This window comes from Scleropages formosus, chromosome 17 (genome assembly GCF_900964775.1).
Source record: "Scleropages formosus chromosome 17, fSclFor1.1, whole genome shotgun sequence".
Lineage (NCBI taxonomy): Eukaryota > Metazoa > Chordata > Actinopteri > Osteoglossiformes > Osteoglossidae > Scleropages > Scleropages formosus.
In genome coordinates this window covers 24,786,862-24,857,852 of record NC_041822.1, presented here as the reverse complement: position 1 = coordinate 24,857,852, position 70,991 = coordinate 24,786,862, and the positions used below count along the sequence as shown (strand labels likewise).

Genomic DNA, 70,991 nt, shown 5'->3' with positions numbered 1-70,991 from the left:
AAGGTTAGGTGTTAAAATAAACATAAAATGAATAAAGGCTGAAATTAGGGACGCGGGGGTTCACAAGCAGCACTGTAATTAATGATGAAATAATACTCGTATCGAATAGCGTAAAGAGTGCAGGGGTTATAAAATAGATGGTGAAGACCGCAGCTCATACTGCGCGGCGTTCGGGAGCAGGTAGAGCAGTTGACGGGAGCGAGTCGGCGAACGCTCGCTTTCGCTGCTCGCCATCTGAAATAAAAAGCAGCTTTGAAGGAATCGCAAACGAAACGTTTTTTTAAACAAAACCCGTTCGCTGCTGAACCTCCAAATGCTGATTAAGACCCAGATAGGAAGGAATATGTTGGCTTTATGGCAGCGGGACCAGTCGATGTTACCACGCGGCAGACGGAGGAGCAGTCGGTATTAGGGGTTATGACCAAACACTGGGAATTGATAAATAAATTAATTCCATAAAGTAATAGTGATGATGATGATGACAATAATAATAATAATAATAATAATAATAATAATAATGATATTTGGATGGCAGTTGTAAGTCCAGCTCATCGTAAGTCACATGTTGCAAGTCGAGGACCACCTGTACTGACAGGTAGACAATAAGGAGGTCGGTGGGAGAGGAAAATGTGTGTGTGTGTGTGTGTGTGTGTGTGTGTGTCTGCATCCAGGAAGGAGGTGTTCACCTCCAGAACAAAACCACCTTCATCGTTCGACCCTCCCTCTTCTGACCGTCGTTAGGCCTGTAAGAGATGTTTTTTCCAAAGGGGTTATTTTACAGCAGGGCAGCAGGTGGCGTAGCACTCAGAGCTGCATCTTTGGACTCTAAGGACCTGGGTTCGAATCCCACCTGTTGCTGTAGTACCCTTGATCAGGGTACCTACCCTGAATTCATGCAGGAAATATTACCCAGCATTTACAGTGTATCGCTGTTTTTATTTTGGGTGTTCAATGTTGACATTGTAACTTTCTTCAAAGAAATGTGAATTAATTTAAACTGATTTAATATAAATGTTGAAATCCAGAGAAGTCAGCGATTCAGGCTGGTATTTACTGGCACCTCTGATTAGTGAATATTTGTCAAAGAACCTGATTTCTTTCTCTGTGTGTGTGTGAGATAAAATCCGCACCGCGGATCATCATTACTCCGCGATAAATGTCCAGTTGTTGTCCTCCATACACTGACCAGGGGACATGCGACGGAGGCTCTGCAGAGTCTCGTTTACACACTTGTTTACAAAACAGATTAATGACCTCTGGCGTCGCGTTCTGTTTCGGGACCGACCGGCCGCCGCTAGCGTTAGCTTCCGCTCCGAGAAGGATTAGTGACCATTAGCGATAGTTTCCGTTTTAGTGTAGATTAGAGGCGTCGCCACCAGCGCGTCCTGTGGAGCGTAATCCCCTCTTTGACCTTTTGATCGTTATGACCGAACCGGCGTGTCCTTCATCCTTCGGGACTCTTAACCACGTGTGTCTGAGCAGCTCAACGGTCTCAGGCTCTCCAACTTACCTACCGACTCATGTCCCTGGGGTAGCACCCTGTCCGGGGTGTACGCCTCCTCGCGCCCTGTGCTTCCAGGTTAGGCTCTGGACCGCCGCGACCGTGCGCTGGACAAGTGACGGACGGACGGACGGACGGATGTGTCTCTGGGTTCTCGCGCTCAGCGGAGGCTCCATTCCACCCTGTCGTTGGTGTCATAGTTTTCATTTTTGCGTATCTCATACACAAAATAATAAACCGTTTTTATTTCGCTCCCTTATCCAAAGTGATTTCGACTATTACGTTTGTACCCGAAGCTACTCGCAGTGATTTACCCTTTTATTCAGCTGGGTAATTTTTACCGTATCAATTGAGGGTTAGTACTTTGATCAAGGGTGCTACAGCAGGAGGTGAGATTCAAACCCGGGTCCTTTGCTTGTCAGGTGACAGTTTTAATTACTACGGTACCAGAGCACCGTAACATCATTTACTGACCATCAGCAAGAGCAGAGCAAGGTTTTATATGAGATAAATTTCTAATGGCTCTTTATAGTACACAGTACTGCTTATGGTAAAATTTGTTTCCCAAAAGGACGTAGAAAAGTTCTGCTTTTTTGTCCAAGTAGGTATTTCCTCCGAGTACGAAGCCGCTTCTGGATCCTTCTAATTCGCGGAGTGTGGGAGGTCTGAGAAGACAAGGCCAGCAGAGCTATATATATAGATATCTAAGGTGGTCTTGTGCCATCAGCAGAATGGAGCCTCCTGTCTCCTGCCGGAGGCCTTGCGTCAGTCTCAGTCGGTTGCCGAGCAACCACATCCTGCCCCTGGGAAGCGTAGAAGGGTGGACCGATGCCCTGTGGAACTCACCCAATGGCTTGTAGCCCAGCGCAGAATCGCGGGCGTGTCGTATAAACACAGGGCAGGGGTATCGGCTCATGCCACACGGTCGACCCTAACCCCTACCGGCACTGCCTGCCCAACCCAGAACCTGCTCGATCTAGATTTTTTTTGTCCAGTCCTGTGCGGGATGTGAACGTGTCATACCCACTACTGAACTCCTATAAGTGGCACTGAACTCGAACCCAGGGATTCTCCACCTACGCACTATTAAAATCATTAACCCGGTGTGTATTAGCATTTATACGGTATACCGTATTATTTATTTACCACCCATGTCCAAGGTGAAGTTTGTACACTAGGCTGCTTGCTTGCACCTATTTACACAGCAGGGTTATTTTCACTGTATCTATACAGGATGTGTTGAATCGAATGATTTGAGGGGATTCGAACCCGAGTCCTTCCGTTTGCGGGCCGATGACTCTTACCCCTCTTACTATGGGCAGCCCTGAACGTCGTTTTGCTCATTTGGCTTAGTAGAATATCAAGAGCACATCAAGGGCAGTTCAGAGCTGCAACGTCAGCGGCTCTCTGAGCGCGGTCCTCGGATCCCCGGTCCCTTGATATTTACTCTATCAGTTCAGGGTAGGTACCTTGATCAAGGGTACTATAGCAACAGGTGGGATTTGAACCGAGGTCCTTAGAGGGACCTGTGATATAGCTCTAATAAATAAAACATAAGACTTATTTTCACATGTTTAGTAAATTCAGTATAGATGAAAATTTAAATTAATCTAAAATGACTTAAAATAAAAATGTCTCCTCCACAAATTCGAGTTTAATAACAGATGCCGACTGATTAAGGCGGTCCTACTTTCCTGCTCTGTTTGGTTGCTCTTTACTGCCAACTAATGGCTGGACGTGGAAATGTGGGTGAGATTTGCTTAAAAAAATTAAAATAAAAAGGTGAGGAGAAAAGAATTAGAAGCAAGAAATAAGCAGAAAAATGTCTGAATCATGAGAAATACGGAACTCGTAATATTTGCAGCACGCGAGCCCTGTGTAGTCGGTCCATTTTTCTGACTCCTTTGTCCAAGGTGACCTGTAGCAGTAGGTTCGTACGCTAAGCCACGTAGAAGGATTTACTCATTCCTACAGCAGGAATGTTTTTTTTACTGTATCAATTCAAGGTAACAACGTTGACCGAAGGTACTGCATCGGGAGCGTTGATCTGAACCTGCGTCCTTTGACTGCGTGGGCGTCCTGGACGGTGGACGGTGGACGGTGGCGTGCCGAGCCGAGCCGTGTCGGGAGTGAGCGCGCGGCCAGACCGGGCTCACGCCGCACGACCCGTGAGACAGGAAATAGGATTATGGGTCTCTGCGCTAACCTACTTAGAGTGGGGGTGTGCGGAGCGTATCGGGGGGGCGCCTTCAGCTGGGGAAAGTGCCGGCGGCTCGACGGGGAGAAATCTCGGATTTCGCACAGCAGACAGTAAAGAAACGCTCTCCGTAGAAGGAGCGTCGTTTTCCTCGGTAACGCAGGATATTCTCTGTGTTTATTGATGTCGAGTTCCTGCCAGCTGGAAATATATTAATTCGGCTTTTTGCCTCGTGGCACTTAAATTGGATGGGTTCAGCTGAGGACGCTCGAGGGTTAGTGTGACCCCTCATTTTACAGGCAGGGTTGGGACCAGCGCTTCGTTCGGATCTCGGTTTGCTTCCGTACAAACCTCAGATACAGCTGTAATAACACTGGTCTGCGTTAAAATCAAAACTCCTTTAAAATGACTGAAAGTGAATGTACTTGAGGTGGGGGATGGGGGGCAGTGGCGCAGTGGCGCAGTGGGTTGGACCGGGTCCTGCTCTCCGGTGGATCTGGGGTTCGATTCCCGCTTGGGGTGCCTTGCAACAGACTGACGTCCCATCCTGGGTGCGTTCCCTCCCCCCTCCGGCCTTGCGCCCTGCGTTGCCGGGTTAGGCTCCGGCTCCGGTTCCCCGCGACCCCACGTGGGACAAGCGGTTCAGGCAATGTGTGCGTGTGAATGTACTCGGTCTCCACAAGCTCCTCCTCGGTGCTGACTGTTCATCCCATGAACACTCGCAACGTTCCTCGTCTTGTTATTGACCACCGAGACTCGGGAACAGCAGAAATGAGCTGTAGACACTGTGGAAGTGAGGTGGATGAAGGCGGTCCCGCACTAATGGACCCGATTCCATTTCTGTGCTCGGTACTGCCATCTATCAGCTCGGCAGGGAAACGCGGGCGCTTTTGCGAAAGATGAAAATGTTTAAGAATGGATGAGGGGAGAAAATGGTCATAAACTAAAATGTTTATCTCTTTAAAAATATCTAAGCTGATAATCTCAGTGCAAGTCTCGTAAGCTGTAGGACGCCGTGAGTCGGTCCTGGGTTACAGCCCGACCCAGGTGAGTCAAGCACCCCGACATGCTGTCGATGTGGGTCCTGCTCTTGCCGCATGATGTCATGAGCACTGCTGATTGGTCCAGGCAGATTGGGGCGGAGCAACGTTCGGTGCGGTGAGCGAAGGTCGGAGGAAAGTAGCCGAACTCCCCCCTTGACATCGATCGGGACCGAAAGAGGAGCTCGCTGTTCCGCCCAGGACAGCCGCCCCTCCCCCACCCACGTGGCCTGCGCTGCAGGGGAGTGATGTCTGCTGGGGATCGGGGGGGGGGGATGAGAAAGAAAACTCAATTATCTACAGCATCTCCCGGGGAGTGGCTGCTCTCCCAGAACAAGTGCGCGTGTGTGTGTGTGTGTGTGTGTGTGTGTGTGTGTGTGTGTGCACACGCTGTGCACACTTGTACGATTTTGACAGCAGTCCTAAAATCAGGACGATTCATTCAAGATGTTCTGTCCGTTTTTTTAAGGATGCTTTGTTTTCTCCTCTAATTACTGCTACATGAGAGGCACAGCAGATGAGTGAGTGAGGATTAAATTACACTTGGATGGATGACTGAGTGAGCGAGCGAACCGGTGCCCTGGCTGCCGCCCTGAGGAGAGTGTGTTCTGGTGTCAAGTTCCACGCTAAGAGAAAGTACTGGAAGAAGCAGTGTTGGCTGTGTAGGTTTGGCCTCCAGGTTCAAGTGATTATCTGTCGCTACTCTCATTATTTCAGATAGTCAGATATAATCCTTATTTGTAATAATAGTTGTTATTATTATATCATTCTGACTAACCGTTATCTGTGTGATTTCTTTATCCGGGGTGACTTGGAACGTGAGGTTTGTACACTAAGACACTTAGAGCGATGCACCTATTCATACAGCTGGGTATTTTTTACTCTATCAGCTCTGGGTAATTACCCTGATCAAGGCTACTACAGCAGGAGGTGGGATCTGAACCCGGGTTCCTCACGTGCAAAGTGGCAGCTCTAACCCCTTACGTCACCCGCTGCCCTGGAGCTGGCGAACCCATCCCAACTCTGCCACTGGTGCCCCGAGGCTGAGATTGAAGCCTGTGGCAAAAGCAGCCATTTGTGATTGGCCAGCAGATCCCAGCTTGCTTTGTGATTGGTTAGCTCATCAAGGCATTCATTGCGATTGGTCAGTTCTCAACAGGTTCACTTGAACTGGATGCGTTCTCTCTGTCAGTATTGTGGAAAACTGGAGTCACTTCTCTGCTAACTCTATATATGTGTGTGTGTGCGTGTGTGTGTGCGCGTGTGTGTGTGCGCGTGCGCAGACAGCGGCGAGGCCCGCTGCATGGAGCTGCGCAGGAGGTGCGAGGAGCTGGAGGCGCAGCTCAAGGCCAAGGAGGAGGAGAACACGGAGCTGATGCACGAGCTGGAGCAGAAGAACGCCATGATCTCCGTGCTGGAGAACACCATCAAGGAGCGTGAGAAGAAGTACCTGGAGGAGCTGAAGCTCAAGAGCCACAAGCTGGCCGTGCTGTCGGGAGAGCTGGAGCAGCGGGCGGGCACCATCGCCTACCTCACGGCCCAGCTGCACGCCACCAAGAAGCGCCTCCTGGCGGGCAGCTCCTCCGACGGCAGCCCCACCGCGAGCCCCGTGAGCTCCTACAAGCCGACGCCGCCTCCCAAGGACCGGCAGCCGGAGACGCCGCGCCGCCGCATGAAGAAGAGCCTGTCGCAGCCGCTGCACTCGGAGTACGCCGAGCTGTACCGGCTGGGCGCCGACGGGCGGCGGCTGGTGCTGCGCGACGCGCTGGACGCCATGCCCGACCCCACGCCCTTCCTGCAGGCTCGCGAGGCCGCCGAGGCCCAGGTCCCCCGGGAGCGCCCCGCGGTCATCCCGCCCATCGGCGCCGCCCGCGAGCGCTCTCCGGCCCCGCCCGCGCCACCCTCGGGCGCCAGCCCGCGCCACAGCCCCGCCCGCCACACCCGGACCCACGTGGGCGTAGCCCACAGGATCCACCGCGCCGCCCCGCCGGCCGCCCAGCCCGAGTCGCCGACCGTGGATCCGGTCGACGATACCAAGATGGCCAACAAGCAACCGGGCGCGGACAGAACAGTGTAAGGGCCTCGCACCCGGCGCCGGGCAGCACCGAGCAACCGAACGCAACCAAAAAACACTGGAAAAAAGACGAGCGTGGAAGACGACGCCTTGTCCCCGTTCCTCCGAACGCGCATGCCAAAATCCGTCCCCTCGTTTTCCACGTACGGTTTCGAGCCCCACGCTGCTGTTTTTATTTGTCTTTCCCCTCCGGTGACACGGCGCAGAGCAAAGAACGAGCGTGTCCCCGCCGCCAATCGTCCGGGTTGTTTCCCGCTCCTCCGGCGCACGCGGACGTGTCCATAAATAATAAGCGCATACGGATTAGCCGCCGTCCCGTAGCGTACGTATCCGAAAGCTTCGTGTAGGAATTGCTGCAACATGTTAAACAGGTGTTTATTAATTAAACTGATTAATTTCCAGTGTTTTTCTTTCCACTTCCTGTTTTTAATCTCATTGAATACATAAGAAAATATCAGAAGAAAGGCTCTGGATGCATGGGTGCGTGGGTGCGTCTGCGTGTGTCTGCGTGTGCGTTTGGCCTTTTTTTGCCACGTTTCCAGTCTCATTCTGCAGCGTTACAGTGGACACCTTGTAAACAACGTAAAAAGGCTGAACTGTTGACACTGATTTACTATAAACTTTACCGGTTTACTGCATTAGTGCCGAACCAGAGACACCGTTTGAAATGCTGAGCCACACAAAAACATGCATGTAGGCTTTTGCACCATTAAATACCTTCATCAACATCCGTGTGTGTGTGTGTGTGTGTGTGTGTGTGTGTGTGTGTGTAGGCACACACTGAAGTGCCCATTTCCCTGCACCTCCATATAGTTATTGCCGTTTGTCCATTTTACCGTGTAATTAATCAGAGTCGCGCCGGACGGAAAACTGTGACGTTCGCCATCGCGACCGTTAAAATAACAGATTCCGAACTGACGAAACAGGACAACGAACAGATTCCAGCCGGACCTCCCAGATCTAGACAATACAGGCCGTCCTCTCCACTACCACCCCGACGTCTACGTGCATAACGCCATATTTGTACGCTGTGCGTGTGTATGTGTCTATGTATGTGTGTGTACATATATATACATGTTATAGAGTCAGAGGACATGTGTCGGTGTCACCTCGGTGCTTTCGGAGACACTTAATTAGCACTTTGCCGCAAGGGCTGTGCAGCACGAGCGAAGCTACCGCTTCTGGGACTCGTCTGACTTACAGGACGCTCCCTGGACTCCTGGACTGGCATCCTGATGCACCGCTCCACCCCCTGCCCCCCTCTGGCGCCGTCTGATAAGGATCCCCGCTCCGATATGTCGGTACGGCCACGCCCGCTTTTACTCCGTAAGTACTGCGTGTAATGTTATACAGCTGGCCAACTGTAAGAGGTTTCCCGTGTCCTGTGGAGGAAAATGCAGGGATGGATGGGGTAAGATTTCATTAAATGCTGCCAGATCCATTAGCGTCACCTTCAGAAGACCCGCAGTAATCCTGAAAACATGACGTCGCTCTTTCCTACATCGGTACTTGTTCATTTCCAGGATGAGCTTGGAAAGGCACCCCTTGTCCCCATGTGCACTGCCCCCACTGGGTTGGACAAGAGACGGTGGTCTGTACAGGCATACAGGCATACAGGCATCCCTCGGTTTACAAAATTAATTCGTTCCTGGAAACGGCGCACATAGTGACACTGTGGATACCACAAGCTTTTTCTCCTCTTGTTTTAGCACATTGTAAAACACTTGCACCCTTAACTGCTCTGGGGGTAACTCGCAGTTTTCTTTTGAATTGATCAGTTTTCTGCAGGCTGAGCAATAAACCAAGCAGGGATCCACTGAACATATTGCGTTTTTTTGTGAACAACTCTCTAAAACTGCGCACTGCTGCTAAAATGTGTATAAATACCTGCAAAACCATCAGCTAAACTTCCATCTCATTGCTCCGCTGTCTCCGCAATCGTTCAGTTAAATGACACTCCCGATATGGCCGGCAGACACTACTGTGGGATTTCACACGCTCTCCGTATCGCCCCACTCCATTAAAGCACCACACATTTCAAACACACCAACAGGCAGGGAGATCTTGACGTAGACGCGCGAACTACAGTACATTACTGCACTTCCATTTCACTTGCGCACGATGCACGACTTTCAAATTTTTTGGAAGCACTTTGGATAAATTTTGTTATACTGATTGTTTGTTGCATGAAGCAAAAATTGGGCATTAAAACCCAAGAGCCAGTACACCAAAATTTTGGATAGAGTTTGCAAATTGAGGGATGTCTGTATTTTTAAATTATTTGAATGTCAATTTGTGATTTTTTTTTTTTTTTTTTTACATGAATCAGACATTTGCAACTGTAGGCCAACCAGGATCGTGGTATCTGCCAGATATTGTAAATAAATAATAATGGTAATGATTATAATAATAAAGATGCTGAAGAAAAACTGTTTTGTAATTACTGTGCACGTTTGTAATACTAGTAAATCGGTTAAAGTACTCAAACCTGTTGAGCGAGTGTATGTACGCCATTCGAGCCAGTAATGCGAATCATAAGTACCTGCATCCCGGAAAAGCTCTAAATCATAGCAACCATGACTGGTTAAAATGATAAATGTTCCCTGGTTCGTTCGTTCATGAACATATGAGGCTGCAAATCTGTTCATGACCACTTATGTTTGTAGTTCCAAAGTCACTTTTATGCCTAAATCATAGTAAGTGTAATAATAATGATGTTCCTCAATTTACATCTATTCATTTAGCCGATGCTTTTTTCGAAAGCAACGTTCAACTCGGAGAGAACAAGCGCATTTCACCGAGAAAGATGGTTACCGATGATAATTGCATTTAAAATACTGCAATATCTTTATCTTTGAAAATTGTTCGCTGCTGGGAACACGAGGAGCCAACAGAATGTGTTGATGCAGCACAACCGTATCTCCGCGAGTTCCACTCACCTTGCCGCACACCGGCCATAAAAGATGAATACGGATGAAAACAACACGAATGTAAAGAAGTATGGCATAAATTAAATGAATTTTCTTCGGGTTCAAGGGGACCCCTCCACAGAACCTTGCTGTCAGGAAGGGACCTGAGCTGGTCATGGATGACCTTGGTCTCCTGGGGTCCCCCTTGGCAAATTGACCAAAGGTGAAAGTGTCAGACAAAAAGGGATTCAGACAATAGACTCTGATGATAAAAGCTCAGAATAATAACTTGAGAACTTCAGCAGGATTCCAATTACCAGGACCCACCCCTGGAGGTTGCATTCACTGGTGAGCACCTGGAGCTGAGAGACCTGCGTGGAATGGCTGGTCACAGCCCACAGAAACACCGAGTAGCTGCTCCTAAATAGGTTTTCCTTCTAGGAGGCAGTGCCACAAGGTCCTGTAGGACCAGGGTTCATCCCTCTGGCTCAACATATTGCGGCAGTGAGAGCGGCAGGGCTGCCGAGGTGGATGAGACCCGTACAGAAGTGCCGCAAACACCAGATGTTGTCGGGATGTCTTAGCTGACACACCTCATCATTAGTACCTGGAAGACCGGGACGGCAACTGTGGACCGGCTAAAGGAGTGCTGGTTCCCATCATTAAAAAGGGGAATGGAAGATGTGTTCTGAGAACAGAGGGATCGTACTTCTCAACGCTGCTGCCAGGCTGTCGGGAAGAAGGTTGTGACAAATTGTAGGGCCTCCGATTCAGAGGGGATAATGCAGTGATTTTGTTCTGCCCATGTAACAATTGACCAGTTTCACACCCACACCTGAGGAATACACAAAAATGTAGCGAAAGATTTCAACTCAAGTCTACTTGTCAGCTCATATATGCTGTAAATCCCTTTTCGTCGCATTCTGGCAATTCTAAGAATGGCGGACCAGCAGCTCCCCTACATTTCCACCAGGGGTCGCTGTTACACAAAAAAAGGGGCTCAGTTCTCACCTATTCCCACCAGATGTCAGTGTGACACAAGAAAAAGGCTGAGTTTTTTTCTGCGTGTCCACTAGATGTCACTGTAACACAAGAATAGGGTGGAGTGCGGCAGTCCTTAAGCGCCCTTTTCTTTAACCGTGACATTTCTTTACCGGGTGGTATTTATGTCTTGCTTTGTTACGATCAGGAATCTTCTTTCGTTTGCGTTCGTCTTCTTTTCGTTTATACAAAATGGTCACGATGAAAATACAGTATCCTGGCATCTTTTGCAGAAAACTAGTGTGGTCATATCGAGAACAGAATAAATGGAAAATTAGACACAACCGTTTATTGTTTTTGTGAGAAGCCTTGTTGATTATAATTTTCATTGCGTTTATTAATTGTTCCTGTAAATTTGTGCTATATATTATAGTCTTATTCATAAGAAACATTACTTCTAAGACACAAAAGCTTACAAAATGCGACGCTTTTGATTCAAATGTACGCCATTGCTTTTTGTCATTGTTATCAATGGATTTAAACCTTCATTTTCACGTTTGAAAATTTAATAAAAACGCAGGAAATTAAATTTAAATTTTAACAAGGACTGAGAAGGACTGTGATATAACCAAACCGAAGATCTGACACATCTTCATTTTAAATATACAGCAATGCACAGTACAGTACTGGCTGCCATGTGGAAGGCTCAACTCATTTTGATTGAACACTTCATCTTCTGTACCTTTAGAAAATGAAGAAGGAACCTAACCAAATCTCTTTGTGTACATGATCCACCTCCACAAAGCAACAAAGCCATATTTATGTATCAGACCTTTGAATATTGTGGTGACAATCTGCTTCCAGGGAGGTTTGGCTGACATTCAGAGCCTTCAGATGCTGCTTCAGGGACCAAGTAAACAGCACCCAAGGCCTACGTAGGTGTTCTCGGTGCCACAGATGAACAACAGTTTATCTTTGTTGTAGTCGCCACATTCTTACCTTCATTTTGGTACCCTGCTGTAAGCAAGACAGCTTTTCGCAAGGATCAAAAAAAAATTTGAAGAAAAGTACACATTTTTGTCCCCCACAGTGTCAGGATGTGGGGGACAAAAATATTAATAGTATTATTCCCTGGAGTTAAACACAGATACTGGGGGGGGGGGGGGGCATTAACTAATTGCCCAGTCGGTGCAGAGCAGAGGTGCTTGCGAAACAGAGGCGTTTGCTTTGGTCCCGTTGATATGGCAACAAGACAGCGAAGAGGCTCTTATTATATTATTTGCCATGACATGATCGCTAAAAATGATTTTCTGAACCAAGTTTCCCTCCGATTAGACGCTGATTCCAGCTACAGACGGGGCGTTTAGGGCCGCTTGTTTTCACGAATCCGCTAGTAAAATGAGCGTGGACGTGGGGCTGGGGAGGGAGGGGGGATCCTTGGGGGTCCAAACGTGTAATCAGAAACACGTACGAGAGGCTGAGATGAAATGAGCGCGCTGGGGAGCGAGATGCTCGAGGAGACGAGGACGATGAGGATGAGATGGTGACAAGCCGAGCGGTCCTCGTCCTCCTCCTGCCGAATCTACGCGCACAGCGGTCGACGCAGAGCAGAGCAGACAGGAGGAGCAACAGCTTCGCGCGCTCCTGCGACACGTTGCGCGTCTCCGGCACCGTCCTGCCGCGCGCCACGACTCCGCGGCCGGAGCGAACACACACCTGGCGACGGCCGCGTTTCCTTTGATGTGTGCGAGTGTCACTCTAGTGGCGTCATTTCTTTGAAGTCGAGTCACAGAGAAAGACGCGGCTCCGCGGACCGCCTCGTCGACTCGCGCTGCACGCAACGTCAATTCGCGTGAATTACCGCCGCGATCAGTGCCGCGCGCACCCCGTGTTGGGGGGGCGGGGGGGCTCTCTGTGAGGGTCTCCTGCGTCCCGATCGCGCTCCTCCATCCGACGTCGTGCAGGTGAATCCATCCGCTGCGCGTAAAATCCGGACGGACGGACCTCGTCCTGCTGCTGGTGGTGGAGCGCTGGTGGATTTTCGTTTATTCATTCATTGATTTATTTTCTTTTATTTTTACAATTTATTTATTTATATTAAGGAGTCGCACATGCTGGAGGGGCGTCTTTGTGCGCCGAGATACTAGAATAATAAGAGGCGACCAGACGTCGGCGACATCGCGGGGACGGGGTGGGGGGAGGGGGGTGCAGCGAGAGATGAGCGTGCGGCTCGCGCGCCGCGAGGATGACATCTGGGCCACGCGACTCCGCCGCTCATTGCCGGACAGCGCGCGCTGAAGTCGTGGCGATACGGAGACGAGAGAGACGGACGGCGGATTGACGGGAAGGACGCGCGAGACTGAGGACATGTGACCCAAGGCTTGCGGAGAAGTAAAGAGCTTTGGCTCTGGACGCCGAGGGGAGACAAACCGGAGAGCAGAAGGGACTTCATTTCCAGTAAGTGTCTTCATCTCAGCTCATCGCGGCATGATGATGTGACATGATGATGATGATATAGATCATGTAGTACAGTAAAGTACAGTACACTAGTCTAGAGTACAGTACAGTATATATAATAGTGCAGTATACTTGAGTAAGTGTAGGATCTACGGCACAGGGAGGGACATGTGGGCACAGGAGAGGCGCGAGCGCCGTTTCCGGAGGCACAACAATGAGGTGCGAACCTCTGTCCTCCAGGGTTTTGGGTCAAAGGCACATGATGTGCGCCCCTTCTTCGTGTGTTTCTGGAATCGACACTCAGAGTGAATGGCACGGACAGCTGGAAGCACGTGAGGATGTTTAGGTGGACACACTGGATGGAGAATGTTCATGAGAAGATGTGAATGATACGATAATGGATTATTATGATACTAGCAATAATAATAATAATAATAATAATAACAATGCTTCCCAAAGACAAAAGAAAGAGCAGTCATGCCATCATTTCTTCAATATTTTGGGTCATTCTTCCCATTTCCATCTCAGCTGTCAGGGCGTTGTAGTGCGACGGTGAGGTTCCGTGCTGCCGTTGGGTCGAATGGCCCGCGGTGACAAAGGAAAGGGCCCTCGGCCTCGGTGGACGGCGCGTACAGGACCGCCACCATGAAGCACAAAGGAATGTGTGGGGAAATGAGCGAAGGTTCTGCCTGATAAAGTCGCCCTTCTCAAGGTGAGAAGAGGCCACCGAAGACCGCGCCGGCGGGCCGCGGGTCTCCTTTGTCCGTGCTCCGTCACCGGGCAGAAGCGCTCCTTAATCGCGTAAAGCTGCAGGCTCGTTTTCAGTTACTTGACAAATAGGTCTGAGGCAGCTGTTCCGGCGAGACGTCCGAAGGCGCAGGAACTTGGAGACGTCCAAGCGGGTTTAAGAGCGCAGGTGTTGCTGTGCTGAGCGTCTCGTTCCTGTCGGACCCTCCGTGTTTCTGTGTTTGTTCTCTCCTCTGAGTGCAGGGAGGCGAACGCGACAGCTGGCAGAGGTTTCCGCAGAAGCATCAGGTGCCCGTGGTTCGTGCGCTCTCGGAAGGTTCGTCATCTGCCGCGTCAGACGGCGGCTGGGGTGAGAAGCCCTTCGAGGAGAGAGAGAGCCCCAGGAGGGGGCTGGGACTGCCCCCCAGCCACGAAGCGTCAGCCGGTCTGACCGTAACACGACCGTCCAAAGGAAGGGATTCGCGAGCGAAAGAAGCCCTGTGCAACATTGGAATTAGTGTCACCATGATGTGGTCCTTGCTGGGCTGAAGGCCACGTGGCACTCGTGGACCTGAGGATCACAGATATTTACACTGAGGACCGAGTTGGGGCAGCTCCAGCGGACCGTTGGACTTTCCACTTCTTGCACTTTGACTGGCCATTGGCTCCAGCTCCTTTCTCGTCGTCCACTCTGACTTCCATCGTGAAGAAGGGCTCGGCGGCAGGGTCCCGATGGCTCGTCCCGGTTCCGGGGTGCTGGTCTCGGGGAACGGGCTTGGCTACCCGCCCCAGAACATGGCCCGGGTGGTGGTGTGGGAGTGGCTGAACGAGCACGGTCGCTGGCGTCCCTACAGCGCCGCCGTGTGCCACCACATCGAGAACGTGCTGAAGGGCGACGCCCGCGGCACCGTGGTCCTGGGTCAGGTCGACCCCCAGCTGGCCCCCTACATCATCGACCTTCAGTCTATGCACCAGTTCCGCCAAGACACGGGTAAGTGATGGCGACGCCGCGGGTACCGGACGCACCGGGGGGCTCCTCAGCGGCCGATTGATCAGATGCCTTTTAATTAGTTAAGTGAATTTTGTACAAAGCACTTTACAGGCCATTTTTCCAGAGGGAATTCAACCTGAAAGTGCTGGAGACGTGAGAGGTTGTTGCACGATGCTTTGCAAGAAGGCAGCCAAGCACCGAGCCGGCTGATGTAGGTGCAGTGTAGGTGCTGGTGCCTTCGGACCTGAAGGTCGCAGGTTTGAATCCCACCCCCGGCTTTAGTACTCTTGAGCAAGGTACTTACCCCAAAAGTGCTCCGCTAAAATGAAGCAGCTGCATAAAGGGCTCGATAACTGTAAGTCGCTTTAGAGAAAAGTGTCAGGTGAATGAAAATCTGGATGTTTCTGTAACTCCAAATATGTTTATGAAAGTGAGCATTTGACCCGGTATATGAGCGGTGATGGTCCGGGGGATTGGTCTACGGACCTGGTTAATGTAGGGTAGCGGAGAGGAGACGAAAGTCGCCGTCGTTCCTCATTTTTTCCAAAAGGTTTGTCCAGTTCAGCAGTTCCTGTAGTTGCTCAAAAAAGTTTGCCAGAGTTCCGGGAGGTCAAGGCAACAGAGTGGCGTAAGCCCTGCTTCAGCAGAACAGCCTATTAATGACCCTATTAATCAAATGTGGTGGGGCGGCGGGATGCCTGTCTGCTCGGCCCCGTGCTCCAGGTAGCGCCAGTGCGGCCCTGCTGTGCCGCTGTCCTCTGCGGGCTTCTAGTCCAAAGGACAGGATGGTGCGAAGGGGCCTCCTGGACCCAGGAGAAGCGAGCGCTCGCCAGGTTACTTTCTCACCTCTTTCTCACCTGCTCTGTGGTCCTTTTTTAATTCCAGGACAATGTACTTCAACTTCAAAATGACCGGTTCAAAAATTGTGGAAGCGCCGCTTTCGTTTCGCACGGATCGCCCGGGATCGAAGGAACTCTCTCAAGCAGTTGACCCAACTCTGCTTGTTGTACCGTGCACACGGTCCCATGTTTAACCACGCTCATACTTATTATGTCATCATTTCAGGCTCCTTTCTATCTTTCTGTGCCTCAAGCTTCTCACCTGTGGTTCTGATCCCCTGATTTACACCCTGGTGTTCATCCACATTCTACTCAAAGTCTCAGATGCTCAGTGAGGAAGGGTAGCAGATGCCTGAAGGGCACAGGGGCACCATCTGAGGAATGACAGGGTGACCTGGAGGTCTGCTATATGTTGGCAAATGTTCAGTCTTCCCCCATCTTACGCAGGTAACATGTCCCTGAAAAGCCCTTCATAAGATGAATTCTCATAAACCGAACGCACAATTACTGTTAGTTTCAATGGTAAAAATGCATTCCTGGGCCTCAAAACTGACCCCCATTTAAAATATCACCTATAAAATGGACACAAAGACTTCAGCAATTAGTACAGTGGTCTAATGATCATGACTAATTAGTATTAGTGATCATAACGCACAAAACACACCACAACTGCAGTTTCCCTCTATTAATTACTCCGTAATACCGTATTTCTGCACTTCCTCAGCCCTACTGTACCTGTGACACACTGTACACACGACAAAGCATCGGTTTCGCTCGGGTGCCCTGATTTTTTCCCCCTATACTGCAGAGACATATCTGGGTTGACTGTAAAGTGCTCATGGAGTGTGTGTGTGTGTGTGTGTGTGTGTGTGTGTGTGTGTGTGTGTGTGTGCGTGCGTGCGTGTGTGTGCATGCGTTACATTGCACGTGACACCTCGCAAAAAGTGAAAAAGCTGATTCTTCATAACTCAAATGGGCATATCTTGGGGGCGGTGACAGTGTCATGTTCAAGGGGCCCCACTTTCCTCAGACAGTGTTAATGGTGCATGTGACGTTGGGTTTGGATCCGTGTCAGCGATGCGAACTGGAAGCCGTTGGCGCTTTGGGTGGGTCTCCCACAGGGACCACAGCCAGGTGTCAGTGTGTGAGTCTCCTCCGGTCCTCGCGGCCACCTGAATCTTGGTGGGATGGAGTTTCGCTCTGATGAAGGCCCTAGAAGCAGCAGAAGGGACGATTCTCCAGGTGTTTTTGAATCCCGCCCAATCTCACCCACGCACCCGAGTTCGGCGCACCGAGAACAGTTCCTGCTGTCGCTGCAAGTTTCGCAAAATTTTCCCGCAAAGCCTTTATGAGGCCCTTCCCCCGCTGCACTAGGGCCGAGCCGCTGCCGCTTTCGCGCGGAAGCGGAAAAGTGTGAGGGGAACGTAACTGCAATTAAATAAAACAACGTGTTTTACAAACTGTCCCTCTGGTGAATTTTGGGGATCCTCCTCTTCCTGTAAGCGTTGCAATTTTCGCAAAATGTTGTTGTCTTCGTTCTCATCAGTGAGCCGCGTTCCGCGGAGGAACTTCCAGCAAGAGCGGCTGCGGGTGCAGAGGAGTGAGGTCTGGTCTCTCTGATGGGGCTGCGTGAGCGTCACTCTCCGCGGCTTCCTGTCCACGCGCGCAGAAACCTGCGCTGCCCTTCGTGGGAACAGTTACGGGCCAAGGTGGCCGGTTTGACTCATCGGCCGACGCGTCTCGCTCCGCGATGCTGTGGCGTGATCGTCCGGTGACCTCTGTGACCTTGGGGGACGGGCAGGGCGGAGGGTTTGCGTGGCCGTTCCTGGAAGAGCCTGCGAGTCGTCTGGAGGGAGCAGTTGAGGGATTAACACGGCCGCTTTGCTTGGTGCATGAATAATGAATCCTTCCCGCGAAGAGGCAGAGCGGTCGAGCGAGGCGAGCGAGGCGAGCGAGGCGGGACGTGTCTCCCGGGTCGCTTTCTTCGGGTGAACCGGGTTCATTCCGACAGGTACGGAGCCGCCGCCTTCTCCCTACGCTGCGGTGCCGCGCTCGGGCCGAACGGTTTTTACTCCGTTTGCAGTTTGCGTCGCACGCCGCTGCGAGTGTTTTTTCACTCCGAGTCACACAACACGCCGGGTGTCACTTTTATCAGGCACGTCGATGCCATGTTCTGAAACGCAGCTTCACAGCTTCGCAAGCCACAATGAAACGGAAAAAATGAGTGTGGAGAGATTATTTTGGAATGAGATGGGCTGCGTAGTTCGCTGACTGGCGAGTGTGTGACACACACCTCTCGAGGGATGGTGTGCGTATGAGCGGCGAGGCTCACTTTGCCATATCCCTCGCCTCATTTGGTCCTGCATCCCAGCCGCTCCTCACCGGTTCCGGTGTTTGCGCTGCCGTCTCAGGCTGTGTGCCCCCCCACTCGGCTCCATTATGTCCTTACAGCGACCCTTCAACTTTCAAACCCGGTCGGGACTGGAAGTCTGTTCGCGACTTGTTTGGCCCCAAACTACTAAGTAGATAAAAATAAAAACACACACACACACATTATCAGAACCGCTTGTCCCTGCAGGGTCGCGGGGAACCGGAGCCTACCCGGTAACACAGCGCAAGGCCGGAGGGGGAGGGGGACACACCCGGGACGGGACGCCAGTCCGTCGCAAGGCACCCCAAGCGGGACTCGAACCCCAGACCCACCGGAGAGCAGGACTGTGGTTCAACCCACTGCGCCACCGCACCCCTCCCCAAACTACTAAGTAGATAAAAATAAAAACACACACACACATTATCAGAACCGCTTGTCCCTGCAGGGTCGCGGGGAACCGGAGCCTACCCGGTAACACAGCGCAAGGCCGGAGGGGAAGGGGACACACCCGGGACAGGAGGCCAGTCCGTCGCAAGGCACCCCAAGCGGGACTCGAACCCCAGACCCACCGGAGAGCAGGAATACAAATCAATTTTAAAAATTCAGTGACGAATACGAGTCAATAAAAAGTCGATAATACAGATGCCCCTCTTTATTTGCTGGTAAAGCGCTGTAAAAGTCTTGGATATAGCTGTAAAAAGTAAAAAAAAAAAAAAAAAAAAAAAAAAAAAAAAACCCTAACTGACTTTTATTGCAACAATTTTATAAACTCTGAGATAAATTAAAAGTAAAGCGAATTTAAAATGATTGGAAAGGAAAAAAATGTTGTTTCCGCATCCAGCTGAGTGCCAGTTGTCGACCGATTTGTCGCATAAACATTTAATGTGCAGCAGCCGTCAGGAAGCCCACGCGCAAAGTGTAGACACTGTGCCAGTGAGTTGCGTGACTGCGGTTCCTTTCCCTCCTCTTCTGTCTGGGTGGCTTTTCCACGGCCGCGGGGGCAGCGTGTCCTCCGCCGCAGCCCCTCTGCCGCAGGAAGCCTGCTGGCTACGGCTAAATCTGGCACCGGCCCGCTCTTCATCTCCTCATCCCCCCCCGAGCCCGGAACTTTCTGCCCCGGGGAGCTCACAATTTTTACGCGATGTCAGTTAGAGTTACTTCCCTATGGCTGTACCTGGCAATCGAACCCAACCCGTGGAGGGACCGGGGTAGAACCCAGCGGCCGAGCGGGATGACAAACACCGTAACCGTAGAAAAAGGTGCGTTTTGCCCAGTCGCGTCAGCTGAAGGAGACGGGAGGATCGTTCTTTGTGAGTAACCTCACGAGCGTCACCCTGAACCGGTGAGATAATTGAGAAGATGCTGCACACAAAACCCCTGTGAGATGTGCTCAGGTGAGTCACTTCACACTCCAGCAGTGAGGCTCATCATCGCTGGTGAGACGACGTCTCTTACAGTAAACTGCTGTAGGGTTTAGATGATGTCAGCATCACCGCGGAAACTCATCTTCTCACCATGCAGAGCTGGTTTCATCTGGCTGGGACTTCAAAGATGAGTTACTTACGTTTATTTATTTATCAGAAACTTTTCTCCAAAGTGACTTCCAGCGAACTCTATGTCGTGTTATCAGCCCACACACCTTATTCACCACAGTAACTTACACTGGGTTACTCATCCATACATCAGTGGAACACACACACTCTCTCTCTCTGTCACTCACACACTATGGGGAACCTGAACAGCACGTCTTTGGAGTGTGGGAGGAAACCAGAGCACCCGAAAACTTCCACTGTTAGATACACTACTTGCAATGGGTCACTCATCCATACATCAGTGGAACACACACACACACACACACACACACACACACACACACACACACACACACACACACACACTATGGGGAAACCTGAGCAGCATGTCTTTGGACTGTGGGAGGAAATCAGAGCACCCGGAAGAAACCCACACAGACACGGGGAGAACGTGCAAACTCCACACAGACTGAGTCAGGATCGAACCCACGTCCTGTCGCACCACCTAGGGGCTGTGACGCAGCAGCGCTACTCGCTGTAGCGCCGTGCCACCCGCTTGTTTTGTGCTGAAATGCGTTGGACTTTTGAGAAGCGCCGAGTGGCTCTTTGCTGTATTAGCAGCGTAGCGGTGCCGGCGTTTGCCCCTCGTCCCGACCGCTGAGGTTGGACCCAGTTGTGTGTGAACAAGCGCACATAAGGGCAGATGTAGATAAGGAGAATGAGAGCTAATGGATCAGCTGAGGGCCAACGGCACAGTGAGCAGCAGCCACGCGTCACTCGAGCTATAAATGAAACAAAGTGCAACACACTCAATGAGCAATACAAGCGTATCAGAAAACAAGAGCGGAAAGAGGCGGTAAAAATGCTGCGCTAACAAGGTCCTCGGAGCTTTCTGACGCGGGTGCAATAGGCCGTTTGATCTCGGCGAGCCCACGAGGGACGGGGCACGGATGACATGTTCGCGCTCCTCTCTGCTCCGTGCCGCCTTTAATGACTGTGGGACACGTGCGGTTACTACGGTTTCCACGGTGTCCCCCCGAGCCATTTGTTAGCGGCTACCATGACGCTGCGGAGCAGGGTGGCATTTATGGCCCCTTCCCGTGCTGTCTGTGGCCACCGGGACAGAACTGTCAGAGTGCGGGATGAAGGACGACGTCGGGGAGCCGTGCGCCGCGAACGCTGTCGTCCCGACGCCGCCGCTCCGCAGGCCCTTCCCGGGTCTCATCTCCAAACGGCCGCGGGCCCCGAGGCTTCGCTCCGATGTCCTCGTCGATTTCGCCACCAACCGGGACCTGTGGAATGGCTGAAAAATTGATGGCGGGTCACTCGAGGTCACTTTGTTGTCGAACGCCTGCCCTGCGTGTTGCTGAAGCGGTTGCCGCGACAACCGCGGTGCTTTTACAGAACAGCAGTCAAACAAACGTGAGAATGTGGCAGGGGCAGTGATCCAGCAGAGCTCCAGTCGGAGCTTGAAACGATTCCGGTGACACATTTGGATTGTAGTAATAATTAGCATCTACTCTGCCTCCTGTTTCCTTTATTGATTTATTTGGGCGTCATGGTGCCACAGTGAGTAGTGCTGCTGTCTCACAGCGCCTGGGTGTTTGCAAGAGGACATGGGTTCGATCCCTACTCAGTCTGTATGGAGTTTGCATGTTCTCCCTGTGTCTGCATGGGTTTTCTCTGGGTGCTCTGGTTTCCTCCCACACTCCAAAGACATGCTGTTCAGGTTCACCCAGAGAGAGTGTGTGTGTTCCACTGATGTATGGATGAGTGACCCATTGTAAGTAGTGTATCTAGCAGTGTAAGTCACCGTGGTGAATAAGGTGTGTGGGAATAAGGTGTAACACTACATAGTATCCATTGTAAGCTGTTTTGGACAAAAGTGTGTAATATTTCTTATTTTTTCTGACTCCCTCATCTAAGGTGCTTTGCAATGTGAGGTTTGTACACGCGGCTGTAGGTGCTCCTCGATTTACAACGTGCGACTTACGACGAGCCGGACTTACAACAACCGCCCCCGATAGCTTTATTAATTTATTCTTCGGTCCTCTGAGCGACCCTAACGCCTAGCGGCGACCGCCCCCCCCCACTATACGACGATGCCGGCTGACCGCGCTGCCACCGTGTTCCCTGTCGTTTGGCTCTTGGCCGGTGTTTGTGTCTCTCAATGTTTGTGTTTTGCTGACGTGAGTTCCCATTTGTGATCCCCTTGTTGCTTTTTACTTGAAATGGCTTGTGAGCTAAAAAGTGAGTGTTCTAGTGGTGGAAGACAGTAGATGTAGAAATAAAAGTTAAAATAACGGTGCAGCATGAAAATGTCATCCTGTACTTTATTTTGCTATATTTGTATTATTTCAGAGGGGGTGCGGTGGCGCAGTGGGTTGGACCGGGTCCTGCTCTCTAGCGGGTCTGGGGTTCGAGTCCTGCTTGGGGTGTTCTGCGACGGACTGGCGTCCCGTCCTGGGTGTGTCCCCCTCCCCTCCCCTTCTGGCCATATGCCCTGTGTTACCGGGTAGGCTCCGGTTCCCCGTGACCCCGTATGGGACAAGCGGTTCAGAAAATGTGTGTGTATTATTTCAACATGAATAATGTGTGAAATTACTGAAAAAATATAACACAGACCTATTGTACGATGCAGCATTCGTGTGTGTTAATTGTTTATATATCCTCATGGTTTATGTAATACGGTATAACGGGGTTTGGGACTTACGGCGAGGTTGTCGGCACGGAACCTCGGCTGCTGCAGTAGGAGTGGGGGTTGAAACCCAGGTGCTCCCAGTTGCGAGGTGACATCAGTAAGCACAGCGCCACACGTTCGTTGTTGTCTTGTCACCTCTTTAGTGACGAGTCGCTGCGAGTCACTTTAACTCTACATATCGAAGCACGTCCACAGAAAGACAGCGAAGTGGTTTTGATGTCCAGGCTGTGTCCACTCTTCCGCGGAGAGGATGTCCCGCAGATCTGCTTCATTTCACTCTGCACAACGGCCACTGCTGGCCTCGTGGTTTGGCAGCAGTTGCTGATGTGTCAGCAACCAGATTCCACTTCACGTCTGGGCTGCTGACTTTCCCGTTATTGACAAAGATGCATGCATAAGCTGTGAGATTTTGTGCACCGCGAATGGGGCGTTGATCCCTTGCAGCACCGGCGCCGATCATGTCTCAAAGTTATATCAGGTGGTGGGCTGGACAGTAGCACAGCAAGTGGTGCTGCTGTCTCACAGCACCTGGGTGGTGCAAGAGGACATGGGTTCAATCCCTGTGACTCAGTCTGGAGCGGAGTTTGCATGTTGTCTGCGTGGGTGTCCTCCGGGTGCTCTGGTTTCCTCCCACATTCCAAAGACTTGCTGTTTAGGTTCCCCCACAGTGTGTGTGTGTGTGTGTGTGTTCCACTGATGTATGGATGAGTGACCCAGTGTAAGTAGTGTATCTAGCTGTGTAAGTCACCACGGTGAATAAGGTGGTAACACTGGTAACACTACATAGAGTTCATTGGAAGTCAATTTTGAGGAAAGTGTCTGATAAAGAAATAAATGTAAATTCATCATAGCTTTATACAAAGTTGTCAACCGAAAAACCTAAATTGCTATTCAATCGAGTGACGTTTGTTTATTTATTGCGATGAAGTGGTTGGATTTGCAAACAAACTGAGTTACAAACAGACTTCTGGGCCCAAAAGCATTTGTAAGCTGAGCAACCGGTGAAAGACCATCAGCGGGTGAGGAGGAGAAGGTGGAGGAACGGCTCTGAGGTGATCGGTGAGCGAGGAGACGGAGGACCACCGACAGGTCATGGGAAACGGGTGAGGGGACACAGACGCATTGAAAGACCGCCGTTGCGCGCCGAGGGCTGCGGTTAATGAGGAGCGGAGGAGTTCAGCTGGAGGTCGGCAAGATCACAAAGACGTATTTCGTGTCGACGCCAGCGCTCTGCAATAGGCTCTGATAATGAGAGGGAGCTGCTGGTGACGAGTGGGAGATGACCGTTCTCACTCCTGCTGGGGGGGGGGGGCGCTTACAGCCTGGCCACAGCGGGCGCGGTCGTACCTTCAAACTACCTGCCGAGCCGCCGGGTTAAAGGAACCCTTTTGTGTTGGGAGAACGTGAACGATAGCGGTAGCGAGGACGTTAGCAGCAGTGCCTTCACCTTTCTGGAAAGTTCCCTGGGTATTTTTAGGGAAAGGTCTATATCTGTGGAGATCTGGACCGAAAGAGCAGCAATTCGGGCAGGAGACAGTGATGAAAACAATTCTGGATGTAAGGGCCCGTCTCCCATTGCACAGCGCACCGGTAGGGCTACGGCTCATTGCCCACTGGCTGGGTTCCCAGCCCGCTTTGCTGTAGCCTGTGCGGGGAGGAACCTGGGGGCCCTCAGGACAGGCTTGCAGGACTCCATGAGCCCCTGGAGCTATTTTGGAAGTACAGCTCCCTATAATTTGGGCAGGGTTGCAGAGAGCATTCTGAAACAGGCCCCGCCTCCTGGGACGAGAGCATCGTGGCACCACACAAAGGGCCCAAGAGAAGATACGCTTTCCTCCTCTGACTAAATGTTTGTATTCTTCATAACCGTGCATCATCGGTGTTCTTACGTGTCATGTCCGGGGTAATGGGTAGCACAGTGGGTCGGGTTAGGAGTTAGGGTTAGGGATAGGAGTTAGGACACAATAGAGCACCTTCCATTTACCCTGTTATGTAGCTTCCTGAATATACACTAACAAGGTTATTAGTTCTGTGCTTTGTAAATAAAAGATGCGTAAAGATATTTTGTCCTTTGCTTCAAGCTGCACACTGACGCTGCTAACCGTGCCAGTAGTTCAGAACATTAAAAAGCTTCATTCGAATTAAAGTTACTCAGTGCTTAAGTATTTCTTTGTAAATTTCAGGATGAAACGTTGATCGAACTTTGGTTGTGCTTTGACTGAGGTTCTTACCGTGCACTAAAAAATACCCTGCGATATAAATGGGTAAATCGGTGTAAGTCACTTTGGAGGAAGTGGTCAGTTAAATACTCTTTGCACTATTGTACTGTGTGGCTTCGATTTGGAGGGGCGCTGCATGAAAAATTAAAAAAAACTGAATTGAAAATGAAATTGAGATGCATCAGAGCTTCTTCTCATCCTGCCTGCCGCTGGAAACGAGGTAGTCGATCTGCCGATCGGCTCTGCTATGGTACCTTTGGACGAGGTACCGGACCTCGGTTTCTCTCTTAAATTACCCAGCTGTATAAAACATGCACAATTTTGCATATTGCTTTGGACGAAAGATCCCTAAAATGTTTGGGTGTCTTCAGGTGAGTAAGGGTATTCAAAGTAGTGCCAGTACCATACTCCACTCTTGTCATTTTCAGTCTTAATACTGAAAATCCAAAAACCGGTGCAGTATTACTATAGTAATATTGTACACCAGTACTGCTCTGCCCTCTGGTCTCCCCAGCAGTGTGTGTGTGTGTGTGTGTGTGTGTGTGTGTGTGTGTGGATCTGTCCCCTCCATCTTTCCCGATGGCCAGGTGGCGGTTTCGTCATGGTCCCCTGAGAATTTGCAGGGCAGTGTGGTCAACCATGATTGACCGTGGTGAAAACTGAGTAGTCTGTTTAATGGGTGGGGAAAAAACTGTGTTTAGTCCTGTTGAAAAAGTTCAAAATATTAACATACAGTGGTTTAAAAAATCTATTTTAATAATCACAAATTATTACTTGCAGTGATTCACCCGTTGATCTCACTATCAGTAAGTACTTGTAAGGTGCAGGGTAACAGAAGAGGTCCAGAGTCTATTCCGGAAGCACAGGGCGCCGCAGCGGTCAGTTACACATTGATACGGAATGGTCCTCAATCCGTGGTCCTCAGTCAATCATTTCGAAGCGTAGCTGTAATTGTGTGCTTTTCCCGTCCATAAACCAATTCTCCCCAAGTTCAGCACTGTACGGACGAGAAAAAGAAATCCGTAATGGCTGTTCTGCTCTTTGCGGTCCTCTTGTCATGTGGGGGGGCAGATCTGCTGGATCGGCAATAAACCGTTTAATGAGCGATTTTTCTCCACAGCCAGAGAGGAAATGATGTCATGTGCTCTTCTTCTTCTTCTTTTTCCCACATTTGCTTTGGTATCGCAGCCATGGGAACCACATCTTCTTGGACCCTTGGTGACCTTCGCCCCAGTCGAACAGATCTGTCTGCCTGTTGTCTTGGAAACTTTAAAAAGGAAAAGACAAAAGGGAAGCCTTTTATACATGGCTTTTACATGACCTTCTTACCTACCAAGGCTACACCACGGTGCCCGGGGGGGGGCAGTTGCTGACACATGGTAACCAGTGGTTTATTTTTCTCCCATTTCCTCAGCCAGGGAATGTTGTTTTCCTCTCCTCAGTTGCCAGATGGTTTATCTCAGTGGAAATCATTAGCAAACAGCCTTCGGTGATTATTGTCTCTTTCCTTTGTCATTTCATTTCCATTAACGTCACTGTATGTCCTCAGAAGTTCAGCACCCGGTGATGCTCTCTTGAGAGGAATGCAGTGGCACCTCCCCAGTTCTTCAGCTTTGCTGAGCTCAATAGCGGCCTTTATTTACTGGAGCACAGGACAGGAGTGTGATTCGTGGGAAAGGAAAAACAGCAGGCAAACGTGGCAGAAACTCCAACTCTAACTCCACAAGTGCAGGGTCTCGTTGCTCTCCGTCTCTCGCCATCTCAGTGACCACCCACTGGAAAACAAGGGTCCAGATAGGAAAAATGGGAGCTATGACAAGCAGACATTTGCCTACTGGAACTAGGTGGATAAGTCAGGGAGGCATGGTAACCAGGTGCAGTTATTAGCATTGGTGTTGGTGCCCCCCCTTGCATGCCACAAGTGCTTTACAGAAATTATTTGATTTGACACACACACACACGTTTTCTGAAGCCGCTTGTCCTAAGCGGGGTCACGGTGAGCCGGAGCCTAACCCCGCAACACAGGATGTAAGGCTGGAGGGGGAGGGGACACACCCAGGGCGGGACGCCAGTCCATCGCAAGGCACCCCAAGCAAGACTCGAACCCCAGACCCACCAGAGAGCAGGACCCAGCCAAACCCACTGCACCACCTTCTGATTTGATTTGATTTGATTTGATTTGTTGGTTGGTTTGCTTTCAAGCGTGCAGTGGAGAACATTTGGCTGGTTGTGGTTTGGTTCTTTATAAGGGTTGCAATCTAACTAAAACCATTTTGCATGACCCAGATGCTTTAAAAATTTGATTTGCAATTACTTAAATTGAATTGAATTGAACTGAATTGCGGGGGGGTGCGGTGGTGCAGTGGGTTGGACCGGGTCCTGCTCTCCGGTGGGTCTGGGGTTCGAGTCCCGCTTGGGGTGCCTTGCGACAGACTGGCATCCTGTCCTGGGTGTGTCCCCTCCCCCTCTGGCCTTACGCCGTGTGTTGCCGGGTAGGCTCCGGTCCCCCGTGACCCCGTATGGGACAAGCGGTTCTGAAAATGTGTGTGTGTGTGTGTGTGTGTGTGAATTGCGGGGGGGTGCGGTGGTGCAGTGGTGCAGTGGGTTGGACCGGGTCCTGCTCTCCGGTGGGTCTGGGGTTCGAGTCCCGCTTGGGGTGCCTTGCGACAGACTGGCATCCTGTCCTGGGTGTGTCCCCTCCCCCTTTGGCCTTACGCCCTGTGTTGCCGGGTAGGCTCCGGTTCCCCGCGACCCCGTATGGGACAAGCGGTTCAGAAAATGTGTGTGTGTGTGTGTGTGTGTGTGAACTGAATTGATGGCAGATCCGGTGGTTTTAACTGCGCGGTTGAGAGCACTTTGCTGGTTCAGGTTGGGTTCTTGACATCTATTTCAGTCTAACCAGAACTGATGATATTCCGAGACCTCGGCTGGTCGTCCTAGCTCTCTCCTGCGCCCCAGCAAGTAGACGGTGTGTTTGTGAAAGACATCTGCGGACATCGAGAGGTTCGCAGACCACAGTAGACGTGAGGTTGGGGACTGGACACCCAGGGAGACACCCAATGATGTGACGCATGGCCAGGAGATCGGGAATACCGAGCTACCGTAGCGCTCGCAATGAGTATCGCTCCGGGCGCACGGTCCGCGTCCACCAGTAGGGGTCAGTGTGCAGAGCCGCTCTGGATGGGAACAGGCGAAACATGGGTTTTCTGCTTTTTTCAGACTCTGCATCTCATTGCAGTCTGTCGAAATGCAACAAAGGCCTCACCTAAGCAGTTCTAGGAAAACAGCAACTGCTTTGTTCTACTTGCAATACCGCAGGAGAAAACAAAATGCTTATTTTGGATGAAAGGAAAAATTCGTTGTATGAATAATAAATCAAGTCGGGCGCATTTCTAAGCACATTTATTGCAAGCGGGCCGTCAGCGCGAGACTTTTATCGCGACTTTAATAGTATTTCTGTGATTCCAGACTTTGAAAGCGGCACGTCTGCATTTACGTGTTCCTCCGCATTTTATAGATTTGTTGTTTGCTCTACACATTTTTTTTTTTAATGCTCAAAGTGACATTGAATTGCAGCACAAGCGATATCCTCTTTTTTCATCTTCGATACCCGACAGAGTGTTGCGACCTTCTATCTATGCACAGCGAACTGCATGCAGGAATTTTCTGGGACATGAGACATGCAGAAAAAGTGCATTTGTCACAATGGACAATGAGGCCTTAGACGAGCTCCACAGAGACGCTTCGCTCGCTCTGTGTGTGTGTGTATGGATGGAAGCACACCGCCGTGTTCCTGCAGGCAGAGCGGTACATCATGCATGGCTTGAAAATAAGTTAAGTTCCGTGCATTTGAACATCATGAGTTGTGACAGCAAGTTGTCCCGGAGGACCCCTGCTGTTGTACCTTAGAGCGAAGCGCCTGAGTTATTGCCACTGTTAACCTTTATTTGTCTCTCTCTTTTGTGACAGTGTTAGGTAATCAACTTTACACTGATTTACTCTTTTATACACCACGGTATTCTCACCATATCATTTGAGAGAAAGTAGCTCGATCGAGGGAACTGCAGCAGGGCGGAACCTTCCGGGTGCGAGGCAGCGGCTCCGGTCACTACGCCCCCTGCCGGAAGTGTACAGCTTCGCATCCAGCAGGGATTGTTCTAGTCAATATATTCATGACCTCCGCCGCGACGACGGGACGCGAGTGTAAGACGCAACGCGGGCCGAGGGAAGAGCGACAGAGCGACTCTCCCCACAGCGGAACATCACGTTGCACAGAAGCACTCATAACAATAATAGAATTTCTTATTGTCTTCATTATAACACCATTTACATGAATAACGGTTTTCCGGTGCTCGGTACGTCACCATCTTTTTTAGCTCCCATCTGTCTCATGAGTCCACACACACACACACACACACACACACGCACGCACGCTCAGAGGATGATAACAGGAAAGGCAAACTGATCTCCACCTCTGATCAGGAAGCGGAAGGGCCTGTTTCCTGTCGTACCCGAGCCGAGCCCCGAGAACCAGGAAGACGCGCGCGGGTCTTGCAGCGCGCGGACGGATCGACACCCGGCGCGGTGCGCGTGCGGTCCGTCTCCTTCCGCGAGGAGGATGACAGGAGCTCTCGCGCTCCTGCTGGGCCCCCTGAGAGTGCAGAATCGGTGTGTGTGTGGGCCTTTGTGCGTGAGTGAGCGTGCGTGTGAATTTGTGTGTAATCATTGTTCAGAGAGCGTGTTGGTGCATGGCTGCGTGAGCGTGTACATCTGTTCGCTCTTTGGGTTTGTGTGTTGCGAGTAAGAGCGTTAGGCTCGTACTTATACGGCAGGGAAGTTTTTACCGTTTCAATTCAGGAGAAGTACCTGGATGCAGGGCACCGCAGCAGCGGGTGGGTTTCGAACCCGAGTTTTCTAACTGCAGGGTGACGACTCAAACCGCGACGCCACCTAGTGCCCTCGAACGCGCACAATTCATCCATGCGTGGGACGGCCGGACCCCCGGCCCCCATAGTCGTCCGAGCCTCCGCCTTGCAGTCAGGGCTCGGACCCCCGCTCCCACTGTAGTACCTTGATTAAAATACTTACCCTGATGTGATACAGGAAAAATTGCCCTGCTGTGTGAAACAGGTAAATCGGAAACGGATTGTCACTGTAAGTCCCTTTGGAAGAAAGTGTCAGCTAAATGAATCAGTGATAGTGTGTGTGTCTGCGTGTGTGTGTGTGTCCTCCTGTTGGTGCGTCACAAAGAATCTGCGTTCGCCTCCTGCCTGCAAACAAGAGCTTCGTTCGCCTTTTCACTGAAAACGGCGCCAAAAATATGAGCGAACGCTGCTGTGCGAGGGGAACTCGTGAGAAAGGCAGATGGATTCATTAAAAGGAAGCGGTGCCTTCAGGGTACGAGCCTCGTCCCAATAACGTACCGTGCGTCGCTCTCTCGCTCCCTCCCGTCGCTCGGCGCACAAAAAACCAACAGGGCGGAGGGCTCGTCGCACACGGTCAAATCCCAGGGACCCCACACCCCCTATGTGAAGCATTAACCGTTGCGGGAAGATTCTGGAACCCATCCCTCAGCCCTTCTTCGGAGATGTAAATAATTAGTCATTATGATACTAAGTATGCGCTGAAAATAATCATCGGCACTTTTTCACGTGCTTAACAACAAGTCTGTTTGCTTCCAGGCACAATATGAACAGAGAGGAATGCGCTGGAATTCCGCTGAGTGCGGAGCCGCCTTTCCCGGGGACCCCCAGCAGGGACCCGGGGACGAGAAGGTGGCCGCCGTGCCCTTCGGCGAGGCACTTGAACGCCCCTGAATTATTTATGTAAAATAACCGAGCTTTACAAATGGGCAGGAGATTAAAATTCATTATTGTTGTCACTTCTGCATGAAAACGACTTGCTTAGCGACCGAAGAAACACATAATGTGATGTACGAGGGCGATGGGATCCCTCTAGGGGGGTCATAACTGGAGCGGCTCGGGGGATGGGCAGTCTTAGAAATTATTGATTGGAGAGCAGGAACAGGCAGCGCAGCGGTCAGAGCTGCCCTCCTTGCACTTAAAGGACCTGGGTTCGACTCCCACCTGCCGTAGTGCCCTTGATCAACGTACTTACCCTGAACTGATACAGTAAAAATTACCCTGTTGTGTAAACAGGTACTACCCAAGGTATTACTCTTGATGAAGGGTGCTACAGTAGGAGGTGGGATTTGACCCTACAACCTCTGCATTCTTAGATGGGGGGACTAACCAGGATGCTCCCCCGCTGTAGGATGTAGATGAGGGTGTTTCAGGGGCTTGGACCCACATCATGGCCTCATCCGTCACTGGCCTTGATGAGCAGGGAATAGTACGCCGGTATGTTCTGGGAACAATATGCGAGGCAAGGAGGGAAGTGAGGTCACATCTGAAGGTGCAATTTTATTACTTCCTCCCGACAACACAGTGATGTAACGGTGTCCTGGGAAGGTCACTGCTCCCTGTGCTCCATGTCAGCATGAGGATGAGGGGAGAACCTGTCCTGGGGGGGGATGCGGTCTGGTAGTTGGAGGTTTGAATCCCACCTCTGCTTTTTAGGACCCTGATTTCATAGAGTAAAAGTTACTGTGCTGTATAAATAGATAAATCAGTGTAAGTTACTTCTGAGAAAAGGAGCTAAAGAGACATTTGCTTTAAGGTCAAATGTTTTGCTTGCGGGGGGCACGGTGGCGCAGTGGGTTGGACCGGGTCCTGCTCTCCGGTGGGTCTGGGGTTCGAGTCCCTCTTGGGGTGCCTTGCAATGGATTGGTGACCCGTCCTGGGTGTGTCCCCTCCCCCTCCAGCCTTCTGCCCCGAGTTGCCGGGTTAGGCTCCGGTTCCCCGCGACCCCGTATGGGACAAGCGGTTCAGAAAGTGTGTGTGTGTGTGTGTGTGTGTTTTGCTTGCAACAGGTGCACTTAGTTTTGCGGTTTGTCGGCATTTCTTTCCATGTGGGGGCGGGGCCTTAATGTGGCAGAAAGCTCTCACAGCACCATGGCTGTGGGTTCGAGTCTGACTCAGTCTGCGTGGAGTTGTCATGTTCTCTCCGTGTTTGTGTGGTTTTCCTCCAGGTGCTCTGGTTTCCTCCTATAGTCCAAAGACGTGTGTGTGTGTGTGTGTGTGTGTGTGTGTGTGTGTGTGTGTGTGTGTGTGTGTGTGTAAAAGCATGAGTGCATGACTGACCTGTGACGGACTGCCATTCAGGGTTTACCCTACATCACGCCCTATGCTTCCAGGATAGGCTCTGAACCACCGTGACCTTCTATTGTACCAGCGGCAAGTGATGGATGGAAAGATGTTTCCAGACCCCTCTGTTGTCCTTCTACTTGTTTTTCTCAGAATCTTCTAGATGCATAGATTTTTCCCAGGGTTAGAACACATACTGGCTCTTTGGACACAGTTATTGATCCTCCTGGTTGGACATCAGAATCAGGAAGCAGGGGTGAGGTTTGGCTGTGTGTGTGTGTTGGGGGGGCGTCAGGGGTGTGTGACAGAAGGTCTCTGAGGGAGTAAAAGCAGCTCAAATCGGTTCAGTTCGCTGACTCTCCAAACAAGATGAATTATCGACCACTGGCTGAACAGCTGGGCTCAAGTGTAAAATATAATAACTTCTTCAGCAACCCTTGTCCAGAGTCCCGGGTTCAACTGGGGCTGCTGCTCCTTGGTTCCGGAATTATGCCTTTGGACTGTGGTAAGCAACCAGAGCACAGGAACACGAAGAGAGCATGCAAACTCCAGACACGCTGAGCTTGTATTCGAACCCGCATCCAAACACATAACGCAGGAGCTGCAAGGCACCAGCGCTACCTGCTGCACCACCTTGCGTCCCCACCGTGTCTCCTTCTGCATGATTCGCTTGGTCTGAAAGGGTCGAGCAGGAGAGCTACAGTCGCCCCGCTGGCCGGGAGAAGGAGCTGGGAGCGTTGGTCGCAGGTGGACTCTGACCGTGGTTCTGGGTGCAAAAAACGCAACACGTGGCGGTTCGAGGATGGAGGAGCTGATATGTTACCCCGAAGGGCGTGGGTTCGAGTGCTGTGATCAGATCCGCTGCTGTGTTGTGTCCTGCAGGCTCAAATGTTGGCTTTCCATGGTTCAGGCGCCTTGTTCTGGGCTCTGAACGTGACCGAGTCCGGAGGGGCGCCCTCTTCGTTTCTGGTGCCGCTGGTCAAAGAGAAGGTTCTCATCTGCACTCTGTGAGACACGAAAACCCATCTCTGCTGCTGCGATTCTTTGGATCTCGGCCCCCGGCAGCCGATCCTGCTGCTTATTTTATCAGGCTGTTCACACTCGGTCGGATCCTCCCTTCCCGCCGGTCGGACGCTGAGGTGTTGCTGCGGCGCCCCTATTGGTCAACACCGCTGTTCCCCGTCTCCGAGTCGCCCCCCAGCCCCTCGCCGGGCCGACGGAAGGGTTCGCAGCGAAAGGCCCCCGTGTGAACCACTTGCAGTGTACAGCAGGGGGCGAAGTGGTTGGAGCCACTGTCTTTGGACTCAGAAGGAGCCGGGTTTGAATCCCCATACCCTTGATCGAGGTACTTACCCTGAACCGATACAGTACAAATGACCCAGCTGTGTAAAAGGGTAAATCGGTGTACGAAGCGTCGGGTACAAACTTAACTGAGAAAAGTTCCGGATAAACGAATAATTAATAACAATACAACAGGGCAGTGTGATGGCACCGCGGTTACAACCTCTGCTTTGCAATTTAAGGACCTGCGTTCAGATCACATCTTGCTGCAGTAACTTTGATCGTGGTACTTACCCTTGGCTGATAGAGTAAAAATTACCCAGTTGTTTCAATGACCTCTGGTTACAACTCTGTTTGCACACAATTACCCAGGATGACATCTTGACAAAGTGCTAATGGATATGGGTTATGAGGTCGAACCCGTGCACCATAGGATCTGCCGGTCTCCCAGGGGGTCGGCCCTCCGGCAACCCCCCCCCCCCCCCCGCTCGCTGCACGCGCTCTCGGAGGCAGCGGAGCCCATTGAAGCGCTAGTGTTTGTGGGGGGAGGGGCGGCTTCTCTCTGTAACCACAGAGCGCAGGTGCGCCGTGGGGGGCGGGCGCGGTAACCATGAGAACGGAAATCCCCGTAGAGCGCCTCCTCGTCGCCCACGCGCCGACAACCTCGGCCTTATCGGAGCGGGCGAGGGGAGATCTCGCGGCGCAGCCCTCGGGGGGCCGAGGCGCAGCGCAAGAGTCTTCCGCTCCCCCCAGCGTGGCGTCACCATGCTTTCGTTCGCTCTCCCGCTCTTTTCCCCCAGTTTGGGTGACACTCACAGACGTGGCACCTGAGGGGTGAAACGAGGGCAGGATCCAGTGAGCTGTGCATGAGGAGGAAAGCGCCGGCGTGAACTTGAATTTACTTACGTGACCCTTCTACACAAAGCAGCTTATAGCAGTTTAGGTGTTTATACAGCGAGGTATTTTTTACTGTGTCATATCAGGGTAGAGGGTTTGAACCAACAACCTCCACATTCCAACCCAACAGCCTCACTCACTACTCCATGGCATGTTCTTCTGGTCATAGTGACCCTTAATTTTGACATATTGTTCATTTTTCTGACACTTTTCTCCAAAGTAACTTATACTGCTTAAGTACTTACATTGATTTACTCATGTACTATAGGGTAATTTTACCAGTCATTTCAGGTTATATTCCTTGTAAGTGTATTACAGCAGGAGCAGGGATTCGAACCTGGGTCCTTGAGGTCCAAAGGTGGCAGTTCTAACTACGACTGTTATTGGTCAGCTTACAGTTTGGCTATGCTGCACTACATTGTAGTACTAACAGTGATTTACCATATGTACCGCAGGGTAATTTTTACTGTGTGAATTCAGGGTAAGCGCATAAGTACTATACAGTACTGCTGCAGAAACAGGGATTTGAACCTGCATCCTTCAAGCCATTGGCAGCAGCTCTAACCGCTTCCCCACATGTGCGTGGGTTCGGTGCCCCTGTGCCAGGGAGTCCCGCACGCCGTCCACGTCCCCACGCTCACCGGGGTAAACACCTGTGCACCTCTCAGTTAGGTCCGTTGCGGCCCGCCGTCTCTAGCAGCGCCCCCGGCGGGGTCATCAATGAGGAGGGGGTCCCAACGGGACCGAACCCTTCACCGGAAAGAGAGTGTAGCTCGTGGTTTGACGTAATGCGGAGTCGACGAGAGCAACTTTCTGTTCGACACTTTCTCACCGGTCAAGCCGGCCTGTGACGCGCTGGACGCTGCGCGGTCCGAGTCTCTTCTCGGCGTCCTCCCCGTCCTGCATCTGAGGTCACGTGAGGACGCAGCTTCACGTCTCTCGCCGACCTTTCTGTGGACAGCGGGGCGTCACAGCCGCACGTGAGCCCTCTCCTCCCCCCACGATGGGGGGTAATGGCGGCTCTGGGCACGAGCACATGCGCGGGTGGGGGGGGGCTACCCGCAGGCCAACAGGGGCTCGGTCCCGTGCCGCTCGTGAGCTCCTCTGCGAGCGTCCAATCAGGGCGAAGGTGCGGTGGTCTTGCGGGGCTGCATCAGGTGGCGACACCGGGGGGGGCACCGCTGCGGCACCGTGGTCCGCGGAGCGGAAGCGACGGCTCGTGACATCAGCCCGGGCGGGGGAGGGAAGGTGACGCGTTTGGCAGCCTTAGAGCACCTTGGCGCAGGGCAGCCGTGACAATGAAATCTGGGGGGGGGGGGGGGGGTGTTCTTCAGATGGGGGGGCAGGGGGCTGCAAGTGTGTGTCCCTCACCGTTGCTGCATTCCCTAACAGATAGAGTAATAAATCTGTTAACGGCTCCTCTCACCAGCCCCCTACTCCCCCCCCCACCCCCACCCCCACCCCCAGCCCCATCCGACCTGCCTCTCCTCGGCACTGCAGCAGTGGACTCGGTCCCGGGCTCGGGTGCGGTGGGGGGATGTGCTGCAGTACGCCCGCTGAGCCTTCCTGAGGAAGACGTTGCATTTTCTTTTCTTTCACTTTTTTTTTTTTTTTTCAAACTTGGCAGCACCCCCCCCCACCCCCACCACCCCCACCCCCCGCCTCGTACCCTCCCGGCCGCCCCGGCAGTCTCAGCCTCCCTCTGTTGTTCGCTCGTGACGGCGGAGCGCGCTCCTCTGTTCCTTTTTTTGGGTTGCGGTTCTTTGGAGGAAGTGCGCGGGAGCGAGAGCGTGAGAGAGTGAGAGCGCCTGGGTACGAGACCGTCCCTCGCTCAGCATCGCATCTGCTCATCAGCTCTCCCAACACACACACACACACGCGCACACGCTCACAACACCATGGCCAAGCTGTCGTACGTGTCACTACACTCAATCATGCTGGTGTGGTTAACTAGAGGGGGTGGACAAAATAATGGAAACACCTAGTAATATATTCATATCGAAGACCTAATGAGGAGGAGGAGGAGGGTCACTCTTTCACCTCCGGACCAGCTTCGGTCCCCCTCGGCATGCTGTCACGCAAGTCCAGGACTGTGTGTAGTGAGACGTTGCGCCATTCTTCCAGAAGAAAAGCCTCCGGTTCTAATCCTAACCCTAAAGAATGAAGGAAGTGAAACTCTACCCCATGCTCTGTGCTCCAGAACTTCCCCTAAAGGTTCAGTGATCTTCAGATGCGGTTACTGGGCAGGGTCAGCGAAGACCTGTGACTTCATCCTGGTGATTAGTAGGGCGGGCGTTTAGGGGCATTATCACCCTGGGATATGGGAACATCACGAGGGAACAGTGTTTGCAACGTAGGGTGCACCTGGTTCGGTTAAACTGTATATTTCTGCTAGTTGTCAGAGCTCGACACACACTGCTAACTGGCAATCAGCCTAATGTGAGTCACCTTCGCAGCTGTGTTTCCGATGGTGATTTAATTACTTCAACATTGAGCTCCTTTTTCACGTGGGATTTCAGTTATTTTGCTCTTATTCTGTTATCCCCCCATAGTTGTGACATATTCACAGGGGTTAAATCCAGGCCAGAGAGCTGAATCTCTGATTTCTCATTTCTGGTTTGTACACTAAGCAACATACAATCATTTGCCAATTTATATGGCAGGGTAATTTTTTATTATCAGTAAGGGGTAAGTACCTCAATAAAGCAGGAGCTGCAGTCTTAATTATATTATGGCTTTTACTGGGAGGGAGCTACAAAGTGCCAAGTGTTCAATGTGTGGAAATGGCGTATTTGCGCTTGTGATTGTGAGTTTCGCTTTTATGGTGTCTGAAAAACGCAAGAGATGCTCTTTCTGTTTACAAGCCACTTCCTTGAGTCTTAGGCCACGGCCTGTGTCTGGCGAGAGTGTCGTCAGCTCCGGGGGGTGACACGGGGAGGATTTAGGGTGTTCCCCACCGACAACCTGGCTCTCCATCCTCGCCCGGGGAGCCTTGGCCCCCCGTAGCCACTGGACTGAACCGTCACAGAAAAGCAATTGAGGACATGAATATTTTTAACAAAATTGGCTCGCGAGACAATTTAACATGTTGAGTCTGTTATAATATTGCCATACTACAGGGCCTTTTCCACATGTGGCGTTTGCTTGGCGCATCTATTAAATGACTGGATGCATTTAAAGGGGCACGGAGAAAAAGGACCTTCTCTTTCCTTGAGCAGCAGAAGGTGCTAGAAAACGGGTTCGATTCCTGGCCTGCTGTAAAGTTAGCTCATTCATTCCCGAGAAATCATTTGTAGGGTGAATTTTCATCAATCAGTGCCCTGTATTGGCACCCTTGGTAAAGATGAGCAAAAGGGGCTATAAAAGATGTTTTCATTGATCTTACGCTCTCTTTCTCTCTTACGTTACGAGAGAAATCTAACCTTTCACTGAGGTCAAATCGATCGGAGAAAAACCTCACAAAAAAATGAAACATTCTTCTCAAAAGAAACGCGTCACAGTTATCGGCACCTGTTACGTCCCCCTCGGGGCAACGAGGATCACCTGCGGCGGATCAGGGGACGGGCGCAGGAAAGGGACGTTCGGAGCACACGCAGACGCGGAACCTCGTTCAGCCTTCGACATCGCTCTACGTGCGTAATCGCTACCTTGTCTACCTCTCCCGTTTCACCCGTCCTCCCGTCTCCTCTCCCATCCTTCTCTCGACTCTACGGTTTCCTCGATCTCCTGCTTGTCTCTTTGATAATGGTTCTTGGATTCTGCCCTTAACGACGTTTGTACCTCGGCGACCTTTGGCTTGTTTTGTGACGACGGTTTCGGATTCCCCTAGTAAACTCCGTCGCTCTGCACTTGGGTCCGGCGGCTCCCTTCCGGTACGTCGACATGACAGCACCGCTAGAAATTCTCATGAGCGAAATCTAAACGTATATTTCCGTTCATATTGATCCCTTTAAAAGCGGGTGTGCATCTTTAGGACCTCTTAAATGGTGACCATGATGTCCTGTTTCACTGGGGTATAAATTTGAGGTAATAGATGGTTCGCGAAAGGGTGCAACCAGCAGCACCGACCTGCCGTTTGGGTCGCGGTAATTGGGGACATTAGCGGCCTCTTCCACACACCTGCTTAATTACCGCTAGGCTGCGATTCGGCAGCTCGCCGCTATGCTCATTAGTGCGGTACTTGCCGCCCGTGTTTGGAGGAGAGCGCGGAATTGTTTTTTAATAGGCTTACCGCTCGATGGGGACCGAGTGGTGTTAAAATGGCCTGTCAATCACCGAGGATCCGTCTGAGGAGCTCGGGTCGGCTCGTCGGTGCTGAACAATCGCTGCGGTTCCTGAGCGTTCTCGAGGGTTGCCGGGCGTGCGTCACCATTCCCAAATGTCGATGAGGGTTTCCAGGGGCTTCTGGGTGGACATGACCATTCCCGAATGCTCTTGTGTGTTCATATTGACCGGTGCTGTGATGGCCTTTGGATGGTATTTTCGCTGAGTCTCTCGCTTACTTTTTCGTCCGCTGCCTTCTACCATGGTCCGCCAAAAATATCTCCTTGGCAGAAAGGAGCAAGGGAAGTACGTCTGGAACTTACGGGCGACCGATACTTCGATGTGGCGCAGCAGAGCACAGCCGCGCCGTGCTGTACACACTGCTCCGTGGTGTGAACGTCGTCCGTCATCTCCCTCCGCCGCAGCCGCACACAGTAACCCCTCCTTCTGTTCCATCACTCCGAGTGTCCCTCACCGTTGCTGAATCTTTTGTCTGCCTATATTATATTGTTTTAGTTTATTATTTCATCTGAACATACATGAGTGTTTCCATGTGCTTCCAGTACTGCCTTCTGATTGGCCAGGCTATGTGAGCTGCGGCGGAGGAATTGTGGGATGACTTTATAATTTAAAAGTCGAGGTTGTGTGAGCACCACTTGTGGTCACTTCACCAAACGCCCGTCGTTCTCCAGCAAAATCGCTGCAGTGGGAATCGACCCGGGAGCGAGAGATTGTGTGGTCGCATGCAGTGTTTGTGTTGTGTTGCTATAGTAACCAGGAGGGTGGAGGCAGCTGAGGGGGGAGCTGGTGTGCCAGCCAAGTGTCAACAGGCCTGGAAGTGGAGGAGAAAGTTGTGGAGGCAGGCGAGGTCTCACAGGAAGAGCCCCCTCCCCGCCCAGCCCCACATCAGCCGCCTGTCTCTCGAACAGGAAGCTGGCCGCGTCACTCCGAGAAGGTCAGAACGTCAACTGGCCGTGAAGAGCAGCAGCAAAACCGTGTTAGTGGGAGCACCAGGTGGTGTAGGACCCAGGGTTCAAATCCCACCTCCAGCTGTGGAACCCTTGAGCAAAGTACTTGCCTTGAAAACCTCCAGTAAAGTTACCCCGCTGAACAGAGTAAGGTACCTTAATGCTGTAAGTCACTTTGGAGAGAACTGTCAGCTAAATGTATTAAAAAAAATTGAAGATCCTCCTCCTCCTCATACATTATATAACTGTGTATGAGAGACGGACGCCCCGTGTCTTTGAAATGTCACGACTTTGTTGGGGACGTTTTCTACGAAACAAAGTGTCCCTCCACACTGTAAATAGTTTCTATCTATTTGTTCCTTTCATCGGGCTCAGCCTGCTCACACACACCGATATGTGTGTTCACCTTGATTATTTCCCAGGCTGAAGTCTTGATCGGGGTCCCAAAGGGCCCAGCGCAGCCCTGCTGTTCCCCCGAGGCAGGCGGCGCGCAGACACTCTGACTGCTTCCTCCCCTCCTCTCGCCGGCCGCGTCAGAGACGGAGCGCGTCTGCTTGGCCGAACGCCTCGTGCGGCCGCTCGCGTGTTCCTCGTGACGGCGGCGCCCGCGCTTCCTGGCTCCCGCAACGAGGCGCGTGCGAGTGATTAAGGCAGCTAGGCGGGCGGAGGAAGGACCGGCACAGCAGCTCGCCACCGATCGATAAAGGCGCCCTCCCTTCTCAGGAGCCGGAGCATTAATCCGCCGTCGAACGAGGCGGCTCTCGTCCGGGTGCGCGTCGACGAGGGTCGAGAGAACGCGCAACGGCCGAGTGTGCCGAGCGCCGGTTCTTATGTCCGTTTCCCAGCATCCCGCGGGAGCTGCCTGCTTCTGTGCGGTTGGGGATATGAGCGCAACAGCCCCTGGGGGAGTGGAGCGAAGGTGACGCCGCCCGGCCTCCTGGCCTTCCCTGGTGAAATTACCCACAATGCAACGACACGGTCCGGCGACGCGACTGCGGCTGCCGCTCAAGGTCGCGCTTCTGCGTTCTGCTGACGCTCTTTGTTTCGGACCGAGCCGGAGCTCTGACCAGGGCTCCATTTGTTATTATTCGGTGAACCTGGGCGATCGCCTGGAGGAGCCGAAATGAGGGAGCGCCAAATTTTGCTAACATTACAATCGAAAAAAAAAAAAAGAAATTAAAAACTTTGCTTAGTAATAAACAGTTTTATAGGAAAAGAGAAGGAGATCCACATCCTCGTACATTATGTAATCGTGTATGAGAGACGAACGCCATCATGGTCTTTGAAAAGTCACAACTTTGTAGGGGACGTTTTCTACGAAACAAAGTGTCCTTCTACACTGTAAATAGTTTATATCTATTTGCTCCCTTAACCAGCTTCGGCATTTAAAATACATTTAATTTTCTCTGTTTTCAGTGTAAATGTGCATTTTGTGTTATCATAAATCACTGCATAAAATAACTCATAAATTCTAATTTAATTTTCCCTCCAAAGTCAGTATTTATATATACATATGTCAAAAATATTTTTTTCTATATATACCGTATGCATGTGTTGCTTTATTAATTTAGACATAAATTAATCATCCGCTCTGCCAACCATGTATCCGTCCCTTAGGGGTGGGGGGCAGTTTCTCTACAAATAATTGGCCTTTCTAATACAGCCGCCTTGTGCACTTTTAATTATTTTTGGTTATAGCGCATTTTTAATGTATTTGCTTGACTTTTGGCTCATATCATAAGGGTGCCTACGATATGCTTTCCCTCAGTATTTTAGAGAAAGCTCACCATATATACGTGGCTCTCCCACCAAGTCACACTGGACAGCTGAAACACGATGCTCTGTTTTACAGTGTACTTTTTAGATGACTTTTGTTTACGAGCTCCAGTAAAGTTGTTTATGTACTCTGTTTTACTTGAGCGTTGCGATATTGATGTATTTTATTGTAGGACCGACACATGGAATATTAAGTGACATTCTAATGATCTGAAATTTATTCAATTCCTTGGTAAGAGATTATTCTGCAACTGCAGGATTTGTTTTTGTGTGTCTAACATGATACATGAGAGTCCTCTTTATTCCATCAAGTTATGGATCCAAAAGCAATTCTGTAGAGCAGCAGCAGGGAGGTGAAGGGGGCGCACGGCGACGCTGCCGCCCCACCAGCTCCACCTTTCCGCCCTGCGTCCTTTTTATTTTTTCTTCACCTTTTCGCACTTCATTCTCACTTCGCTGCGTTCCCCGGGCCCGTTGCGACCGAACGCCTCGGAAGGTGATATAAAGGTTCATAAATCAATAAGTGACCATTTTTCCCAGGTTATTAAGCAATGCAACTGCTCTTGAAGGAGCGTGTGCAAAGCATGATTAAGTGAATGCTTCGTGCACAATAATAATAACCCGCCGTGAATGTGCACCCTTTATTAACATTTGCCAATACAGTGCAAGAATCCTTATTTTAATGCACCAGCAGAGCAAATTTAATTAAGTTCAATAAGGTATTAAGGACAAATAATCCTTGGGTATGAAAGGTGGCAGTTTTAATTGGTTTTATTCATATTTTGTGTAGGTGCTCAGTCATGTGAGGGGTCTGCGGAGGACTTGTTTTCAGCGGAATCGATTTCGGCGACAAGATAGATGATGTTAGCAGCTGCGTAAATGTAAATTTCTTTCTGTCGCAATATGTCTGAACTTTATAGGGCGACTGGGAAAATATCATTTGAACCCGGATTCTGGTCATACAACAATCCGGCACATTCCGCGTTAACCGTTTTTTTTTTTTTTTTTTTTTCTTTCCAGTGCAGAGTGAGCAACGTGGCATGTTGAGCCACAAATAGCCAACTAGGACCAAGCAAGGAAGGGTTTTTGGATTTATTTCTAATGTTTCTGAGAAGGTGCCCAGACCCCACCCCCAGTCATGTGGAACCATGTCCTCCGTATGGTGCATTCATAGTCAGCATTTTGGCCTGTACAGTTTGGGTGGCACACTTAAAAATGTGTCCTCTAGGGAGGACTAAAATGAGTGGCTGAGTGTCTGGAGGATAAACGATACCCTGACTCTCCCCGCCCCCCACAGGCACCATGCGGCCGGTGCAGCGGAAATTCTACGAGCCGTCGTCGGCACCGGGAAAGGGCGTCGTGTGGGAGTGGGAGAACGACAACGGCTCGTGGACGCCCTACGACATGGAGATCTGCGTGACCATCCAGAACGCCTACGAGAAGCAGCACCCGTGGCTGGACCTCTCCTCCCTGGGCTTCTGCTACCTCATCAACTTCAACAGCATGGCGCAGACCAACCGGCAGACCCAGCGGCGGCGGCGGCTACGGCGGCGCATGGACCTCGCCTACCCGCTCACGATGGGTTCCATCCCCAAGTCGCAGTCGTGGCCGGTGGGCGCCAGCTCGGGGCAGCCCTGCTCCTGCCAGCAGTGCATCCTGGTCCACAGCACGCGCGCCGCCTCCAACGCCATCTTGGCCTCGCAGCGCCGCAAGGTCTACGGGGGGCCCCTCGGCGCCGTGCGACAGAGCAACACGTTCGCCGGAGCGCCCCTGCTGTCCGTGGGCTCCGCCGCGTCGGCCGCAGCCGCGGGCAGCAACAACTGCAACGTGGGCGGAGGGGCCGGGGGCGCGGGGCAGGCCAAGGCTGAGCAAGGGGCGCCGCCCGCGTCCACCCACAACGGCCCGGCGGGGGGCTTTCCTCACTGCCCGCCCCCCCCCGCCCTGCCGTCCACTCACAGCCTCACGATCAACGGGCAGAACAACCTGAACCGGCCCGGCACTCAGCGCGTCTCCATGGGAACGGCCCGCGGCAGCATCCCGCCGGGGTAAGAGCACCAGCGCTTCTCGCAGCGTCCCGATTGGCGATGACTCAGCTCCGGGGCTTTTGATCCTGTGCTTGTTTCACGATCGTAGGCGCCACGGTAAATAACACCCTGGTGAAGGTAGAACTCAGGGGAGGGATGCCCGGTGAAACGGGCGGGATCAGACGGTGGGGAGCGGCGCGGGGGAGGACGAATCGGCGTCTGCGGGCCCGTCAGAAGCGGCGCCGGGGCCTCTCTTTGTTCTGCTGCTCAGTTTATTTACGCTGCACGTCCCGAGTCGAGTCCCCGGGCTGATGGCAGCAACACGCACGAGCGCGTGCACACACACACACAGACACATTCTGTCCCTACGCCCCTCTGGTTTATCCGTAGCTGTATCACTCGTCCCCGTGCCGCTCTCTTCCCGAGGTCTTAGAGCACCCCCTCTTTATGGGCTGATCAGTGGTTCTCTTGGGGGGGGTCTGCTGATGATCGTATGTAGGGTTCTACAGCGGTTAGCGTCCCTGCCTCTGAACTCACAGGTCCCGGGTTTGAATCCAATCTCCTCCTCCTCAATCAGTGCAGAAGTTGGGACGTGCAGCATTTACAGGAAAAACTTTTCTGTCACGTGGGCCTAAATATAAACACCTACTGTAAATGTTTCCCCTTTTGTTAGTCTGTGTAGGTTTTTCATTCGTCCAAGAGATTTTGCTATATTTTTTGCCATTTTGCAGTTGTGGACAGGTCTCGGGCTGGACCATTTCTCAGGCAGATTAGCAAGCCTTACTGGTAGGACACGTTTTGCCTTAATTCTGACGAATGCAATTAAAACACAAACACACAGACTAAAACCACTCGTCCCAAACGGAGTCGCAGCGGGCCGGAGCCTAACCCAGCAACACAGGGCGGGAGGCTGGAGGGGGAGGGGACGCACCCGGGAGGGGACGCACCCGGGACGGGACGCCAGTCCATCGCAGGGCACCCCAAGCGGGACTCGAACCCCAGACCCGCCAGAGAGCAGGACCCACACAAACCCGCTGCCCCACTGCAACCCCTGTAATTAAAATGGAAAAAAAATTGAATAATTTAATATATTTTTTTAATCTGAGTAATGAAGGCAATTAAGCAACCAACAGAGCTGATTCACATTTGTCTTACGCTTTTCTCCAAAACAACTTACAATGTTAATCTACCTAGAGCTATTTACCCATTTATACAGCTGGGTAATTATACTGGAGTAATTGAGGGTAAGTACCTGTTCAAGGGTACTAGAGCTGGAGGGGAGATTCAAACCTGGGGGGTGCGAGAGGACATGGGTTCAATCCCCACTCAGTCTGTGTGGAGTTCGCATGTTCTTCCCGTGTCTGTGTGGGTTTCCTGTGGGTGCTCTGGTTTCCTCCCACAGTCCAAAGACATGCTGTTCAGGTTCCCTCATAGCGTGTGAGTGACAGAGAGTGTGTGTGTGTGTGTGTGTGTGTGTGTGTGTGTGTGTGTGTGTGTGTGTGTGTGTGTGTGTGTTTCGCTGATGTATGGATGAGTGACCCATTGTAAGTAGTGTATCTAGCAGTGTAAGTCACCGCGGTGAATAAGGTGTGTGGGCTGATAAAACTACATAGTATCTGTTGGAAGTCGCTTTGGAGAAAGTGTCTGCTAAATAAATAAATGTATTGATCTACCTGTGCACTGGACCAGCTCTATACCCTCACTAGGGTGTTGGAGGGTTCATGGGAGTTTGCCCAATCAGTCCATATGTGTTTTGTGGACCTGGAGAAGGCATTCGACCGTGTCCCTCGTGGCATCCTGTGGGGGGTGCTTCGGGATTATGGGGTTCGGGGCTCGTTGCTACGGGCTGTTCGTTCCCTGTATGACCGGAGCAGGAGCTTGGTTCGCATTGCCGGCAGTAAGTCAGACCTGTTCCCGGTGCATGTTGGACTCCGCCAGGGCTGCCCTTTGTCACCGATTCTGTTCATTATCTTCATGGACAGAATTTCTAGGCGCAGCCAGGGAACGGAGGGTGTCTGTTTTGGTGGCCCCAGGATCTCGTCTCTGCTTTTTGCGGACGATGTGGTCCTGTCTGCTTCATCGAATCAAGACTTACGGCGTGCACTGGAGAGGTTGGCAGCCGAGTGCGAAGCGGAGGGGATGAGAATCAGCACCTCCAAATCCGAGACCATGGTCCTCAGTCGGAAAAAAGGTGGATCGCCCCCTCCGGGTTAGGGGGGAGTAGCTCCCTCAGGGGAGGAGTTTAAGTATCTTGGGGTCTTGCTCACGAGTGAGGGAAAAATGGAGCGGCAGGTTGACAGACGGATCGGTGCGGCGTCCGCAGTAATGCGGTCATTGTACCGGTCTGTTGTGGTGAAGAGGGAGCTGAGTCGCAAGGCGAAGCTCTCAATTTACCGGTCAATCTACGTTCCTACCCTCACCTATGGTCAGGAACTCTGGATCATGACCGAAAGAATGAGATCGCGGATACAAGCGGCAGAAATGAGTTTCCTCCGCAGAGTGGCTGGGCGCACCCTTAGGGATAGGGTGAGGAGCTCAGTCACCCGGGAGGAGCTCGGAGTAGAGCCGCTGCTCCTCCGCATCGAGAGGAGCCAGTTGAGGTGGCTCGGGCATCTGTTCCGGATGCCTCCTGGACGCCTCCCTGGGGAGGTGTTCCGGGCTTGTCCCACTGGGAGGAGGCCTCGGGGCAGACCCAGGACACGTTGGAGAGACTACGTCTCCCGGCTGGCCTGGGAACGCCTTGGGGTTCCCCCAGAGGAGCTGGAGGAGGTGTGCGGGGAGAGGAAAGTCTGGGGGCCTCTGCTTAGACTACTGCCCCCGCGACCCAGTCCCGGATAAGCGAAGGAAGATGGATGGATGGATCTACCTGTGATACTTTTCACTCTACACCTTGTTTCCACACTGTCTGCTGCACTATTCACTGTGTGTTTCCACACTGTTATGGAGATCGTGTCGTGTGTCTTTGTTGGTGTGTGACTGTCCATCTAAATGTGTCGGAACCTGATTTCACATGTAGTTCCTTATGTGCATAGCTGTATAAATGTACATAACGTCCACTTCCTGTTCATTAGTAATTAATCGTGCCTTGTGGTTCATTGTCTGGCCCGGAGGACCTTCTGTCGTAATGTAAACAGGCTGTAAATTCTGCTCTCCACACTCCATCGATTTCCAGCCGCAGCTGGAAAACAAATGTATCCGGACGATGGAGGCGATCCCGATTTTTCCGAAAAACAAAGGAGCGGTGCCGCGCTCGGGGACGAGGAGGTGCCAACACTGCTGGTTGGGGGCGAGGTCGTTTGGTGCCGAACAGAATGATCTTTATGTTAGTTAGGGTTACAGATCCATATGACAGAGAGAGCATGTGTGTGTGTGTTCCAATGGGTGAGTGACCCATTGTAAGTAGTGTATCTAGCAGTGGAAGTCTTTAGGTGCTCTGGTTTCCTCCCACACTCCAAAGACAAGCTTTTCAGGTTCCCGCATAGTGTGTGAGTGACAGAGAGAGAGCGTGTGTTCCACTGATGTATGGATGAGTGACCCAGTGTAAGTAGTGTATCTAGCAGTGTAAGTCACCGCGGTGAATAAGGTGTATGGGCTCATAACACTACATAGAGTTCATTGGAAGTCACTTTGGAGAAAAGTGTCTGATAAGTAAATGTAAATGTAAATGACGGCTCTCCACATGGGGAATAAGACACCCCGTTTGCCTAAGTGCCCTTGCTGCTTGAACCGGGCAGAAAGAGGCCTGTCGGAAGAGTTAAAAAAAATAAATAAATAAATAAATAAATCCACATTCCATGTAAAGAAAAAGCCCACAGGACTGTGTTTTCGTGGCCGAGCCGAGCGCTGACCCACATAAACGTCTCTGTTTTCCATTTCTCTCTTTATCCCGCTGACTTCGGACGGCTCCGTCCGTGAATCAATTAGCTCTGAATATTGGATCCCGTTGTATTATTTCTCTTGTGTTGCATGAGCAGCCGAGGGGGGGTCGGGCGCGGGTCGAGCGGAACGTGCTCCCACGTGCGCTTCGCTCTCATGACTCGTGACACTTTGCAGAATTTATTTATTTATAGCAATTATTGCACGTATCTTGTCAACGGCAGAATAGCTGAGCATTAATTCTGTGGCAGCTGTCACTTTACATCCTGTCACAGGGTGTGCGTGTTATTGCGGGTATATTGCAATATTTCATTTAACACCTAAGTTACCGCGGACAGTTCCGTGTTCGCTGTTGAAACGGGGAACAATTTAGCAAATTCCTTCTTTAAAACTGCAGTTTCTTCGGTCTCTAACTGTGTTTCAGGCGTGGCCGCCATCTGAGCAGTTTCTGTCACGGAAAGTAAAGCACGTTATTTGAGATAAAATAAAATAATACTTTACATATTCAGGGCTGCTTGGAAATATGCGAACCCCCTGTGTACCTTACTTTTACCACAAAATGGCTATTTCGTGGGAATCGGTGTTTCTCATGTGACATAACAGGTGTGTAATGATCGGTTCCATATGTTGCTCCCTTTAGAGGAAACTGTGTGCGTAGTAGAAACACAAAAGTAGAGTAAAGGTGTAAAAATAAGTGAAGCCCGAGTGTCGTTGGTTAATCCAGGTAGGTAAGTAGAGTCATGGGTGTAAATCATGGTCATTTATTCATTTTATACGTTTAAGATTTTATGCGAGAATAATGACCAGCCCTATATGGTTGACAAGAAGAAGGGAAAATAAAGTCTGAATATCCATGTAAAATTTTACCATTTATAGAATTATTTCCGATAAAGTTAATCAGTTGAGGACTGAAGCCGGTTAAGGGAGCAAATAGATAGAAACTATTTACAGTGTTGAGGGACACTTTGTTTCGTAGAAAACGTCCCCAACGTTTCAAAGACACGGGGCGTCAGTCTCTCATACGCGGTTGCATAATTTATAAGGAGGAGGATCTTCTTTATTTTCCTTTTCTGATTAATAAGCAATATCGTTTTGTTACTTTTAAGCAAACAAGATGGCAATTTACTTTTCAAGTTTAGTAGGAAAAGCAAAACCCCCAAATCCTGGCGTTCCTCGGCCTCATCGTAAGAGCACCGCTGCATCCGCCACCTTGGGCAACAAGGAGCCGCCAGGCAGGGGGCGCTAGAGAGCCGGTGCGAACGAGGATGTGACCCAAATCAGAGCAGTACTGTGTGTGTGTGTGTGTGTGCGTGTGTCCGTGGGAGGCTGCAAGGGCATGACGACGGTTCCCAGACGAGTGGCTCTGCACACAGGATGACTGCGGTTGATGCTGAAGTGAGGAGGTTGTGCAAGTTTGCGCACACACACACGCACACACTGTTTCTCACACTACTACTCCATAGTCTTTCTATTCTTTCTATGCCTGTTTTGTTGTGCTCTACCGCGGCCTTACGCGACACCCTGATCTACACGCGTACCCGCCGGCTGCGTCCTCTAAATACACGGCAGCGCCGCGGAAGAGCCGACAGGTGCGCGAGCCGCCCGCGACGCAGACATATACGGCAGTACAAGAAAAACGACCCGCAACGCTTTTGTCCTATAGCTGTTGCGTATTTACCGTGTGTCCGGGCGTAAAAAGTGCGAGCGATGAGCAGTGTCGTGTGCGGGGTGTACGGAGTGTGTGCAGCACTGGACTCGTGGTGACTGGCAAATGGATGGATGGAAGCGTTATTATTATTGTTATTATTAACACGCTTCTGGTCCCGGCCGCGTTCATACGTTTAGGGCCCGGCGTCCGAGTGTCGTGTCCCAAAACGCCCCCGTTAGTTACCCGTGTTTTTACACCGGGAAACAAAGCGGCACAATGAGGCGACACGGAGCACCTTCGTGTGACGCAGTAAAAATGTTCCTTCCATCTTTTCTCGTGGTGCCTTGACCACTAAAGGAAGTGTAACCAAAACCCAAGAGTAATTTATTACTGAAGAGCAGCTGATCATATTATTTATGTCATTTTCATACGTGTAGTTGATTTATGTATTATGCTGTATATTTTATTTAGAATACCAAAGAAATACACAGCATGCAGATCTGTTTCCATGGATGTTGTGCCTCTCTGAGCTCACTGGTGTCGTCGTTTCCGAAAGCGCGATAAGCAGCGTGGAACTTGTGCTTCGGAGCGGTTATTGAATTAGCCTCAGCTCACGGTCATTGAATTAGGACCGTAATTAGCCTCTCGTCTCGACTTCATAAAGGACGGTCGGAGCATCTAATGATCTCGTAAAAACTATTCGGCGTCTCTCGCTTCGGCTCTCCGCGTTTCGCCCGTAAACCTGTTCCGGTCGTGACCGAGACCCTTATTGACCGTTGGCTTCGGGTTAAAGAACCGCTGTTTTCGAGAGACTCGGCGACACACACGCAAAAGTGACGCTGAGTGGATGCTTCAGGTGCTGTGGTTAAGGACAGAGTTGTAGCACCACGCGGGTTCGAGGGTGCTCTTCCTCAAAAGGCAGGGAAAGCGAAGGGATGAGCCGCTCCGGACAAATTCCACCCCTAGGTGGCGTAGCGGTTACAGCCGCCGTCCTTGGACCCGGGTTGGAATCCCGCGTCCTCCCGTAGTACCCTTGATCAAGGTACTTAGCCAACATGACACAGTGAAAATTCCTGCAAGTTGCTGCAGGTAGTTTAAGGTGAAAACGTTGTAAGTTGTAGAAAAGGGTCTGATAAATGAAAAACGTCGCGCTGTCGCTCGGCACGTGCAGTACGTGCTTTAAGTAAAGCGCGCTTCCACGGAGGGTAACCAGCAGTGGTGGGAGGAGCCTAGTCCAGTTAGGCCACACCCACGCAGGAGCAGGTTGGCCCACAGGTGTCTTCAGAGAGCTGAGACAGTGCCATCTACTGGTTCCCGAGCGCTACTGTCTCTGCTGATTCGGACCGTGAAGGACCAGTGAACGCGCATTCGTTCGTTCGTTCATTCATTCATTCATTCATTCATTCATTCGGCCATTTACTGCACAGGGTGTAAGCCAGGTGTGTGTGACATTTAGGACTACTTGCGCCAACCAAGCGCAGTCATGTTTGATGTGATTTGCTAGTGATGCTCTATTGGTGTAGTACACTTGAGCAGGGTACTTACCTTGAGTTGATATGGTAAAAAATACCCTGCTGTATAAATCTTTGCATGTATCTTAGTGTACAAACCCGGTGCTGCATATCGCTTTGGATGAAGGAGTAAGACTGAGGTAAATATGTAAATTAGGAGGGTGGGATTTTGCTGCTGCAGCTCTTTCGGTCCCAGTGGTGGGAATTTAGCGCCGAGTGTTATGAGTCCGGGTGGAAATCTCGTATCCCGTAATTTCCGGTTATACAACCCATGTCTTGGTTGTCTGCCGCCTCTTTAAACCGACATCGTCGAGGCGGAAACGCTGCCGGATTAGCGGCGAGTGTGTGTGCGTGTGCGTGTGTGCGTGTGCGTGTGTGTGTGTCTCTTCACGACCACCGCCAACCACTTTGTCCTCCTCTGTGGACATGGGTGCGAGAGGCTTTATTGAAAGCAGCGGCCTGTGTTCAGCCCACCTGGGTGGGGGGGCGGCAGGGTGACCGTTGGGGTGGGCTTTTGGGGGGGGGAGCAGAGCTACAGGTGGGACGGGGGTGCGTGATGGAGAGTGGGAATCATGTGACCCGCCTGTCATAGCAGCAGTTCCTCCTTTCAGTTCCTTGTCGCGGGGCGCCGAGCGCAGCGCTCGCAGTTCAGGTCGCGACAGGAAGCAGCCAAGATGGACGAGGAAGACGAAGGGTAAGAGAAACGTCTCCGCGGAGCGTTGGGGCCCCGCGCCGAGAGGAAGCCGGCCCCCGGCGTTCGGCCCCCGGCGTTCGACCCCCTGGTCCCCGGCTTCTCTTCAGCTCGTTTCGCTTTCGTCCTCCTGACTTATTTCCGCGCGCGATTTCGCCATCGACTTCGCACCTGAGCGCAGGAAGCCTGAGCGCACTTCCTGTCACTGACGGGACGCCCGTTGGTTTAGATCGCGGCCGAAATGACAAAGTAACTCAGGAAGCTCCTTTAGCGCAGGATTAGAAGTAGAAACGAGCTCCGTTGTTACCACACGTTCAGCCTTATAGGGACGTTACTCTGCTCATGTGTCCGAGCGCTCGGCCTCGCTCGCCCCTCGCTCGCCCCTCGCTCGCTCGCCGCATCAGTATGCAGTTCAATAGTTTCCGTTTCTCGTCTCTGCGGCGCCTCGTCCACAGATGAGGAGATCCCACTGTGCCATCAGCGGTCCTGAAACGGGGCCTAATTTGGTTTTTGTACCTGTAGAAAATCGCATCGCTCTCCACATAATTAAGTCCCGCTCGAGAGCGACCGGGCAGTCCAGGGGTTGGGGGGCTAACGGGACCAGGCCTGGGGTTCATGGGGAGAAGGATGGGCCCGAGAGATGGTTAGGTGGCTTGTGGAAGAGAAGGAAAAGCGACTGGGGGGGCGGGGGAGGTGGGGAGCAGTTGAGTGACGATGTGATGACAACACAGGAAACATCTGTTTTTATTTTGGAAGGAAAAAACACAAAAATAGGTCACAGTTTTAATGCGTGTGTGTGTGTGTGTGTGTGTGTGTGTGTGTGTGTGTGTGTGTGTGTGTGTGTGTGTTCATTGCTCCTCTCTAGCAGTAGGGAGAAGTTAGGGACTTGTCATGGGGTGAGGGAGCAGCCACCTCGCAATCAAAGGACCCGGGTTCGAATCCCACCTCCCGCTGCAGTACTTTTACCCCACAGAAATACAGTGAAAATTCAACTGCAGAGGAAATGTCAGAACCCGGGTGCTGGTCATCGGGAGAAGATGAATGCAGTGAAGTGTACAGACAGCACTCACTGCTCTCACTTGTTTATTGAAACGAGTGAAATTTACCCTCATATTTCATATCGCAGTAAATACAGTGCTGAGTACACTTTCCTTAAGAGTAAAAATTACCCCACTGTATAAATGGGCAAATCAGTGTCAGCAACTTAAAACTGTAAGTTGTGTTGATGAACTCACACACAATCATTCACCTTCGTTAACCGCTTGTCCTTGTCTGGGTCGTGGTGGTCAGGGTCCCGGACGACCCGGGGCACTGGACAAATGCGTCACCTAAATGAATTAACAGTAATAACAGCTCTGAACCCACTGTTTCCGTGACGATTTAGATTTACCGTAATCGGCGCCTCTGATTGGGGGAGATTATAATGAGGCGGGAAGTATACGCCGCACGTCACACGGCGCACGCCATCGGGCAAAGGAGTCACGTAGATCAATTAATAATGACGACGATGCTGATGTCTGCCGACACTCCCGCTCCAGAGGATGAGCCCAAGTTGCCATGGCGACGCTGCTCATCCAAACGTAATTAAAGAAGGAGAGCAATTCGCCATGAACACGCAGCTCCGTGTGTCTGGGTTTTGTATCCCTTTCGCCCCGTGTGACGCCACCCGATGGGCTTGGGGAACACGAGGTGAAGAGCCCCTTTCGAAGTATCTGCCAAGTTTCTTCATCACTGCCCCCCGAGTCTTCATCCACAACATCTTTTTCAGATGACTTTTCCACATGGGTGCGGGTGCGAGGCTGAGGCTGGGGCTGGGGGTTGGGGGTGGAGCATCCCCAGCGTCTAGAGGACTGTGAGCAGTAGAAGTCTCTCCTGAATCAGTGAAACCAGAAGCCTCTTGTTGTTCTTGCTGTTGAGTATGATGATGATGAGTGTGATGATGACATTGGTGATGTGGCTGTTGCTAGGTTGCGTCAAGTCAATGTCAGCTTCTGTTGACCACATTTATGGAGTTATTCCAGAAATTTCTGTCCTCTGCTTGTGTCCTCACTGTTAAAGGACTGTGTCCACTGGCCCTGTGGTTGAGTCCATCCATCTGGTTGCTGCTCATCCTTTTTGTCTTTTCCCTCCAACTTCTCCAAACGTCACCATCTTTTCGGGGGAACCTTCTCGTGACTGGTCCAAGCTTTGATCGTCCAAAGCTGTTGCATCATTTGTGCTTCCAGAAAAAACTCTGGCTTAATTTGATCCAACATCCATCTGCTTGCCCTGGTAAAAACCTGGCAAAGCTGAATTCAGACAGCGGGAAAGAGCCCTTAGGAAGATCAGACCGTACCGAAGACAAAAGTCAAGTTTCCAGGTGTCCCTCTTCACAACTTCTTATAATCTGACTTTTTTACAGAAGCTATTTGGGTTAAATCATGTAAGTGTTGGATCAGTTATACAGCAGGTGCTTAGTTTGTTTCAGGTGTTACATGTTATCTTCCTGGATTTTAAATCAATTCATTTTCCTAAAACTTTTCTCCAAAGCCTCTTACAATGTTTCGATAATTTCACTAATTTACCCATTTACGCAGCTGGGTAATTTTTACAGTGTCAGTTCAGGGTGAGTACCATGATCAAGGCTACTACAGCAGGAGGTGGGATTCGAACCCTTTTTTTTTCTGTTTTTTTTTTTTACCTCAAGATGGCAGATGAGCACGAGACAGCAGGTAACACTGTGGTTAGGTATACAGTATGTGCTGCATATACTGGTGGGTCCCTATAGTCTTTACCGTAGTCCACCGTTTAATGTAGTAACCACGGATATGTTTTGCTTATGGTGGAACCACATCGTGGATCAAAGCCGCAAAAGACATGATGTTATTTTGAGCCCGCAGGGGAGCTCTTGGCCCTCGCTGAGGGTCTGCACTGTGTAGCCGGAGTGTGATCAAATTATCCCCCCCTAAGTGAGCGTGTGTGTGTTTAGGAGAGTGAGTAAGCAGGGTGACGCGTGTGTTTGTTTTGACTTGTTTATGCGTGCGTTGTTGTTTCCACTGGGCCACTAATCCGTGGCGTCGGACCCCATGACCGGTCCCCTGATGTCACACCCGGGCTCTCTGATGTCATGGGCTCTGTGACAAGGCTCCGATAGGAGGATTAGGTCCCGACTAAGTAGCCCAGGCGTCGGGAGCAAAGCCACCTGCGTGGATCTGTCCGCCACAGTGCGGTCGCAGTGCGGTACAGAGCAAGAGCCGCCGGAGGAGCCATGAAAATCACCTACCGGGGGTAAGCGCTCCGGGTGCGAGACGTCTGCTCCGATGGGCCGCGTTGTTTATGGCGTCCACGGGTATTTTATCTATTTCAGACGGAGCAGGCAATGTTTACAGATTCATAACTTGGTGAAAATTATTCAGGCAGTCTGGATAAAAAATAGAAATAAGACAAAAGCAGCAGTGATGTCTAAAGGGACCGTATTTTGCGTTGACCTGCTCGTGATGCGTGCAGTGAGGTGCTTGTAATAAGGTTCGGATATAGTGCTTCATATGGATATGCAGTATAAATAATGTGATTTGATTTTAATTGTGTGTCACAGCAGGCGAGTAAAATAATAGTGTTTCATGGGGGAAGCGGTGGTGCGGTGCGCCGTCCGGGGGGTCGGGGGGGTGGCACTCAGCTTCCGCTCTGCAACCACACGCGGTTCGGTTCAGCTGATGCTCGGGGGTTTTAGGATATTGAAACCTTGTTTAGTGACATCTTGAGAAGTGGAGGGAAGACGCCCAGGTTCTGCTATCTGTGGGCAAACCTGTTTTTCCGACATCGCGGCGCGTGGAGTGTGTTCGGCTCACGTGTTCGAGATGAGCGTGAAAACGGTGAGGTAAGTGTCCAAAGCGTTGGTGCTCCGCACGCTGACTTCCTGTGGGTGCGGTAGGGACGGACGGACGGTAGGTGTGGCCAGTCGGATGATCACGTTTTTTCTATTAAATGTTATAGCTCTGGTTGCTATGGCAACAGTACCAAATGCTGAGTGATTATGAGGGTGTGTTTGAAATACTCCGTCAAAGCACAACGGTACCCTGTGGGTCAAGGAGAGGTGGTCATGTGGACTTTTTTCCCAAAATGTTCACGTTTTCGGTTTCGACGCTGGCCAATCAGACGTGGCGCTCAGTGTGATGTCAGGTTGATGAATCTCTTGATCAATCAATCATCTGTCTCTGAACAGTTGTTCGCAAAGGTCAGTAGCATCTCCCTCATTAGTCAATTATGTGCCATTAATGGATCATCAAGACAGTTGCAAGTTGTGCCAAATAATTTATTTTTCCCCAAACAAAGGCCAAGATTTGTGGAAAATTGAGGACTTTGGAAATTTCCAGATTTCTGCCCTGGAAAAATCTGCATGATAACTTAGCATGTATAAAACAGACGGTGAATATAAGAATTTATAACGATGCGGTCGAGTGTTATGGACCGAAATTATGGAAGCTGTCGTGTTCGCCTGGAGCCCCGCGAGACGTCAACCAGGGTTTGACACGGTCCATTGTTCGCGATTCGGCAACCACTCTAACATCCTGTGTGTCCGAGAGCCAGAGCCCAGAAGGTCCTCGCAACGCCTCCCAGGTCACACCTTTGCAGAAAAACGCTGGATCCGACCCTCTTTGCTCCTCTCTGCTCCTCTCGAGTTTCATACTTTTGCAAGAAGGGGAAACCCCCCCCCCCCACTTCTCATGCCGAAAAGGTCCTTTTCCTCATAACCTGTACTCCTTTGCCCCATGCGTTCTCACTCGAACGTCTTCATAAGGACCCGGTGCGCGTGGAAATCCGCGCTTCGATGGAGAGTCCTTCGACGCAGGACACACGCAACGTTCAGTGGGCTAATTACCCAGCAGCCCTTGCTGCCGGTTATTACACGCAGCGTCTCAATGAGTGAGTCATTCATTCATCTTCTGTGTTATTGACCGTATGAGATCAGATCGAATAATCAGACAGGAAGAGCTTATGAGATTAGAGATGACCCCCCAACCTCACCCCACCCCAGCCACAACTCGTGTAAGTAGACACACGCGCACATAAAACTCCATCCATCTTTTGTCAACAACCGCTTGTCCCGAGCAGGGTCACGGCGAGCCGGAGCCTGACCCAGCAACACCGGGTGAAAGGCCGAGGGGGGAGAGGACACACCCAGGACGGGACACCAGTCCGTCACAAGGCACCCCAAGCAAGGCTCGAACCCAGACCCGTCACACAACAGCACCAGCTGAACCCATCACACCACCACACCCCTCCACATAAAACTCATGACACTCTTTTCCATCATAAAAACCAGACTCCATGGAGCGACACAGCAGGTAGCACTGGTGCCTCGCATCTCCTGGGCTGTGTGTTCACACAGAGGCTCAGATCCAGCTCGCGGGTTGTAATTTGGATTTCCCTCGGATGCTCTGGTTTCCTCCTACACTCCGAAGAGTGACTTCCGTGTTTTAGGTGACTCGGAGACTAACTGACTGACTGCAGGCACTTTACCGTGGTGCATCCAATATTGTAGGTCGCCTGGAGTGAATAATTGTCAGCATGGTTAAGCTTTTATTCATTATGACTTGGTGGTAGAAGTGACTTTGGAGTTATGAACAGAACAAGTTACAAACAGACTGATGGTGCTTCTGAACTGAGGAGCCAGTGAGCGACCATACAGGTGTAGAGGGGCACCTGGTAGCGCAGCGGTAAGAGCTTCTCTTTAGACCCAAAGGTCACAGGTTTCAATCCCGCCTCCAGCCGTAGTGCCCTTGAACAAGGTACTTACACTGTACTGCTCCAGTAAAATTTCCCAGCTGTATAAATGGGTAAATAGTTCCAGGCATCTTAACACTGTAAGTCACCGTGGAGAAGAGTGTCAACTAAATAAATGTAAACTGTAAAGGTGTAGAAGCGCAGAAAATACTGTGCCAGGCAAAGCATGTAAATGCTCCTACTCTGGGTATTAATTACTACGGTATTACCGGTGCCGTCTTTAAGGGGTTCCACTGTCGCGGAATTATGAGACCCCGTGGAGCTGCCTTTGCTGAATGTCTCCAGAGAGAGAAAAGAGTGTGTGACCGGATAAGACACTCGTGAGCATCCCGAGGGCAGCTGGGAAAGACGGAAGTGAGAGGCGAGAGGCTGCCGGAGGTGTCAGCGAGCGGATTACCGCGGTTCCGCGGCGTCCCCATCACACGGCAGCAGCAGGGGGCTCAGCCAGGATTAGTGACACCGCCTCGCGCCTCTGCAGCGAGACACGGGCTCAGAAGTGACTGGGCTGCCGTGTGAACACACCATGGCAAAATGTGTGTGTCCACACACACCTACACACACAGAGCAAACCTGAGATGACATGAAAATGGCCATGTGTTTCTTGTCCTGCTCCTTGTACGTGAACTGTCATGCTGTTGCTCGCGTTCTCGTATCCTCCTGTGGATCAGCACGGTGGCTGGCAGGTGTGTGTGTGTGTGTGTGTGTGTGTGTGTGTGTGTGTGTGTTCTTTGCCCTGTTTGAGCCCACCCAGCCCATTTTAATGCCCCCATCTTCTCTTTTCTCACCTTTCACATGCAGTTCAGTCAGGGGTCCTGCAAGGGGGCTGTTTAGTGTTTTCCGTTCTCAATAAGATGTTGTTTCCTGTGTCACTATTACTATGTTATACCCTGATAGCTGTGTGTGCAACTTCGATTTTCTCTACGTCCTCAGCAGCCATTTGAACCTAAACCATTTACACCCCTCATCCACTTATGCAACTTTCCAGTTTCCCTGAAACTGACCGGCCAGCAGGTGGTGTAGTGGTTAAACCTAAAGCTGGCTCAAGGTACTTACCCTGAATGGATACAGTGAAATTACCTGCTGTATACATGGGTAAATCACTGCAAGTAAATTAGTGTACAAATCGACAGTTCAAAGTCACCGTGGAGAAAGTCACCGGTTAACAGAAACAATCATTATTTCAGCCTGCAGTCTGCGAGAGAAAATAATTCTTATACCAACAACGTGCTCATATGTGCCTAAAAGAAGCTCTTTCACCAGGACAAGCTGTTTTGCTGTGGTACATGAAGGATGCCCTTGTGTCTCTTTTGCAGGGTTCCCGCCCTCCCGGTGAAGAACCTGACTGGATCTGGACCTGTTCATCCAGCATTGGCAGGTAAGGAGCTGGACGCACGCCTGGTGGCACCGATGGGACGGACCGCTCGGGTCTCCCGCTGCGGTTGGCTGACGGACGTGTCCATCACCCAACAGGCATGACAGGCATCCTCATGTGTGCAGCGGGGCTGCCGGTGTGCTTGACCCGCGCCCCCAAACCCATACTGCACCCGCCGCCCGTCAACAAGAGCGACCTGAAGCCCGTCCCCGGAGTCAACGGCATCCGGCGCAAGACCAAGAAGAAGCACCTGAGAAAAGGTGAGAGGGGAGCAGGTGGAGTACGTCCGACAGCTTTCGAATTTCAGTTGAAGGACCCGGGTTTGAATCCCACCTCCTGCTGTAGTGCCCTTGATCAAGGTACTTACCCAGAATGGATACAATAGAAAAATTTCCCTACTGTATAAACGGGTAAATCAGGGTAAATAGGTTAACAGTCTAAGCTGAACTGGAGAAAGGTGTCGGATAAATGAATAAATGGGAGTGGCTTTGTGATGCTGGGTGGAGCCAGAGTGCAGTGGGAGGATCTTGGTGAAATTGGGGGGTATCTGGGTTTGGGGGTCCTGCTCTCTGGCGGGTCTGGGGTTCAAGTCCCGCTTGGGGTGCCTTGCGACGGACTGGCGTCCCATCCTGGGTGTTTCCCCTCCCCCTGCGGCCTCGCGCCCTGTGTTGCCGGGTTAGGCTCCGGTTCCCCGTGACCCCGTATGGGACGAGCGGGTATGTGTGTGGGTATGGGGGTGGGGTCACAGTATATGTGAAAGTGACACAACTGTGGTGGGAGGGGCCACTGTAAGGGGAAAGGGCCACTTGGGCAGCATGGAAGCTGTAGGTAAGGCACTTAATTCACACATTTCAAACTTTACTACAGTTCTGTGGATTGACCTAGAGATACTGTGGTAAATATTGGCGGGAAGGAGGAGCAAGGGGGAGGCGGAGCCTGTTGGGGAACTGTAGCATTCACACCACCCACCACTAGGGGAGACAAAGTCATCGTGAAGTGGTAAAGAAACAGACCTTCTAAAGCTGCACTGATTCATTGGGGTCAAAGGAGCAAATACTCTTCAGGCCAGTGTGTGTGTGTGTGTGTGTGTGTGTGTGTGTACACGTGTACACGTGCTGCAGACTATAACTGGGAGCTGGACCAATGCCATAGAAACCGCAGGCATTTCTCCAGGGTCCTTTCTTCTCTATTGATCTGCAAGTCTCTGTTTTACATCTCTGTGCCTCACATCTCAAACACACACACACACACACAAAATCAGACTCCTCCTTTCTCAGCCTGGGCCCCAGTAAGGAGGGAAGGGTAGGAGGACAATTATGAAAAAAGGATGCGTGGCCGTTGCTGCGTTCCATGTGCAGGAACACCACACTGTCCCGTAGGGGGCGCTCTTCCGCACCCGTGGGTCTCGCTTACAAAGTTGTCAGCCAGGGGCCTTCGCTCTCCACCCCCACATCTCCTCAAAGGGATGCAAACAAAGGGGCTGTCGGAAGTAGTTCCCTAAGCCTCTTAAAGGTGTCGTCCTGCAGATTAGCTGCTCCAAGTTACGCTCTGCTGAAGGTTAACCCCCCCCCCCCGGCAGCCCCTCGAGCCCCGCCCACCTCCCCCAGGGACAGGAGGACAGCACCGAGCTGTCATAGTCATTGCAGGCGTCTTCGGGACCCAAAGGAGGCAAGGCGTCCCCCGTGGCCAGTCGGGTCGGATCTGGGCCTCATTCCCAGGCCCAAGCGGTGTCATGGCAACGGGATCTGTGGGGGAGGGGCTTTGAACACATTTACCAGAGTAACCAGAGCTGACAGTTACAGACACCAACATGTAAACGAACCTGTGACTGTCACTGTTCATATATGTAGTAGTACCCTTAAGACACTTCAGTGAGGTAGTTACCCTGAACTTACCCTGAACTGACACTGTAAACATTACCCTGTGGCAGCAATGAATAAATCAGTGTAAATACCTTAACACCGTGAATTGCTTTGGAGAAAAGCATGAGCACAGTGAATTAAGACAAGTGTGTGTGATGTCACACTGATGCTTCTTGTGCTGCTTTGCACTTCCAGGCAAGAACCCGGAGGATGTGGTGCGGCGCTACACGGAGAAGGTCAAGGTGGTCCCTGACGAGGTGAGTGCGGTACACTGCCGGGGGCCTTTTCACAGCATCGCGGCGCCCCTACTGGGTGGCAGCGCAGGTGTGACGCTATGTGCCAAGTGCCCTCGTCTCGTCCCTCCTTCCCAGGACTGCACCATCTGCATGGAGAGGCTGGTTATGTCATCAGGCTACGAAGGCGTCCTGAACCACAAGGCCATGAAGCCGGAGCTGGTGGGCAAGCTGGGCAAGTGTGGTCACATGTTCCACTTGCTCTGCCTGGTGGCCATGTACAACAATGGCAATAAGGTGAGCGAGGCTCTCGGGCCGTCGTGGATCGGGCGCTAGTAGACCTCAAAAGCGGTTAAAGTCCCGATCCTCAACCACTGTTGACTCGGCCCCTCCAGGATGGCAGCCTGCAGTGCCCCACCTGCAAGACCATCTATGGCGAGAAGACGGGGAGCCAACCGCCCGGGAAGATGGAGTACCACGTGATCCCCCACTGCCTGCCGGGGTACCCCGACTCCAAGACCATCCGCATCGTCTACGACATCCCTGCCGGCATCCAGGTCGCGACCCTCTGCGTTCCGAGGCTGAGGGCCCCCGGGGTCCAGTAGGGGAAGTGGAGTGAAGGAAAAACGGCCGTTTTTGTACAGACCTTTACAGCAGAAACGGGCCAGCAGGGGGCACCGTGGTTTTAGCCAACACCTTGCAGTCGAAAGAGCCGGGTTTGAATCCCACTCCTTTTACATTACCCTTGAATAAACTGCTTACCCTGTACCGATACAGTAAAAACTACCCCAGTGTATAAACAGGTAACTCAGTGTAAGTAGCTTAGTGTAAAAACCTAACGGTCACTTTGGAGAACACACACACACACACATTTTCAGAACCGCTTGTCCCAGACAGGGTCGCGGGGAACCGGAGCCTACCCGGTAACACAGGGCATAAGGCCGGAGGGGGAGGGGACACACCCAGGACGGGACTTTGGAGAACAGTTTCAGATAATTACTGAATCATAATAATTGATTTTGGAGGCAGAGTTTAATGGAGTGTTTCCACAAATTGTTATTGGGTTCAATCCCAGTCGCTTGGCTTGCAAGGCAACATCGCTAACCTCTGCTCCACCTGCTGGCCATAGGGGGACTTGAAATATATGCAGGTTAGATATTACTTTATGCATCTCCAGGGTAAATGACTCAGTGTTATGGTTGAAGCTGCGTTAATAATGCACTGGAAATCCTGCCAGCTGGTTGTTGTCCTCATGTGACACCGTGTCTCGCTCTTGTCCTAAATAGACTACCGAACACCCAAACCCGGGGAAGAAGTTCAGCGCCCGGGGCTTTCCCCGACACTGCTACCTGCCCGACAACGAGAAGGGCAGGAAGGTGAGAAGTATGCTTAAATTGGGGGCAGGACAGAATGGGGCGGGGCAAGACAGAAATGGGTGGGGCAAGACAGAAATGGGCGGGGCAGGGCAGAATTGGGTGGGACATGACAGAAATGGGCGGAGTATAGAAGAATGGACAAGGTGGCATCCATCGTGATGGTGGAACTAAGGGAACGGTAACATCACCCAGTACTTTGGATGTTTGGCTCTATGAGACACCTATACATCAGAGTACACTGAGTAATCTGTGGTAGTTAAGGACTCGGGTTCAAGACCGGTTTATCCCAGGTTTGTTAGATGCAGGTGAGAGGAAAAAAGAGACCATATGACAAGAGAAAAGAAAGGGGTCATATGACAACATCCTGACCAAGCTGGTAACGACTGATTCAGGGGAGAACCTGAGGATGTGGATGAGGAGGTTCTCCACGGTTAATGTTTGCGGCTGGGGGGCGCTGTGTTTCCCCTGCTTTCAGGTCCTGAGGCTGCTCATCATGGCGTGGGACCGGCGACTCATCTTCACCATCGGCACGTCGAGCACCACCGGCGAGTCCGACACGGTGGTGTGGAACGAGATCCACCACAAGACCGAGTTCGGCTCCAACCTCACGGGCCACGGCTACCCGGACCCCAACTACCTGGACAACGTGCTGACGGAGCTGTCCTCCCAGGGAGTGGCCGAGGAGAACCTGAAGGAGTGACGGGGTCCCAGGAAGGTCCCCCCCATGAACACGCCGGCACCCCTCCGCCCGCCTCCCACCATCGAGGGAGGATTCTGAGGGACGGAAACGAAATAACGAAACTGTCTTGCAATCCCCGCCCCCTTCCGTACCAATATACTATCCAGTGGACATACTAGTGAAGGAAGTGAACTTAAAAAACAGCAGTAATAAACTTTACTTTTTCTAGCGTCTGGCTACAAAAAATAATAAACATAGGCTGAAGAATGGTGTCACTATGTCCATGTTTTGGACGTATGTAACTTGCCAGTGTTTGCGGTTATAGGTGTTAAGCTAGTTGATGAACTCTTGACTGATATGAGCTGGGGGTCCCTATTCTGAGCTTATGGGGGGTCTTGCTTTGGGCCTGGGGTGCGAGCAGTTCCCAGAGGTGCCGATGCACGAGATGTGGTGAGAGCTTGTTCACTCGCTCCAAGGGTGGAAGGGCACTGCAGACCCTCAGCCGACACGCCCTTGTGCGTAGGGTTTGTTGGGGTCGGGAAATGTACTTTGTTGCCCTGTAATTTTACAGTTTGCCGTTTCTGAGCGTTATTGTTGTTGTTGTTGCAAGGGCACCAAAAGCTGAAGGCCAAGCTGCATTCCTTTTGCGCTAGTTAGGAAACCGTGTGTATGACGTGTTAGGGTTAGCGAGTTGCTCATCGTGGGATCTTGTGAAGATTTGAAAAGGGTTTTTGATGTGTAGCTTTTGTTCTGCTTTAAACCGAAACATTGGGAGTCTGACCCCATGTTGCCAGCTGTATAACCTGATGTTTAACAGGCACCGGTAATGAAGACGGTGCGTCTCGAAGGTCACGTGAAAGCTACTCTTGCATATTTTAAAAACTTCAGTTGTTGGCTGCTTGTTTAGGCCCAATGTGAGCTCCAGGGTGCCCTTTGTCCTAGGCATGATTTCTCAGATATGGGAATGTTCTAGAATAGCCTCCCTCTTCCATTCACAGAATCCAGAAATAAAAGAGTGTAGACGGCATTGAGATGTTATGTGATCAAGCACACAGTCTCTTACTCTTCAGGCCGGAAAAGCTGTGGTGCAACAGGACCTTCATCCACAAGGAGATGGAAAGTGTTCTCTGTCCCTTCGTTGCAGCCAACCGATTGCAAGTGTTCAACCCTTGGGAACCACAACGCTGAGAAGGGACGACTGAGCAAAGACACTGTACTCTTTAAGAGAGCAATCAGGTCCAGGGTTTGGTTCATACAAGTTAAGATAAACCCTATACAACTCTACGTTCAGAAGCATGTCTTTGAAGATCCAAAGTGACCCAACGAGACCTCAGTGATGAGCACCAACAGGCTCTTAAAGAATAAATCCATTTGTTTTGATGGAACAGTGATGAAAATGTTGCCTGTCGACACTTTGGGAGCCACTTGGGGAGTGTGTTGGCTGAAGAGGGAGGCAACGGCTCGATTAACCACGATGCTCGTGGAACCGAAGAAAGAGCCCAAGCTTCTGCCATTGAGGAGGATTCCTAACACATTCCGAATCCATCTGCATGCAGGTGAAAGGGTTCCTCCTGAGGTATCATGGGTAGGTTGCTTTGGCGGGCGGTCAGTCATCGAACCCTGGAGGCTCTCGCGCCAGACAAGACGTACTTTGCTCGCGCAAAGGGCACATCTCCTGATACATTTAATCAACTTTAATTACTGAAAATGTTTTTGCGTCCGAAAGGGGATTAATAACGTAATTGACTGCGTGTTTCTCTCTCTCTCTCTCTCTCTCTCTCTCTCTCTCTCTCTCTCTCTCTCTCTCTCTGTGTCAGCGGTTTTCTGAGTAATAATCTGAAACGCCGTTGAATTTTGGACTGAATCATTGTCTTCCTTTGCACTTTGAGGCGGCCGCTTTCGTTGATCGATCCTTTTGTTTTGAGAAGCTGTCTTGAAATGTAATATCCTTCTGCTGGTTTAGCTCATTTACTAAATGTTTAAGTTTTTACAATGTCTTGTATTGCTCCTATAAATATATACATTTACACAAAAATGTTCTACCTTAAAATCAAAGCTCAATTTGATTGAAAAAAGTGGGGTAAAATTATTTTTTATACTCGTGCGTATGACAAAAATAATATATATGGATATATATTATACATTTAAAAATCTGACATGTTTATTTTGTCAGTATGTCAGGGACTGTTAAAATATGTATGACCTTGTGATGGAACTGTATCGTCCTATAATAGCAGAGTAGTCGTTTGTGCATTCACTGCTGTCCTTTTATGCTGATGTTGTAGATGCTCTGTAGAGGACTCTCCAAACATAGTAAGTTAAACTCGCTTCATGACACGGGGGCGGGCTCTATGCAAATGAACATGTCAGCCAACCCCCGTAACGAATAATTTAACTCTCGGCCTTCTGGGGACCTCGGGTGACCCCGTTAGTCGACTCGGTTCCTCGCCATTTAGTGCTCTGTGTCGAATTTGTTTTCCGCGTTGCTTCACTGGGTCGGGAAGGTGAAAGTCGAGGGTCCGAGTTGCACCACCCCTTGTGTAACCGTCGTGTCACAGCCGTGGCGTCGCCTTCTCTGTACATCACGATAGTCAGACACAAGAAGTAGAACCAGGGCATTTTTTTTTTCTTTTTCTTTTTTAGGGGATAAACATAGAGATGTGGTTGTGTTTTATTGTACAGCTTAGATTCCCAATGGATTGGGAGCTTTTTTTAGTGTTTGCTTGACCATTCCGCTGACCAGCTGAGTTCCTGATCATTTTTTGGCTTTACTTCAGTATTTTAAAGAAGTTCTGTATTTTGGAAAAAATAAAATTGTTAATGAAATATTCATGCATTTCAGACACATTCCATAGCAACGCTGTTGCCACATAGGAAGGTAGTGCGAGTGGGTCGGCCTTGTGGTCTGAGCTGTTCTCTCATTTTTGTAGCCCAGAACCCCTGTCTTTCTGCTTGTCTCCAAATCGACAGTGTGTTTGTGTGTGTTTCCGAGTTACTAGCTAGTACTAGTTGATAGCTCCTGTTGTGTGTTTTGAAGGGGGGGGGGCCATCGGTGTTCGATTGTCTATGAGGAACTTTCTGCTTGCGGGTGCGAGAGCAGGGAGCATGAAGCGCTCGAGAGAAAGCCTTTCCTCCATGATGGACGACACCCCCGAGGCTGCGAGGCACATGGGGTCGCTGCAGAGATATTTCCAAAAGCACCTCAACTAAAGACAGTGGTGATGGTCTATCTGCACTGTGTACACTGGCTCCTCAGGTTACAAACATGACTAGGACCAAAAGTCTGTTCGTAATTAGTTTTTGTTCATAATTTCAAGGTCACTTTGGATAAAAAAATTAATACTAACTATAAATAAGATATTAATAACATAGAACATCCCTAAATTTCCTGGTTAGTTTCTGTAAAAGTCTCACATATTGCTAGAATTAATAAAACAAGTTTCGCAAAACTTATTTTTAAATGAGCTAGATTAAAATGAAAACCAATTTACTACGACAGAAAAAAAAACTAGAAAATCTCCTCGTCAATGCTGACTGCGTTCGATTCATCTTAAATGTTTAGCGTTTCTCGTATTGCTATTGATAATCTAAAGTGGAGCAAGAGCTGTAAATGCTGTGAAAGTGAGCTGAATGAAGGCGGTTCTTCACTATTGCTCTAAGTGCTCTTTACCGCCATCTGATGGCTCGGAGGGTAAACGCAGGTTGCAGTTGCTCCTCCGTAGACCAATATTTAACAAAAAAGATGACAAACTGCAATTAAAAGCAAATAAATAAGCCGGAAAAAACATTTGCATCTTTGAACGTGCATAACTCAACTGTCAGTAAGTTGAGGAGCCAGTGATGCGGGCCTCTGCGTTCCTTTAGCCGTTTGCACTCAAATTTTTTGACGTTTCTCAGATGACGTTTGGCAGGAACGGGAGACGGGGGCTCCGCCACGTCTTTCCTTTCGTCTGGACTTTACGTGTAGATTTTGTTGCGAACGACAGGCATTTCGTCACGGGTCGCCGGTTTTTGCAGACGCCGCCAGCGTCCGGCCGTCGTTACTCGGCCTCTGCCGGGTTTATTGCGACCGCACCCTGTCGATGGGAGACGGGGTCGAACAAGAATACCGATAGCTACGAATATATAACAAGGCTATTATTTTAAAGAAATACAGTCAAGACGTAGAAACATTGTTTCGAATTAACAAAGGGCTCCTTATTCCCTCAGTGTCTATGGAATCATGTTGACCTTGTTGCATGTTTGTGTTTCATGTGCAATAAATGTTCCCGGATTGAAGGGTTTCCTGGGCTTCTCTGACTCTTCTTAATACCTTTTTGTGGCTTTTGTCGCCTTCCTTCAGGTCCTCGCAACGCGACTCCATGCCCCAACGCGGAGCACCTCGCCACACCGCGATACACAGCCCATTATGCGAATACAAAGCAGTACAGCGAAAGCGATAGGCTGTGGCTCAAATTGTTTTTGCGGTGTTTAAATTAACTTTATAGCTCTGTTCTGTCCCCGGCACGCCGTTCCCCCGAGAGGTTGGGCGATCGGTCGAATCGGGATTCCGTGGGGGGAGGGGGGCATACGGCATACGGCATACTCATTAAGATGACCTCCTGCCCAGCAGCTGGAAGGTGGCGGCAGTCAACGATCCCGACCCAAAGTGCTGCGCCGCATCGCGGAGCGCCCCCGCCCCCGCCTCTCGCTCGGCCCGCTAATTAGAGTGTTAATGAGGGAGCCGCAGCCGCCCAAAGCAGGTGCTTCTCATTAGTATTTTAATTAGGGAGGATGGGGAATGCTGTTTCTGCACGTGTTGTCAGTTTTTTCTCATCATCCAATGGGGTGGAACTGACTTGTCACTCCAAGCGTTTGCCGTGGAGACGGAAGCCTGGCGAGAGACGTGTCGGGGGCCTCGTGGAGAGGGAGCTTGAAGAGCGAAGCTAGGGCTGGTAGCCACTCGTGGGATGATGATGATGATGATGATGATGAAACACTCCACACACCCATATACATGCACACACACGCTCACAGCCGCATTCTGCTGTTCTGTACATGCAGGGCACCTTCACACAAGGCGGTGTGTGTCCGCTGCTCATATGGACACATGTCCAGTGTTTGACGTCACCTCTGCATCCTTCTCCCAGCCAAGGCCAAGGGGCTCCGGCAAACCCTCTAAAACACGGTAGGGGAACCACGTGCCCCCGACCTGCTTGCAAAAAGCTCAACTTTAATGTATTCAAAGCACTTATGATATTTACAACCTATTGCTACTTTCCATGTTTTAACATTTCCATTCATTTTTTATGAGCCATTTAAGCAGGAGAGCCGCTAAGGTTGCGAAGTAAAAGAAAAAACTTTGCACATCCCTGCAGTCCCTCGAAACTGGTCCCGCAGCATTCATATCATTGAGTTAAATTCATATTTATTTCCGCAGCATTCCAGTCCCATAGTGCCGAACGCAACATAATGCGTACAGTGTGAAAGTTGAGCATAACTCGCATTACAGGGAACAGCGCGGGAAATCCACGTCTTCCAAGGAGCTACATTTTAGCAGCTGCAGCGAAAGGTTCTGTCCTACAGTCAGGTCCACATTCTGACAACATCTATTAACTTCAAACAGCATGACAGTAATAAACGGTACAAATTGTTGGTTTTTATTCAATTTCCTATACAAAATTGCAGCCTGGCGTCAATTTGGCTCGACTTTATCCTCTGGATCATCCCAGTCCTCTTTTTTCAGTGTGACGACCTCATCAGGAGCTCTTCCGCACACAAAACCGACAAAGACATGATGATTCGGCTGAGCATTTCAGTATTTTAGCGTTTACTTCGCCGTCACATGTTCTTTCACAAAGTAATATAGACAGAGGACATGTTCACATTCCAAGAGTGAGAGCACTACAGCATGTAAGTACCACCAACTAAAGCTCTAATGATGCATGGAGGGGAGGAAAGGGGGGTTGCCACTTGGTTGCATAACCACGTCAACTTACATAAACGATTAAAGAGACACGGTGCTAACATACAGAGTAGCGCTGCTGTCTCACAGCACCTGGGTGGTGAAAGAGGACATGGGTTTGATCCCCACTCAGTCTGTGTGGAGTTTGCATGTTTCTCCGTGTCTGAGTGGGCTTCCTCCGGGTGCTCTGGTTTCCTCCCACACTCCAAAGACATGCTGTTTAGGTTCACCCATGGTGTGTGAGTGACACAGAGAGAGAGTGTGTGTGTTCCACTGATGAATGGATGAGTGACCCAGTGTAAGTAGTGTATCTGGCAGTGTAAGTCACCGCGGTGAATAAGGTTTGTGGGCTGATAACACTATATAGTGTTCATGGGAAATTGCGTTGGACAAAAGTGTTTGCTGAGTATGTAAATACATATATATATGTAGTGCAGGTACAAAAATAAGTGAAATGTCATTGGTTAAATCAGGTGTATAAATCATAGTAATTTATTCATTTTATACATCTATTTAAGACTTACAATTTAGATTATACAAATTTATTTTAATATTTCATACAAGAACAGTGACTATCCCTACAGCAGTCACATACTTTCAAGCAGCACTTTATACAAACTCTTACTCTTATATGAAGAGCTCAGTTATATTTTTTCTGACTTTTATTAACTGCGCCATCAAGAGCTCCATGATCACCAGAAGAATGACTACCAGTAAAAGGTTATGACATTTTCAAGTACACTTTTTTTGTGAGTGAGGTCGTTTTTCTGTCCCTTGATTTACTCAGAAAATGTTGAAGGTTGTGCTTTCACAAAATCAGGTGGCCTCAGCTGAAGAATGAACTCTGTGTTTGTGCTGCGCTGCAGTGCAGTTTCATGGTTTCAGTGCGTCGTTTCCCAGCGTCACGCTGCGGGTTCCGTCCAAACGCGCCACCGGTCGACTCCGCCCACATAGCTGCTGATATGGATTAATCTCATTTCAATGTGCGCGTTACAGAATTATTTACAGGGAACCGTCTTCTCAAGTTTTCACAACTTTTATGCTATCAAAGTATTTATATGGTATTTTTCCAGCAGCATCAGGGGAATAATTTTAAACACACACTCACACACACACACACACACACTGCTGTTCTGTACATGCAGGGCACCTTCACACAAGGCGGTGTGTGTCCACTTCTCATATAGAATGAAGTCGAAAGTGCAACTTCACCTTCGTCGCATTACTACTTGCAGTGATTCAGCCACGGTAGCTAGGGAACGAAGGCTGGAGGTGGGATTCAAACCCAGACCCTTCACATTGCAATGCAGCAGCACTAAACACTACACCACTCTCTGGCCCATCTGACCGAACCCACACAATTTTCACCCAGGAACTTTGTGCTGTGTGAGAACGTGCTGTAATTTACCCTGCAAGTACTGTCATTCCCTGCGGGGGAAAGCGTAAGTTAAATGATTATTATTAATAATGATAATTAGATAATAAGATTTCAGTGTAAGGGAGTGACTTTTCACTCACGGTACATTATAGTGGTGGCAGCACTTTTTGAAGACTTATTCTAGGGGAAACAACAAGAGGAGCCGACATCTCACAGCACGACCTCCACGGTCACGGCAGGAACATCCAGGGTAAAGTCCGGTGCAACTTTTTCCAACATCTGCTCATACACGGACCTCCCGTCTCGGTCCCCGGAGCTTCCGTTTCTGAAAGTTTCCACCATACTGAGAATTCCAGCCCCAACGGAACCGACTGTTTTATGCACAGCACGAGGGTCACAGTTCGACGCCCTTTCTGTGGGATGTGATCCTAACTGTGTGACTGTTTTCACATTTCATGTATCCCACCCCCTACTGCAGCACCCTTGCTCAAGGTACTTACCCCAACTGATGCGGTAAAAATGAACCCGCTGTATAAATGGGTAAATAGTGTATTTTGGATGAGGATGTGTGATGAATGTGAGACTTGCAGCACAGAGAGGAATTTATATGTTTTGTCATCTTTTCCTGGGAAGCTGGTGCGGTACATGTGGTACCCATGGCAACTCGCCGGCTAGTCTGCCCCTGTGCGGTATGTCTAATAATAGTCATTTTGTTCTTTTCCTCCACCATTGACACGTGTGTGTGTGTGTGTGTGTGTGTGTGTGTGTGTGTGTGTGTGTACAAAGACACATGCATATGATACATGTAAAAGTGAATATTCTTTTATGCAAGTTAGCTGATAATTCACTCAGGATTCTCCCCGTGTGCACAGATTGATAAGGAACTAAAGAAAACTCTGGGTTTTCCTCTCTTTTTATGAGAATTCCCAGTTATGAGCAAAGTTATGTAACTTGTTCCCAAAATTCCCACAACGAGCTGTCAGGAGACACACTTTTTAACACTTTTCCAAGTATTTAAGTATCAAACTGTCATCTTTACCGCAGATGACTTACAGTGTTAGATACACTACAGTAAACTGCCTCATTCACACACACACAAACACACACAATACGGGCAGTTCAGAGTCACCAGTTCACCTGAAAAAAACATGTTTTTCTACTGTGGGAGGAAACCAGAGCACCTAGAGGAAACCCACACAATCCAGCGGTGAACACGACTCTTAAGAGACACGGGTGAAGCGTTACACGTTAGAAGCGGAAACACGGAGCCTCTCTGACCTTCATCGCAAAGACACGGACATGGGGACGTGGGGCCATTCGCCCACACGGGTCTTTCCACTGCAACGCACACAAAAGACACACAATTTCAAGTTGTTGAAAGTCATTGTGTATTCGGTAAACAAAGTCACACGCAAAAAAGCCCATTACACTTCCATATGCACATATTGTGGCACACAGTTTGGCATCATTGAACCCGAGTGACCCCCCGCCCCCAACACACAGGCGTCCACACAGGCACTGACAGTCGACTGACACAGCAGCATCCAGCGTGCAAACGCATGTCACCAGGAACAAACATCAGATTGCATGCTGAGCCAAAAATGCCTGCAAAAGTTTTTTTTTTTTTATGCATTCATATATTCATATAACATTTATAATTAATAACACAAAAATTTTACGATAGGTAATGTACGCTGGCACCCCGT

The 70,991-nt window shown here is 50.7% G+C and overlaps 2 protein-coding genes across 8 annotated transcripts in view; both read left to right on the top strand.

Annotated features, from left to right (window-relative positions):
• ccdc92 (coiled-coil domain containing 92) overlaps positions 1–9,199 on the top strand; it is an 18,140-nt gene extending 8,941 nt beyond the window's left edge. For all 5 annotated transcript variants that reach the window (XM_029259742.1, XM_029259745.1, XM_029259743.1 and 2 more), the window contains one exon: positions 6,022–9,199. In XM_029259742.1, the coding sequence (XP_029115575.1) occupies positions 6,022–6,815 (794 nt within the window). In that variant the 3' untranslated portion in view covers positions 6,816–9,199. The remainder of the gene's footprint in view (positions 1–6,021) is intronic.
• A 3,205-nt stretch (positions 9,200–12,404) lies between these two features.
• dtx1 (deltex 1, E3 ubiquitin ligase) lies at positions 12,405–64,063 on the top strand. Of its 3 annotated transcripts, none has more exons than XM_029259740.1 (10): positions 12,405–13,159; positions 14,150–14,876; positions 42,226–42,973; positions 57,755–57,816; positions 57,912–58,073; positions 59,871–59,932; positions 60,047–60,205; positions 60,304–60,465; positions 61,195–61,284; positions 61,760–64,063. In XM_029259740.1, exons 2-10 carry the CDS (start codon positions 14,618–14,620, stop codon positions 61,982–61,984), a joined length of 1,929 nt encoding a protein of 642 aa, XP_029115573.1. In that variant the 5' UTR covers positions 12,405–13,159; positions 14,150–14,617; the 3' UTR covers positions 61,985–64,063. The 3 variants fall into 3 exon arrangements, with proteins under 3 accessions (XP_029115573.1, XP_029115572.1, XP_029115574.1); XM_029259739.1 differs by having other exon boundaries at positions 14,145–14,876; XM_029259741.1 differs by lacking the exon at positions 14,150–14,876.
• Positions 64,064–70,991: the final 6,928 nt, after the last annotated feature.

Bases quoted from the DNA above. Each gene is read 5' to 3' on its own strand.
- dtx1 (XM_029259740.1), top strand. From the start codon at position 14,618: ATGGCTCGTCCCGGTTCCGGGGTGCTGGTCTCGGGGAACGGGCTTGGC. The intron at 14,877-42,225 runs GTAAGTGATGGC...CGCCCCCCACAG, and splicing joins CCAGTTCCGCCAAGACACGG to GCACCATGCGGCCGGTGCAG. The intron at 61,285-61,759 runs GTGAGAAGTATG...CCCTGCTTTCAG, and splicing joins ACAACGAGAAGGGCAGGAAG to GTCCTGAGGCTGCTCATCAT.